The 72089-nt window shown below is 35.8% G+C and overlaps 1 protein-coding gene across 4 annotated transcripts; it reads right to left on the bottom strand.

Moving 5' to 3' along the window:
- Positions 1-40490: 40490 nt before the first annotated feature.
- LOC145790600 (regulator of nonsense transcripts UPF3-like) lies at positions 40491-67028 on the bottom strand. 4 transcript variants are annotated; one of them, XM_082868752.1, is made up of 13 exons: positions 66508-66997; positions 64942-65048; positions 64565-64660; positions 64370-64468; positions 64168-64247; positions 60121-60234; positions 53674-53821; positions 46093-46166; positions 43217-43661; positions 42484-42582; positions 42216-42340; positions 42062-42113; positions 40491-41218 (listed from the first exon to the last, which is right to left on the bottom strand). In XM_082868752.1, exons 1-12 carry the CDS (start codon positions 66645-66647, stop codon positions 42075-42077), a joined length of 1566 nt encoding a protein of 521 aa, XP_082724878.1. In that variant the 5' UTR covers positions 66648-66997; the 3' UTR covers positions 40491-41218; positions 42062-42074. The 4 variants fall into 4 exon arrangements, with proteins under 4 accessions (XP_082724878.1, XP_082724879.1, XP_082724880.1 ...); XM_082868753.1 differs by lacking the exon at positions 42484-42582 and having other exon boundaries at positions 66508-67028; XM_082868754.1 differs by lacking the exon at positions 60121-60234.
- Between the last annotated feature and the right edge of the window lie 5061 nt (positions 67029-72089).

Genomic DNA, 72089 nt, shown 5'->3' with positions numbered 1-72089 from the left:
ACGTATAGATGAAATCTCAGCTGTTCTGTTATACGAATAAAAATAAGTGAACAAGATTATTGAATAAAAAGTAATAATCAAGTTGAGACACAAATATATAGTTGACAAAATACAAATTGAATTAATGTTTCACCTCTACAGTTCCTTCAACCCTGGAAAATATAAATTGATAAAAAATTAGAGGGTTGCTTTTATTTGTGGCTTCTGCAAATTTTAATGTTTATTTTACAAGTACAATTCAATATATGTATATTGTTGATATTTTAATATTTATTGTTTCATTGAAGCAAGTATATGGCAACTGTTCCAATTATCTTTTACTGGGGGGGAAACATAATTCGGGATCCCGATGAAGGTGTGTCATATGATGCTGAGCCGAAAGGGATATATATGGTGCAACTTGGCACCACACTTGGCAATTTGGAGGAGATGTTTATGTCCAAGGTCGCAAGTTACGGGGAAACAGTCCGATTGATCTTCAAATGTAGATATCCTTATCGCCAGTGGCAAGCAACCAGCAAATACAAAATATTACCGATAAATGACGATGAGGCGTTGAACACCGTTTTAAGTATCGGTGGAAATTTCGAACCACCAAATTGTTTGGAAGTGTACATTCAGAAAGAGGTTGTACAGAATCTTCCGAATGTAACACAGATGGAATCGCATCCGTTCACTACATTGCTGACACATGGGGTTGACACGACAGCATTTCAGTCTCCTATGTATGAATCAAATGAATGTTATGCAGCTGGCTACACACAACAGACATTTCATGGCCATGGTGGAGAATCAAGTTCACATGGTGGATACGAGACTGAATTTCACAATAACACCCAAGATGTGCCCACCTATAGCCATCATACGACTCCAGTTGAAGTTGCTGGTAATATGGCTGAAACGGTTAATTTTGTGCAGTTTGCTGACAGTGACATGTACGGTCCTGATGTCGCCCTAGACAATGATGAGAATGAAATGTGTGATGAAGAAAATTTATTGGGCGGATCAGATGATGATGATGATGAAGATGATGATGTCGACGCTCCCGTTGATATTCAGAATGCCCCCATTCCACCTAGACCTGAAATCCCTTTCTTTGAAAACATTCACATGGGTGGTGATTTTGACATTAGTAACCGCGATGTCGTTCCCCGTAACCGAATCTGGAATGCTGAAAATCCAGAGTTGGACAAAGGGATGGTTTTCGTTGATAAGAAGCAACTCGTACATGCTGTGAAATTGTACCATGCAACAAATAATCGAGAGTACAAAGTCGTAACCTCCAAGCGAGACGTTTGGGTGTGTGCTTGCAAGCACGACTGTAGATGGTGGTTGCGTGCATCTCTTAGTAAGAGACATGGGCTTTTTGAAATAAAGCAGTATAGGGGTCCTCACCATTGTTTATACCCACGAACGAACAGGGACCACACAAATATTAGCTCCAGTTACATTGCTTCTCATCTTTTGGGACAAGTTGCGGTGAGTATACAAAATAAATGTTTACATTTATATACACATTGTTTATTTAAAGTGTTCACACCAAAATTGTGTCTTTAAAGTGTTCACACCAAAATAATCTGACTCATAGGTATTGTTGTATGCAGAACAAACCTGATATGCCCATTAAGAATGTCATCGAAGACATAAAAAAATCCATGAACTATACTATACATTACAAGAAGGCGTGGCATGCAAGGGCAAAGGCAATTCGAATGGTATTCGGAGATTGGGATGAATCATATATGATGTTGCCTAAATTCATGTATGCATTACAAACATCTAATCCTGGTACCATCGTGCAATGGAAGCATAGATATACCGGAAATACAACCATTATGCCCGTTTTCCACTTTGTTTTTTGGTCTTTCAAACCCGTCATCGATGGATTCAGACATTGTAGGCCTGTTATAACCATAGATGGTACATTCTTATACGGGAAATACACTGGTGTGTTGCTTGTAGCAACGATTGTCACCGCCAATGGCAAACTACTACCGCTTGCATTTGCTGTTGTCGACAAGGAGAGTTTGGAGTCTTGGTCGTTCTTCATTTCAAATATCAAGGAACATATTGTCATGGACCGACAGGGAGTGACTTTGATATCCGATCGAGCTGAGAGTATTTTAGCTGCTGTGAGGCGGCATTGGTTGAATCCCTCGCTCCAATTTGTTGGATATCATCGGCACTGCCTTCGACATGTTTGTAGTAACTTTAACACTACGTTCAGAAATAAGGAGCTGAAACAACTTCTATGGAAAGCAGGAAGTGCTCATCAACGACGAAAGTGTAATGGTTACTTACAACAAATACAGGCTATTGACCAAGAAGCCATCACTTGGGTTTACAAGATGAATCCTGAGGAGTGGGCCCTTTCGTATGACGGTGGACATCGCTGGGGGGTATTGACTAGCAATGATGCAGAGTGCTTCAATAGCGTCTTGAAAGGTGCAAGGAACTTACCTATCTCAGCTATGGTAGAATTTACATTTCGGCGGCTTGTAAAATATTTTGACGAGATGGGAGCCCAAGCTGAACTAGATGTACGAAATGAGTTCCAATACCCTAGACAGATGCAAAAAACTATCGAGGATGGCATCGCAAGGGCAAATACTTTCAAGTTGATATCATATGACAGGTTAGTTTGTAATATAAATTAAATTATTGTTATTATGTTGTCAATTTAACTACACCTAAAAACATGAACTTCATTAGTTTCTACTATAATTTTTTTATAGGCCACGCCGCGTGTTTGAGGTGCAAACATATTTTCGCCATGGACGAGGTCGCAATACACAAATTGTGCGGATGAATCAACCCACGTGCAGTTGTGGGAAATATGAGATACGACACTATCCATGTTCTCATATGCTCGCTGTAATGTCTGAATGCGGTGACAATCCATTCGAGTACGTTGATCCAGTATATAGGCTTCCTGTATACATGAGGGTTTGGGAAACTAAATTCAATCCAATACCGCATCAAGATTATTGGGCTGATCCGCAGTGGACTTTAATGCCTAATGTACTGCGTCTGCGACAAGTGAAACGGGGTCGTGCATCTATGTCTCGTATTCCGAATGAGATGGACATATCAGATAGGCGTTTGACCGCTCGTTGCAGTGAGTGCCAGCAGACAGGTCATGACAGGCGAACATGTCCGGCGCGACTTGGTCGATGAAGACTATGTAATACTTACATATTGTAATAGATCTTTTTGTAATTCTTTATTTGTAATAGATCATTTTATTTTCTTTTGTAATTCATTATTTGTAAACGGGGTCATACATGTAATACAACATTTTTTATTTGTAATATATCATTTCTGTTGTTTAATTCTTTATATATTGTAATTGTTTTATTTGCTTGACGAAATTTACAACTATCATAGTTTTTATTCTCTACTTCATTGAAAATGTTTATTACAGAATTTTGTGAATTACATGTACGTAATTTACAAATTTTTTATTTTATTGCAAAACAAAAATTACAAAATCAATAATGAAGTTGTCGAATATGCCATAAATGTAACGAATTTTGTCAAATATGTCAAAATCAATAATGACGTTATGTCAAATATGCCAAAATCAATAATGAAGTTTTGAAAAAAAAAATTGATCATTCCATTTTGTTTGTAAATATTGACATACAAAAACTATCCACATGTTATTGGTCATTATTAAGCTTATGTAACTGATATCGTAAAATGACTTTGTAAAAGATTTTTATATTAGTCTGAAGCATAGATAACGATAGGTTATGTTGAATTGCTTATCATATTTAATGGGCACATAATATGCAAACTTTTGATTGTAGTTAATGGCACACAAATTTATACTTTTAAAATAATCGACCACATTTATTTTTCAAGTCGTCATGTACATAATAATTTCAGCTTAATTGATATAGTTAAATTACATGCTCACCAATACAGTTTGTCAAAATGTATTTGTTTTTCAACTGTACAGGCTTCATGGCACATCTACCTGATGAGGTCCCCCTTTTGAGTCATCCACATCGGGCTGACAGTATATGGGAGGACCCGGTATGCAATAACGTTTGTTGGACTTTACGCGTACAATGAAAATACACTGCATTTTGTTTTTCATTTCCTTGATAATGCTATAATTTAAAATACTCATTCTGTTATGTAGGACCAGTCACGCACCGTGGTGGCATGCCGACGGGGAGATTCCGGCCTGTGGGATCGTCCATTGCACCATAGAGTCTTGCAGTGTCTACTACGCGCGGGATTCTATGGTGTATATCGTATAGGCCATATCAGACTGGACCACCCACTCATTACTGCTCTCGTCGAGAGATGGCGCACAGAGACTCATACATTTCATTTCCCGACCGGTGAGGCCACCGTCACATTGCAGGACGTATCTGTCCTATACGGTCTACGGATTGATGGGCGAGCAGTTACTGGACTTGACCCATCATTGACGACGGAGCAGTGGATAGCGCTATGTGCTGAGCTATTGGGAGTAGCACCTACACCTGCAGACTTACAGGCAGGTAGAGTGAGGGTGAGGTGGCTGTCGGAGCATTTTCAGGGCGATTTTCCAGATGATGCTGCAGATGAGTTAGTACAGCAGCATGCGCGAGCATATATTCTGTGGCTTATTGGGGGGGTACTTCTCCCTGATAAGTCACAGAACCTGCTCAAGCTGATGTATTTGCCACTGTTGAGAGACATTGACGTCATCGGCCAGTACAGCTGGGGCGCCGCGGCTTTGGCATGCTTGTATAGGATGTTATGTCGAGCCACTCAGGTGGGTGTGACTCAGATCGGAGGACCCCTTGTCTTGCTACAGGTTAGTAAGAATTTTATTACATGTCAATTCATATTGTATGGCATATATCAGTATTGTAATTGCGTTCAAACTATTGCAGATTTGGGCGTGGGAGAGATTGATTCGCATTGCCCCGGCTAGGCGGCAAGTAGTTGCTCCTGGTGAGGTTCCCATCGGGCAGGGAGACATGCAGATGCCGGCCGGACCTCGAGGTAGCCGATGGAGGGTTGACATGAGCCACGAGGTCGTATCGACCCACGTAGTGGTCGTGTATAGAGACCAGCTTGACCGGATGATAGACGGCGAGGTATCAAATTTAAATACCTAAATTTTAATTGTCATATGGACTGTATACGTTTATGACCGATTTTTAATAGACTTGTCGTTATTGTAGTTTATCTGGCAGCCTTATGCTGATGTCCTCCACACGCTCCCAGACTACTGCCGCCTAGGTGAGGATATATGGATGGCGAGAGTACCACTCATTTGTTATGACGTGGTTGAGTGGCATCTCCCTGATCGTGTCCTCCGACAGTTTGGTCGGGTCCAGCCCGTGCCGGATCGATGTGACACCGAGTGGCGGTTGCATGCGACGGATAGACGTGGCTGAGGCAGCACTGACTGGAGTCAGCATCATATGCGATACATACAGTTGTGGGATGCCCGTCGCGACACTATTGTACAGGCTGACTGGAGCGATGGGGTCCTCCCCTCTCCCGACCCTTACATGTTGTGGTATCGGCGACATACACACCTACTTGTCGGTAATCCGAGCCACCTGTCCGAGGACGGATATCAGGGAGTTGGGCCTTCTCTCGAGTCATTGGTGAGTAGCGTACTATATCTCCGATAATTGTTAATATCATAATTGATTATTTTCAGTCAACTATAGCCTAATATATCTATTTTTTTGACAGGTGGTTCGAGCTGGGAGGTCATATCACTTGGCTGAGGATGCTATTTTCAGACGTGATGGACAGCTTGGTCTGCAGGCCCTTGTAGAGATCAGAGAGTTATTGTACGAGGGGATCCAGCATGCCCATCGGGTAGATCGTCTGCATTTTGGGGACTACGGTGTACACACTGCAGCAGCTGCTCCAGACACATCAGTCCCGTCCACGTCAGTGCCTTCCAGTTTAGTGCCAGCCACAGCAGGTCCTTCGACTTCAGGCACCCCACCACATGATACCCCATACATTTCTCCATATTCCCCACACGTACATCTTACCCAGCATGCTGACCCTGACCCTGATTGGTCACCGCCCCGCTTCATACATGATGTTATTACCCCACCCACCCAGTTACATCCTACTTTTCTGGGGAGTACTTCGACCGCCCCCCGGTTCATGCATGATGTTGCTACCCCACCCACCCAGTTACCACCTGCTTTTATGGGGACTACTTCGACCGCGCCCAGGAGTACACATGATGCAGTTCTCACTGACATCTCACACATTGATGATGAGGGCCATATTGAGCCCCCCCCCAGAGCGCGAGGGAGAGGTTATGGTCGTGGGGGACGTTGCGGCCGAGGTCGGGGTGGGGGCAGAGGCAGAGGTCGTGGTCGAGCTGCAGATCGTGATACAGTTGCACCAGACGAGGGAGTGGGAGTTTCACAGCTCACAGCAGTATATGATCTACAGGCACAGGCAGGATCAGGGGCATCAGATGCAGGAGAGGGGGGGTCACACTCACACTCACAGGCTCCGCAGGCAGTCAGTGGAGGGCAGCATGCAGGGGAGAGAGTGCCAGATATTCAGAGAGTCTACCGTAGGAGACCGAGGAGGGAGATCCACAGTCGGGGTTGTGGGACTGGGGGCAGGTTAGGGCATTAGCGGTTGCGATATGGACTATATAGGTTTTTTTTTTTTTCTTTTTTTTGTTTGTATGTGTCAAACTTGTACAGCTGATGTAAGTGTCATACTTATTTATTCGCAATTATCATTTCACAATTTTTTATTCTTATTTATATTGATGAATCACACAAATCTGTTTCACATCTCTACCCCTCTCTCATTATCCGTAATTTAGGAGAACATAAATTACAAACGCGTTTGGTTTGAACAAAATGTGTAAAGAAGCTATAAAAAATATGTTCGTTGAAGGCTAAAAATAATTGAAATATCTCGCTTTATTGATAAGTCATGGATAAGCATTACAAATTGCATGCATTACAGAAATGCCCTGGGCGTTCATCCAAACAATTTCATTCATTATCATCATCATCTGACATCTCAATATCAGATTCATACATAACATCCATGCTCCAGGCGTAGTACTGGTGTGCATCATCCATTAACCCATCTTCGGCACGCTCATTTGCGGTCTTCATTAGTTCAGACCTCTGCAAACGTTGGGTCATGCGATTAACCTCGTCGCGGATACGATGCAATGCCCTTTGCAACAACTGTGGAGTGTCAGTTGGCATACGCATGGCTAACCGGCGAGGAAATTTAAGATTAACTTCACGGCATAGCTCAACGAGAACGTTTGCTCGAGTTTTGCGAAATTCCCACTCAGCTCTCATGGTATTGACGGTGGCACGTGAGTAACGCAAATTTGGATTTAATGGGTATTGAAATTCATCTCCATCTGCAACCCAATAGCGACCCATTGCTGAATATAGATCAACCACCGTATATGTCATGATCATATCGGTAGAAATAGCTGTAAAACTTTTGTTGTGGTATGCTACGATATTTATACCATATACACACATGGTAGCTGTGTGTATGCAATTTCCTGTTCGATCACATGCATGCCACTGACCTTATCCAGTGGATACGGCTGTCAGGACTCGACTTTGTGCAGTCATGAACGAATCAACGGCCTGTAGCATCGGCTATTGTGCCGCAGATGCAGCGATGCCTGTGAGTTTGTGCATAATTGCAATGGGCACAGTACGTAGGAGGTATGTGACTTTGTGCAGCGATGCAGGGATGCATCTGACTTTGTGCAGTGATACAGTGATGCGTGTGACTTTGTGCATCACTGCATGTGACTTTGTGCAGTGATGCAATGCTGCATGTCACTTTATGCAGTGATGCAGTAATGCATGTGACTTTCTTACTTTGCCATGCTTGTATACGTTGTGACTTGTTTCTTGACATTACGTGATGCATGTGACTTCTGCAGTGCAACTTACATGCTTTGTTTTTTCCGCACATTTCAGAATTCATCTAAGTCACATTATTATGACTGTGAAAAGAAGCAGAAATGCTATTATGTTGGTAAAAAAATATGATGGACGATTGTGTAATGACAATAAAAATCGGATGACTGTGAAGTTCATTAACTGAAAATAAGATAAAATATAGGCACCAACGTTCCAATCGTGTTTACCTAGCAGGTGACCATTTTCTTATGTTGGTGAGAAAAACAATGATAGTTTATGAACAATATTACTTGAATACAAAGAAAATTTCATTTTTCGATTTGATTTATAATTTCTCGAAAACACTTATACGTACTGAAATCGTCAATTCCAAGTGAGTACTTATTGTATTACAAAAGTAAGCATGACAAAATAGTTTCATGTGCCGATGTGACAACTCACTGCATTTTGTTTTATTTGACAACGCACTGCTCGAATATGAAGGGATAGCATTGTGATTCTATGGCCTACAATTATTATTTTATCTTACAACCACATCCGTGACTACATCACAGGTACACAAAGTCACGGGTAATCAAAATTACATGAAATGAATAACATCAAATAATATCACGTGTATAACTTATTCCATAGTGCCCTAGCACCACTATCATGTCTATAAATACCCCAGTATGATGTTTGTTGAAGGCATAACAATAGTAATAGATATACAATTACTATTATTATTATTATTTTTAATTTTATTAACAATGTCTTCAAGAGGTGCAGGAAGTTCACGCCAGCAAAGAAATCCGAAAGTGTGGCTGCTACCTCCATTTATGTATGACTACAAGAGCGAAAAGTACTCAAGTCCGAAGGATTATTATGCTGGTATCCGAGCAGAATGGGCGTTCAGGGTAACGGAGCAAGAAGGATTGTATAATGATCTACGTAACTTTGGGGCACCGGTACCTCATCGTCGTTCATTGACCATGGCTAGACGAAATGTGAGTGACTATGAAAAAGCAGTTAGTAGAATTAAGAAGGAGAACAACAGGATGTTGATGCGGAGATGTCGACATTTCATGCTTCAGCTAGCCACTGAAATGGCAGAAGCAAGCAACAGAGATTTGACAATGGTTGAGCGAAATAATGTCTTCAACAATGAAAAATATCTCTCTGACTACTACATGTCAGATGATGAATAAGAAATCAAACACCGTTATCTTTCATATGTTCGTTCCTGGAGTGTAAGACAACGTTGTTGTTGGTGTAACGTACGGATGTATTTCAAGTATTTTTGTTATGAACCTGAAGTTTATGAAATACCTACATTTATAAGTACACATTTATGAGTTCATGACTTTCTTTATTGAATTGCAATTTGTTCATGAATGTTCTGGATTAATTAATGGATTAATGTATGTTCAATTATGTGAATACTTAAAACACATAAAATAGATCAGGCAACTCGGAGAAAAGGTTCCCTTAACTGGGGCTGCTGAAATAGGGATGAAATTACAACGAATTTCAATCTCCATCAGGAAAGAAGAAAGAGTCACCTTACAATTATTGAAAGTCCAGTAAAAATTATGACTCCGGTAATGAATGAGGGGTTGACAAAAAACTAAACTCGGTGAATCGAACTACCGCCTTCAACAACACATAAAACATAACAGGTAGGTCGGTGAATAGCTTCCCAAATGACAAGAACAATTCAAATAGTCATACTTTTCAATGAAATACAAATAGCGGGTCGTAAGCTTCATAAGCTTCATTTTTTCACACATTGAGTAGTCAAATCGTGGAGAGACTTGTCAGTATATGCAGATAGATTGTGAAGTCATGTGACCTGGTGCACAGTCTTCGGTTTTATTGATTTGTTTATTACAGTGACAACTCATCTCTTATTTACATATGTGGGATTCTCAACTCAGAAAGTCACATGGCAACAGTGAATTCATTGATTTACCTTATTGTCAGCCTGCCTTTATTTTGTCTGTATATGCAGATGGATTGTGAAGTCATGTGACTTGGTGCAGAGTCTTTGGTTTTCTCGATTTGTTGCTCGATTTTTTTTATTACAACTCATCTGTTATTGATATATGTGAGATTCTTTGTCATCTGTTAACAACAGCATGCCTTTATTTTGTCCTTATATGCAGATGGATGGTCCTTGTCATGTGAATTGGTGCACAGGCTTTGGTTTCCTCGATTTGTTGCTCGATTTTTTTTATTACAGTGACAACTCATCTGTTATTGATATATGTGGGATTCTCAACTTAGAAAGTCACATGGCAACAGTGAATTCACTGAATTACCTTACAGTCACCATGCCCTTATTTTGTTCGTATATGCAGATGGATTGTGAAGTGATGTGACTTGGTCCACATGCTTTGGTTTTCTCCATTTTTTGCTCGACTTTTTTGTTACAGTGATAACTCATCTCGTATTGATATATGTGGGATTCTCAATTTAGAAAGTCACATGGCAACAGTGAATCTACTGATTTACCTTACAGTCAGCATGCATATATGTGGGATTCTCATTTATCCGTTCATAATCAACTATATAAACGAGTAAAGGTGAAGACACAACCTTACAACTCAAGGTGAAGACACAACCTTACAACTCATTTCGCCCTACGAAATTATTATTCATTTGTTTTAAAAAATTAGCATGGCTACATGGTTCATAGGAGGGAGTGGGGGTCGCAGAGGTGGTAGGAACTTGCAAAGGGGTGAAAGTTCACGACGAGGAGGGGGAAGGGGAAGTGGCGATGCTGAAGATGAAACACCATTTCCTTTCTTGGATGCCTCTTGTGCTTATCATGATAGGTTTGGGAAGCGACATTTCGTCATGCCCAAGTACTATCGAGATCCATGTGGTTTGGTGGAGGATCCATCAGAAAATCAAACAGGATATGGTTATGCAAAGGCTAGACTTCTTAAGTGGCCCGCACTATTTATAGAGCGAGTGCAAAACGAAAGATTATGTCGGGAAAGAGGACTGAAGGTGCCAAAAGCACGTTCTGTTGAGATCCAAAAGGAAGATCCTGATAATGTTGATCGACTATGTCAAACACTAGAACGTGAGATTTCTCAAATGGGTCGTAGATTGGCCCGCGATATGCAGCTACTCATACTTAAGAAGGATGCCCAGAAGAACAAAACAGAACCAAATGTTGCGGCTATCAAGGCTATCATGGAGGATCCTGAACTTGTCTCTGACGCTGAGCTTTCGGATTGTTCAGATTCTGAGCCACCTGCCGATTTAAGCGCGAATTAGGTGTTAATGTCTACACTTTGGCAATATAACAACTTCCATTAATATGTAATGTCTGTGTTAGAGTAAGTATAACTGTTATGTTATGTTATGTTTATGTTTAAGTTTATGTTTATGTATTGTGTCTGTCAAATGTTACGGCTATTAATATGCAATATTAGGTCATGAATTAGGTGTTTCTCTATCTAACTGTTATGTTTATGTATTGTGTGTTCAGTTAAGAGTGTCCAGGATGTATGTAATGTGTGTTCAGTTCATGGTGTCCATAATGTATTTTTGTGGGAGAATTATGTCTGTACTACCTACGTAACTGAAAACTATTACATTTGCAACTTCAGTTATGTTGTTTTCATACCCGTAAGAGTATTTTGTAAAGTACTGACTTCGTATATTATGTATTAAGTATTATTACAAAAATGTTGAGAAAATTTATTTTAGGAGCTCTCGCTGTGGCCTTTGTCTTCTTGGCCTACTCCGCGGTGGTCTTCGCGTCTCACCCTTCGTCGTTGCTCGTCGAGTTGCACAATGTGTGGGTGTGCTTCGAACTGTACAGCATGCATATCACATTCTAACCCATAACAAAATCAATTTAAATGAAAACGGGTACAAAACGGTACGGTTTTACTAAACTGGTTTACTAAACTGATTTTCTGAATTACATTCTCACCTTCTAACCCAAAACAAAAGAATAAATATATATTTATGTTTAAATGAAAACGGCTTTCGTAAAGCCAAAATAATTTTCTAAATAACACCTTCCAACCCAAAACAAAGACAAAAGAAAAAAAAAAATTACATGAAAACGACTTTAGTAAAGCGAAAAAAAAATAATTAATTACACAAAACAATAAGCAAAAAAATATTTTACATGAAAACAACTTTAGTGAAGATGAAAATTTTTTTTTAATTACATTTTCTAAAACAATAGCGATTTTAACAAAAAAAAATTTCCCAAAAAAATGTAATTAAAAAAATGTAATTAAAGCTCATTTAACTTGAAACAATTCGCTATGAAAAAATGAAAAATCGCTATGTAAAATTAATATACTATTGATAATAGCTAAATGAGCTTTAATTACATTTTTTATAATAGCTAAATCGCTATGTAAAATTTTCCCAAAAAAAATTCAATAATCTACATGAATATGATTTTGAAATTATATATATGAAAAATAGTATGTAAAATTAATATATGAGAAGAGGTTTTTTTTCATATTATGTAAAATTTATGAATTACACATTCTAAACAAAAACAAAAGAAAAAAAAAAACATATTTTCACATGATAATTGCTTTATGTTTTTTTCTTTTGTTTTATCTTGAAAATAGCGTTTTATTCCAACAAAGTTTATGGAAAAAAAAAAATTTCTGTTAAAATCGCTATTAGGAATAGCGTTTTTTTGGAACAAAATTTGAACTGAAATCGCTATTATGAATAGCGTTTTTTCTGCAAAAATTTTTTTGTTAAAATCGCTACTATAAACAGCGTTTTTTGGGAAATTTGTTTTTGTTAAAATCGCTATTGATAATAGCGTTTTTTTGCAACAAAAATTTGTGTGAAAAGCGCTGTTAAGAACAGCGTTTTTTATTTGGAAAAAGAATAACACTAGAAGCGCTATTTGTAATAGCGACTTATTAATCAAAGTCGCTATTTGTAATAGCGAGTTTACTGTTCACCTACTTTTACGCTCCTAACAGTAAAAGCGTGAATAGTAATAGCGTTTTAACTTAGTTTTGGAATTCCGTCAGAAGTTGGCCTAGTTTTGGAAATACAATACAAAAATGGCTTATATTGGGAAATGGCCCAAACATCATGTGTGTGAAGAGTGTAGTCCACTGCAGAAAAGCAAGCATGGATAATGCCATAAATAATTAAGTGGTCCTCCCAACTTAAAAGTCATCAATAATGATTACCACTCCCTAGTAGTTTTCACACTTTATATGAGTAAAAAAAAAAAAAAACAAACAACCAAACAAACAAAAAACATCTAGGGCAAGGGAAGTTATTAAGACCTTATTTGTCATAATTTAAAAAAATTAAAAAATCATTATTTTATTTAAATCACATCATCTTATTTAAGTTATAATACCTTTCTATCGCATCACTTCACACCCAATCCATATCTAACTCATATTTCATAAAAAGTCAAAAAGTACACTTATTTAAATCATCCTAAACCACTCCTAAGTCATTTTGGGACATGATGAGATAGCGTTTTAAAAGGGTGATGCTGGAGACCCCCAGTGATTAGGCACCCCCAGTGTCACAAGTGTCACAAGGCACACTGCCAGTAGCTGAAGTCCAAAAAAATAAATAAATAAATAAAATTATTTTTCAACCAATCAGCAAGGACCCCCAACACCCCAACTGGGGGTCCAACCCATTTTCTGTTTTAAAAATAGTGTCGGTGATGGATGAGGTGAGACGTATAATTTTTTTGTTGTAGTATGAGTAAGAAAAATGCTTGGGAGCACTAATTAGTGCTCCCACTAATTAGGTGGCAGTGGGTCCCGTCATTAATGATGTGATGTTTTGGTCTTGGAGTTGTATTTTTTTTTTTTTTTTTACTTTTTTAATGCATTAGTGCTATTAGTGGTGATATTTTTAGTGGGATGAATCATTGTTGTATGAGTAAATAGGAAAGCATATAATATTTGGTGTTTAGTGGGTGGCATAACCACGTAACACTCAATAGTATCAAATAGTTTTTTAATTTTGATGATTCGCTAAAATGGACAAAGTATGTAATTTGATTGGTCCAAAACTATAGAAGTTACAAATTTAAGTGAGTTAATAAATTATTTTGGATATAAAAGTATAATTTTAAACCAATCGGATAATAATGAATCCGACAATCCTCCACCCACCACCATACTCCCTCACCCACATCCGCTACTCCGAGGCTATCCCCACCCAACCTAACTCAAACCCTAACTACCAGCATCACCCAAAACACACTAAGCCATTCTTGGGCTTTTTCCCAAAATAAGCCTATTTTGCATTTTATTTCCCAAACTAGGCCAACTTCTGACGAAATTCCCAAAATAAGCTGAAGCGTCATTCCCATTCACGCTTTTACTGTGAGGAGGTCGAAATTTGATGAACAGTGTAATCGCTATTCCAATTCGCAAGTTTGATTAAGAAAACGCTGTTGCAAATAGCGCTTCTAAATAAAACACTATTCTGAATATAGCTTCATTTTGGAATGCAGGTTTGTGAAGAAAACGCTATTACAAATAGCGCCTTCACTGTATATGTGACGAAAACGCTATTACAAATAGCGCCTTCACTGTTGACGAAAACGCTATTCGGAATAGCGCCTTTAGTTCTGAAGAAAATGTCATTTCCAATAGCGTTTACACTGTACACCCAACTTTCATTTCTTTCCTCATTAGCAGATTATTTTTTTATTTTTTATTTTTTTTGTCTGTTGTTATTGTTTTGGTGATAATATGATTCATAAAATTGAAATTGGCTTTACTAAAGCTATTGTCATGTTAAAATATGTTTTTTTTTTTCTTTTGTTTTTGAATGCAGGTTTACAATAGATTTTACATAATATGAGAAAAATCTGTTTTCATATATTAATTTTACATACTATTTTTCATATATATAATTTTAAAATCATATTCATTTAGATATTATTAAGCCAATCATGTTCATTTATTTGGCTTTACTGAAGCCATTCTCATGTTAAATTTTTTCTTTTTTCTTTTGTCTTTGTTTTGATTTAGAAAATGTAATTAATAATTTTTTTTCGTCTTACTGAAGTTGTTTTCATGTAAATTTTTTTTTTTGTTTATTTTTTTGTATTTGTTTTGAGTTAGAAGGTGATAATGTAATTAATAATTTTTTTTTGGCTTTACTAAAGTCGTTTTCATGCAATTTTTTTTTTCTTTTGTCTTTGTTTTGGGTTAGAAGGTGTTATTTAGAAAATTATTTTGGCTTTACGAAAGCCGTTTTCATTTAAACATATGCATATATTTATTCTTTTGTCTTTGTTTTGGGTTAGAAGGTGAGAATGTAATTTAGAAAACCAGTTTAGTAAACTAGTTTAGTAAAGCCATTTTGTACCCGTTTTCATTTAGAAAATTTATTTTTTTGTTTCGTCTTTGTTATGGGTTAGAATGTGATATGCATGCTCTACAGTCCAAAGCACACCCACACACTATGCAGCTCGACGAGCAACGACGAAGGGTGAGACGCGAAGACCACCGCGGAGTAGGCCAAGAAGACAAAGGCCACAGCGAGAGCTCCTAAAATAAATTTTGTCAACAATTTTGTAATAATACTTAATACATAATATACGAAGTCACTAATTTACTAAATACTCATACAAGCATGAAAACAACATAACTGAAGTTGCAAATGTAATAGTTTCCAGTTACATAGGTAGTACAGACATAATTCTCCCACAAAAAGACATTCTGGACACCATGAACTGAACACACATTACATATATCCTGGACACCCTGAACTGAACACACAATACATAAACATAACAGTTAGACTGACAAACACCTAATTCATGACCTAATATTACATATTAATAGCCGTAACATTTGACAGACACAATACATAAACATAAACTTAAACATAAACATAACATAACATAACAGTTATACTTACTCTAACACAGACATTACATATTAATGCAAGTTGTTATATTGCCGAAGTGTAGACATTAACACCTAATTCGCGCTTAAATCGGCAGGTGGCTCAGAGTCTGAACAATCCGAAAGCTCAGCATCAGAGACAAGCTGAGGATCCTCCATGATACCCTTGATAGCCGCATCATTTGGTTCTGTTTTGTTCTTCTGGGCATCCTTCTTAACTATGTATAGCTGCATATCGCGGGCTAACCTACGGTTCATTTGAGAAATCTCACGTTGTAGTCTTTCACATAGTCGATCAACATTATCAGGATCTTCCTTTTGGATCTCAACAGAACGTGCTTTTGGCACCTTCAGTCGATTTTCCCGACATAATCTTTCCATTTGCACTCGCTCTATAAATAGTGCAGGCCACTTCAGAAGTCTAGCGTTTGCTAAACCATATCCTGTTTGATTATCTGATGGATCCTCCACCAAACCACATGGATCTCGATAATATTTGGGCATGACAAAATGTCGCTTCCCAAACCTATCATGATAAGCACAAAAGGGATCTAACAAAGGAAATGGTGTTTCATCTTCAGCATTGCCACTTCCCCTTCTCCTTCCTCGTCGTGAACTGTCAACCCTTTGCAAGTTCCTACCACCTCTGCGATTCCCACTCCCTCCCACGAACCATGTAGCCATGCTAATTTTTTAAAACAAATAAATGACAATTTTGTAGAGCGAAATGAGTTGTAAGGTTGTGTCTTCACCTTTAGCCGTTTATATAGTTGGTTATGAACGGCTTTACAAAGATGCATCTGCATCACAATCCCACATATATGAACAAGGTATGAGTGTCACTAGACTGAAAAAACAGAGAAAAGAAAATACTGTGTACGAAGTCACGTGACTTGACAATCCATCTGCATATACGGACACAATAAAGGCATGCTGACTGTAAGGTAAATCAGTGAATTCACTGTTGCCATGTAACTTACTGAATTGAGAATCCCACATATATCAATAAGAGATGAGTTGTCACTGTAATAAAAAAATACATGACTTGACAATCCATCTGCATATACGGACAAAAAAAGGGCATGCTCACTATAAGGTAAAACAGTGAATTCACTGTTGCCATGTGACTTTCTGAATTGAGAATCCCAAATATATCAAGTAGAGATGAGTTGTCACTGTAATAAAAAAATCGAGCAAAAAATCGAGAAAACGAAAGCCTGTGCACCAAGTCACATGACTTGACAATCCATCTGTATATACAAACAAAATAAGGACATGCTCACTGTAAGGTAAATCAGTGAATTCACTGTTGCCATGTGACTTTCTGAATTGAGAGTCCCACATATATCAAGTAAAGATGAGTTGTCACTGTAATAAAAAAATACATGACTTGGCAATCCATCTGCATATACAGACAAAATAAGGGCATGCTCACTATAAGGTAAAGCAGTGAATTCATTGTTGCCATGTGACTTTCTGAATTGAGAATCGTAAATATATCAAGTAGAGATGAGTTGTCACTGTAATAAAAAAAATTGAGCAAAAAATCGAGAAAACGAAAGCCTGTGCACCAAGTCACATGACTTGATAATCCATTTGCATATACAGACAAAATAAGGGCATGCTCACTGTAAAGTAAATCAGTGAATTCACTGTTGTCATGTGACTTTCTGAATTGAGAATCCCACATATATCAAGTAGAGATGAGTTGTCACTGTAACAAAAAAATCGATCAAAATATCGAGAAAACCAAAGCCTGTGCACCAGGTCACATGACTTCACAAACTTAGTCCCCCAACTGGACCAACCACTTGGGTTTGAGCTTGTTTGTCCAGCTCCCGAAGTTTAGTTTTCTGTCAACCCCCCATTCCTTACCAGAGTCATCATTTTTACTGGACTTCCAAGAATTGGAATGCGACTCTTTCTTCTTTCGTGATGGAGATTGAAATTCTTTACGTTGAGGATCCCTATTTGACGAGGCCCAGTTACGGGAAGCTTTTCACCGACCTACCTGTTATGTTTTATGTGTTATTGAAGGCGGTAGTTCGTTTCACCGAGTTTAGTTTTTTGTCAACCCCTCATTCATTACCGGAGTCATCATTTGTACTGCACTTTTAGGAATTAGAAGGTGACTCTTTCTTCTTTCCTAATGGAGATTGAAATTCTTTGTTAATTAATCCCTATTTCACCAGCCCCAGTTAAGGGAAACTTTTGACCGAGCTACTTGTTATGTTTTATGTGTTTTAAGTATTCACATAATTGAACATACATTAATCCATTTATTAATCCAGAACATTCATTAACTCATTGCAATTCAATAAAGAAACTCATGAAGTTCAGGTTCATAAAACAAATACTTGAAATACATCCGTACGTTAGATTAACAACAACATTGTCTTACACTCTAGTAACGAACATATGACACAACATACATACAAACATATATGGAAGATAACGGTATTTGTTTTCTTATTCCTCATCTGACATGTAGTAGTCAGAGAAATATTTTTCATTATTTAAGACATTATTTCGCTCAATCATTGTCAAATCTCGGTTGCTTGCTTCTGCCATTTCGGTGGCTAGCTAAAGCATGAAATGTCGACATCTCCGCATCAACATTCTGTTGTTCTCCTTCTTAATTCTGGTAACTGCCATTTCATAGTCACTCACATTTCGTCTAGCCATGGTCAATGAACGACGATGAGGTACCGGTGCCCCAAAGTTACGTAGATCATTATATAATCCTTCTTGCTCCGTTACCCTGAATGCCCATTCTGCTCGGATACCAGCATAATAATCCTTCAGACTTGAGTACTTTTCGCTCTTGTAGTCATACGTAAATGGAGGTAGCGGCCACACTTTCGGATTTCTTTGCCGGCGTGAACTTCCTGCACCTCTTGAAGACATTGTTCAAAAAATAAAAAAGTTAATAATAATAGTAATTGTAGATATGTTACTATTGTTATGACTTCAACAAACATCATACTGGGGTATTTATAGACATCATAGTGGGGGTTAACTAGAGGTGATCTGGTGACGATAATGCGTCCTGGGGCACTATGGAATATATGATACACGTGATATTATTTTATGTTATTCATTTCATGCAATTTTGAGTACCCATGACTTTGTGTACCTGTGATGTAGTCACGGACGTGGTTGTCAGATAAAACAAAATGCAGTGAGTTGTCAAATAAACAAAATGCAGTGACTTGTCACATCGCCACATGAAACTATTATCTCATGCTATATTTTATCTCATTTTCACGATTGGAACTTTGCAGCCTATATTTTATCTTATTTTCACTTAATGAATTTCACAGTCATCCCATTTTCATTGTTATTACACAATCGTTCATGATATTTTTTTACCAATATAATAGCATTTTCTACTTTTTTTCACAGTCGTATTAATGTGATTTACATAAATTCTTAAATGCATTACTGCATCGCTGTATAAAGTCACATGCTCTGATATAATGTGAGGAAAAAAGTCACAACGTATACAAGCATGGCAAAGTCAGAAAGTCACATGTATCACTGCATCACTGCATAAAGTGACATGTATCACTGCATCACTGCATCACTACACAAAGTCACATGCATCGCCGTGTCACTGCACAAATTAATAAAAAATAACAAATTAATAAATACATAAAAGTAAAAAATATTGTAGAAAAAGTGGTTTGCACAATGGGTAGAAAAATATATTGTACCTATGATGTAGTCACGGACGTGGTTGTCAGATAAAACTGCTCGGATTGTAGGCCAGAGAATCACAATGCAATCCCTTCATATTCGAGCAGTGAGTTGTCAAATAAAACTAAATGCAGTGAGTTGTCACATCGCCACATGAAACTATTTTGCCATGCTTACTTTTGTAATACAGTAAGTAGTCACTTGGAATTGACGTTTTCAGTACATATAGGTGTTTTAAAAAAATTATAAATTAAATCAAAAATAAAAACAACGGCTTTAAAGTAATATTATTCATAAAGAACTATGAAACAGAGTGCAAGTAAATACACAACCGTCCAACTCAGTTAGACCTATAAAACTATCGTTATTTTTTGCACCAAACTAATAAAATGGTCACCTCATATGTAAACACGATTGGAACTTTGCAGCCTATATTTTATCTTATTAACAGTTAATGAACTTCACAGTCATCCCATTTTCATTGTTGTTATACAACCATCCATCATGTTTTTTTTCACCAACATAATAGCATTTTCTGCTTCTTTTCACAGTCATTTTAATGTGACTTAGACGACTTCAGAAATGTGACGAAAAAACAAAGCATGTAAGTTGCACTGCAGAAAGTCACATGCATCACGTAATCTGAGGAAGCATCGCAACGTCAGAAAGTCACATGCATTACTGCATCACTGCATAGAGTGACATGTATCACTGCATCACTGCACAAAGTCACATGTATCACCGTGTCACTGCACAAAGTCAGATGCATCACTGCACAAAGCCACACACCTACCTACTGTGCCCATTGGAATTATGCAATTCATACAAATTTTGAGGGGGTGTCAGAACAAAATAACAATAAATTAATAACCATTACAATACACCTAAAAAGTAAAAAAATTTGTTAAAAAATAACAAATTAATAAATACATAAAAATAAAAAATATTGTAGAAAAAGTGGTTTGCACAATGGGTAGAAAAATATAGTGTAGAAAAAGATTGTAATGTGAGGAAAAAATACACTTATTTTGATCATCCCAAACAATCTCTTAATTTTCAACTTCCATTTGAAGGTAAAGTTACATTTTTACAGTAGCCAGGCTAACACCATCTGCGGCACAATAGCCAATGTTACAGGCCCACCTCAAAGTTCATAACTTGACAAAAGTGGAGTCCTGCCAGCCGAATGCACTGTATAAGGTCAGTGGCATGCATGCAATTCATAAAAGTCGAAGTGACAACTCCTATCAAGTTGATGCATAGTTGTTCAGGTCATCAAAGTTGACATGACAACTCTGATACATAGTTGTCATAGTTGTTTACAATAATTTCATACATACAGCTACCATGTGTATATATGATATAAATATCGCATCATACCACAACAAAAGTTTTACAGCTATTTCCAGCGATATTATCATGACATATACGGTGGTTGATCTATACTCAGCAATGGGTCGCTATTGGGTTGCAGATGGAGATGAATTTCAATACCCATTAAATCCAAATTTGCGTTACTCACGTGGCACCGTCAATACCATGAGAGCTGAGTGGGAATTTCGCATAACTCGAGCAAACGTTCTCGTTGAGTTATGTCGTGAAGTTAATATTAAATTTCCTCGCCGGTTAGCCATGCGTATGCCAACTGACACTCCACAGTTGTTGCAAAGGGCATTGCATCGTATCCGCGACGAAGTTAATCGCATGACCCAACATTTGCAAAGGTCCTCACTAATGAAGACCGCAAATGAGCGTGCTGAAGATGGGTTAATGGATGATGCACACTAGTACTACGCGTGGGGCATGGATGTTATGTATGAATCTGATATTGAGATGTCAGATGATGATGATAATGAATGAAATTGTTTGGATGAATGACCAAACCATTTATGTTGTAATGAATTTGTAATGCTTATCCACGACTTATCAATGAAGGGAGATTTTTCAATTGTTTTTAGTCTTGAACAATTGTAATTTATGATTTTCTAAAAATAAACAAAAATCAGTTTTTAATTTTTTTGTAAACATAAACCAAAAACGTAAACGTTACCAAACGCTACCTTATTTATTTTTATTTTAGGGTTTAGGATTTATAATTTAATTCTTCAAATTTATTTAAACATCAATTTCATAAATGGTTGTCTCAATTTGTAAAATTGAGGAAAAATCGTAAATTGCTATAAATAATGCACAGACTACGGATAATGATAGAGAGGTAGAGATGTGAAAGAGATTTGTGTGATTCATCAATATAAGTAAGAAAAAAAATTGTGAAATTATAATTGCGAGTAAATAAGGAAGACACATTTACATCAGCTGTACAAGTTTGATTTACAAAAACTATAACAATTACCAAAAAAAAAAAAAAAAAACTATACAGTCCATATCACAACCGCTAATGCCCTAACCTGCCCCCAGTCCCACAACCCCGACCGTGGACCTCCCTCCTCGGTCTCCTGCGGTAGACTCTCTGAATATCTGGCACTCCCTCCCCTGCATGTGGCCCTCCAGTGACTGCCTGTGGTGCCTGTGCGTGTGACCCCCCCTCTCCTGCATCTGCTGCCCCTGATCCTGTCTGTGTCTGCAGATTGGACACTACTGTGAGCTGTGAAACTCCCTCATCTGGTGCAACTGTGTCACGATCTGCAGCTCGACCTCGACCTCTGCCTCTGCCCGCACCCCGACCTCGGCCGCGACGTCCCTCACGACCATAACCTCGGCCTCTCCCTCGCGCTCTGGGGGAGGGCTCAATATCGGCCTCATCATCAACGTGGGAGATGTCAGTGAGAACTGCATCATGTGTACTCATGGGCACAGTCGAAATAGTCCCCAGAAAAACAGGTGGTAACTGGGTGGGTGGGGTAACAACATCATGCATGAACTGGGGCGCGGTTGAAGTACTCCCCAAAAAAGCAGATCGTAACTGGGTGGGTGGGGTAACAACATCATGCATGAACCGGGGCGGTGTCCAATTAGGGTCAGGGTCAGCATGCTGGGTAAGATGTACGTGTGGGGAATCTGGAGAAATGTATGGGGTATAATGCGGTGGGGTCACTGAAGTCTAATGACCTGCTGTGGCTGGCGCTGAAGTGGGAGGCACTGACGTGGACGGGACTGATGTGTCTGGAGCAGCTGCTGCACTGTGTACACCGTACTCCCCAAAATGCAGACGATCTACCCAATGGGCATGCTGGATCCCCTCGTACAATAACTCTCGGATCTCTGCAAGGGCCTGCAGACCAAGCTGTCCATCACGTCTGAAAAGGGCGTCCTCAGCCAAGTGACATGACCTCCCAACTCGACCCACCTGAACAAAAAATCAGATATATTAGGCTATAGTTGACTGAAAACAATCAATTATGATATTAACAATTATCTGACACATACTATGATACTCACCAATGCCTCGAGAGAAGGCCCAACTCCCTGATATCCGGCCTCAGACAGGTGGCTCGGATTACCGACAAGTAGGTGTGTATGTCGCCGATACCACAACATGTAAGGGTCGGGAGAGGGGAGGACCCCATCGCTCCACTCAGCCTGTACAATAGTGTCGCGACGGGCATCCCACAACTGTATGTATCGCATATGATGCACACTCCAGTTAGTGCTAGCTCGGCCACGTCTGTCAATCGCATGCAACCGCCACTCGGTGTCACACCGATCCGGTACGGACTGGACCCGACCAAACTGTCGGAGGACACGATCAGGGAGATGCCACCCAACCACGTCAAAACAAATGAGTGGCACTCTCGCCATCCATATCTCCTCACCCAGTCGGCAATAGTCTGGGAGCGTATCAAGGACCTCAGCATAAGGCTGCCAGATAAACTACAATAACGACAAGTCTATTAAAAATCGCTCATGAACATATACACTCCATATGATAATTAAAATTTATATATTTAAATTTGATACCTCGCCGTCTATCATCCGGTCAAGCTGGTCTCTATACACGACGACTACGTGGGTCGACACGACCTCGTGGCCCATGTCAACCCTCCACCAGCTACCTCGAGGTCCGGCCGGCAACTGCATATCTCCCTCGCCAATGGGAACCTCACCAGGAGTAACCAGTTGCCGCCTAGATGGCGCAATGCGAATCAATCTCTCCCACGCCCAAATCTGCAATAGTTCGAACGCAATTACAATACTAATATATGCCATACAATATGAATTGACATGTAATAAAATTCTTACTAACCTGTAGCAAGACAAGGGGTCCTCCAATCTGATTCGCACCCACCTGAGCTGCTCGACATAGCATCCTATACAAGCATGCCAAAGCCGCGGCGCCCCAGCTGTACTGGCCGATCACGTCAATGTCTCTCAATAGTGGCAAGTACATCAGCTTGAGCAGGTTCTGTGACTTATCAGGGAGAAGTACCCCCCCAATAAGCCACAGAATATATGCTCGGGCATGCTGATGTACTAACTCATCTGGAGCATGATCTGGAAGATGGCCCTGAAACTGCTCGGACAGCCACCTCACCCTCACTTTACCTGCCTGTAAGTCTGCAGGTGTAGGTGCTACTCCCAATAACTCAGCACATAGGGCTATCCACTGCTCCCTTATCAATGATGGGTCAGGTCCAGTAACTGCTTGGCCATCAATCCGTAGACCGTATAGGACAGATACGTCCTGCAATGTGACAGTGGCCTCACCGGTCGGGAAATGAAATGCATGAGTCTCTGTGTGCCACCTCTCGACGAGAGCAGTAATGAGTGGGTGGTCCAGTCTGATATGGCCTATACGATATACACCATAGAATCCCGCGCGTAGTAGACACTGCAAGACTCTATGGTCCAATGGATGGTCCCACAGGCCGGAATCTCCCCGCCGGCATGCTACCACGGCGCGTGCCTGGTCCTGCATAACAGAATAAGTAGTTTAAATTATAGCATTATCACGTAATATAAAACAAAATGCAGGATATTTTCATTGTAAGCGTAAAGTCTAACAAACGTTATTGCATACCGGGTCCTCCCATATACTGTCAGCCCGATGTGGATGACTAAAAAGTGGGACCTCATCAGGTAGATGTGCCATGAAGCCTGTACAGTTGAAAAACAAATACATTTTTAAAAACTGTATTCGTGAGCATGTAATTTAACTATAACAATTAAACAATTAATTATTCAGTACATGACGACTTGAAAAAGTATCAAATTTGTGTGGTCGATTATTTTAAAAGTATCAATTTGTGTGTCATTAACATGGAAGCAATTCACTAAAATCTAAAGTTTGCATATTATATGCCATTAAATATGATAACCAATTCAACAGAACCTATCATTATGTACGCTATAACTAATATAGAAATCTTTTACAAAATCATTTTACGGTCTCAGTTACATAAGCTTAATAACGACCAGTAACATGTCGATAGTTTTCGTACATAAATAATTGCGAACAACAAGAATGAGAATTTTTTTTCCAAACCTTCATTATTGATTTTGGCATATTTTACAAAACTTCATTACATTTATGGCATATTTGACAAAACTTCATTACATTTATGGCATATTTGACAAAAATTCATTACATTTATGGCATATTTGACAAAACTTCATTACATTTATAGCATATTTGACAAAGCTTCATTATTGATTTTGTAAGGTTTTTTTTTTCCAATAAAGTATACAATTTGTAAATTACGTACATCTAGTTCAGAAATTGTAAATGTACAAAATGCTCGCATCAGTCAAACTATTAAAATCTTCAAATGGTAGAAGAACTATGTGATTTTAACTAAATTTTTGTAATAGACATTTTCAATCAAGTAGAGAATAAAAAACATAGGCCTATGTGGTATAGTTAAATGTTTTTGCATTGTCATTTAGTTTAATTTATTTGTTTAGTATGTTAGTTGTAAATTTTGGAGGGCCTATCAAACAATTACAATATATAAAGAATTACAAAATAGAAATGATCTATTACAAATAAAAAATTGTCTATTTAAATGTACGACCCTGTTTACAAATAATGAATTACAAAAGAAAAGAAAATTATCTATTACAAATAAAGAATTAAGAAATGATCTATTACAATATGTAAGTCATACATAGTCTTCATCGACCAACTCGTGCCGGACATGTTCGCCTGTCATGACCTGTCTGCTGGCACTAACTGCAACGAGCGGTGAAACGCCTATCTGATATGTCCATCTCATTCGGAATACGAGACATAGATGCACGACCCCGTTTAACTTCTCGCAGACGCAGTACATTAGGCATTAAGGTCCACTGCGGATCAGCCCAATAATCTTGATGCGGTATTGGATTGAATTTAGTTTCCCAAACCCTCATGTATACAGGAAGCCTATATACTAGATCAACGTACTCGAATGGATTGTCACCGCATTCAGACATTACAGTGAGCATATGAGAACATGGATAGTGTCGTATCTCATATTTCCCACAACTGCACGTTGGTTGATTCATCCGCACAATTTGTGTATTGCGACCTCGTTCATGGCAAAAAGATGTTTGCACCTCAAACACGCGGCGTGGCCTATCAGAAAATTGTAATAGAAATTAATCAAGTTCATGTTTTTAGGTGTACTTAACTTGACAACATAATAACAACAATTTAGTTTATATTACAAACTAACCTGTCATATGATATCAACCTAAAAGTATTTGCCCTTGCGATGCCATCCTCAATAGTTTTTTGTATATCTCTAGGGTATTGAAACTCATTTCGTACATCTATTTCAGCTTGGGCTCCTATCTCGTCAAAATATTTTACGAGCCGCCAAAATGTAAATTCAACCATAGCTGAGATAGGTAAGTTCCTTGCACCTTTCAAGACGCTATTGAAGCACTCTGCATCATTGCTGGTCAATACCCCCCACCGATGTCCATCGTCATACGAAAGGGCCCACTCCTCAGGATTCATCTTGTAAACCCAATTGATGGCTTCTTGGTCAATAGCCTGTATTTGTTGCAAGTAACCATTACACTTCCGTCGTTGATGAGCACTCCCTGCTTTCCATAGAAGTTATTTGAGCTCCTTATTTTTGAACTTAGTGTTGAAGTTACTACAACATGTCGAAGGCAGTGCCGATGATATCCAACAAATTGGAGCGAGGGATTAAGCCAATGCCGCCTCACAGCAGCTAAAATACTCTCAGCTCGATCAGATATCAAAGTCACTCCCTGTCGATCCATGACAATATGTTCCTTGATATTTGCAATGAAGAACGACCAAGACTCCAAACTCTCCCTGTCGACGACAGCGAATACAAGCGGTAATATTTTGCCATTGGCAGTGACAATCGTTGCTACAAGCAACACACCAGTGTATTTCCCGTATAAGAATGTACCATCTATGGTTATAACAGGCCTACAATGTCTGAATCCATCGATGACAGGTTTGAAAGACCAGAAAACAAAGTGGAAGACAGGCATAATGGTTGTACTTCCGGTATATTTGTGCTTCCATTGCACGATGGTGCCAGGATTAGATGTTTGTAATGCATATATGAATTTAGGCAACATCCTATATGATTCATCCCAATCCCCGAATACCATTCTAATTGCCTTTGCCCTTGCATGCCACGCCTTCTTGTATGATATACTATAGTTCATGGTCTTTTTTATATCTTCGATGACATTCTTAATGAGCATATCAGGTTTATTCTGCATACGACAAACAAATTATTTTGGTGTGAACACTTAAACAAACAAATATGTATATAAATGTAAACATTTATTTTGTATACTCACCGTAACTTGTCCCAAAAGATGAGAAGCAATGTAACTGGAGCTAATATTTGTGTGGTCCCTGTTCATTCGTGGGTATAAACAATGGTGAGGACCCCTATACTGCTTTATTTCAAAAAGACCATGTTTCCTACTAAGAGATGCACGCAACCACCATCTACAATCGTGTTTGCAAGCACACACCCAAACGTCTCGCTTGGAGGTTACGACTTTATACTCTCGATTATTTGTTGCATGGTACAATTTCACAGCATGTATCAGTTGCTTCTTATCAACAAAAACCATCCCTTTGTCCAACTCTGGATTTTCAACATTCCAGATTCGGTTACGGGGAACGACATCGCGGTTACTAATGTCAAAATCACAACCTATGTGAATGTTTTCATAGAAAGGGATTTCAGGTCTAGATGGAATGGGGGCATTCTGAATATCAACGGGAGCGTCGGCATCATCTTCTTCATCATCATCATCATCTTATCCATCCAATAAATTTTTTTCATCACACATTTCATTCTCATCATTGTCTAGGGTGACATCAGGACCGTACATGTCACTGTCAGCAAACTGCACAGAACTAACCGTTTCAGCCATATTACCAGCAACTTCAACTGGAGTGGTATGATGACTGTAGGTGGGCACATCTTCGGTGTTATTGTGAAATTCAGTCTCGTATCCACCACGTGAACTTGATTCTCCACCATGGCCATGAAATGTCTGTTGTGTGTAGCCAGCTGCATAACATTCATTCGATTCATACATACGAGACTGAAACACTGTCGTGTCAATCCCATGTGTCAGCAATGTAGTGAATGGATGAGAATCCATCTGTGTTATATTCGGAAGATTTTGTACAACCTGTTTCTCAATGTACACTTCCAAACAATTTGGTGGTTGGAAACTTCCACCGATACTTAATACGGTGTTCAACGCCTCATCGTCATTGATCGGTAATATTTTGTATTTGCTGGTTGCTTGCCACTGGCGATAAGGATATCTGCATTTGAAGATCAATCGGACTGTTTCCCCGTAACTTTCCACCTTGGACATAAACATCTCCTCCAAATTGCTAAGTGTGGTGCCAAGTTGCACCCCATATATCCCTTTCGGCTCAGCATCATATGATGCACCTTCATCGGGATCCCGAATTATGTTTCCCCCCCAGTAGAAGATAATTGGAACAGTTGCCATATACTTGTTTCAATGAAACAGTAAACATTAAAATATGAGCAATATACATATATCGAAACAATGTCCATATAACCACAAGCATTATTATCAGCATAATAAAACAACCTTACCATTGCGGCAAGGGTCTCCCTATTACAATATGATCAATTTTTAAAAGGCATTCACTGAAAATAAATAAATAAATAAATAATAATAACTCTACAGAACCGTTAATTTACGCAACGATTTAATCGTACTTTGTATTCATCGGGATCCCGAATTAGTGCTTTGTATTCATAAAAGATGTGAGTCTAGGTATAGGGCTTGTAAAATGTTTACCTTAAAAAAGGTTCATGTTTCTTTAATGGTAAATGAAAAACATTTAAAAACTTAAGAGATGAATATGATAGTGTAGATGAAACCAGAGAATATAGGTTTATCGTTGACTAAGGGAGTTTGAGGTGGAATTTGCACTGAAGAAGATGAAATCAGGTAATTTATTAGGATAAGATTGTTTCCTTATTGAGGGTTTGGAAGTGTTTAGATAAGGAGGAGTTTGTCTTGATTGAAAAAATTCTTTAATAAGATTCTAATGAGTACAAAAATGTTTGATGAGTGGAGAAAAAGTATTTTAGTATTTTATTTATAAAAATAATGGAGAGTTGAGTTCATACCCTTATTTGCCTTCGTCATGGATGAGTTCATACTTGGGAGAATATCTCATGGTGTGGGTTATTCATTGATGATATTGTTCTACTTAATGAAACTAAGGAAGGAATCAACAAAAATGTAATAATGACTTATAATTATATAAATCAAAATAAAAATTTTAAAAACATAATGTTCAGATTTTCCTTTTCAATGGTGGCGGACAGTCACAAAGCGGAAGTGGCGATAAACCACTTCGTTTAATACCCATTTCAAAAACTTTTTCTAATTTTCTTAAGTTTTGTGAGGAAATTTTAATTTCTACTATAATGCTATTATATGCATTACAAATTCAGCTCATTAAATTTTTTAAAATTTCTATGACAAGATTATAAAATTAAATGTTAGTATTTTATGATGAAATTTCTTCAAATTATTCTAATATCAAAGTTAATATTTTTTTATAAAAATTACTAATTTTATTGAATGTATATTAAAGATAATACATGATATAGCGGTTTGGTTTTATTTTTTTAATTATTTTTTGATTTTTTTGAAAAAATATAAATAAATTTGACAAAAATAAATTTTTGGTTTGATTTGCAAATGGTTGTGAAAGAATGTGGCACCTCCCAAAATTACACTTTTTTGGTTGGTTAGTTTGGAGGGGCAGAGTGCAAAATGATCTTACATACAATTTACAAGTGAGTATGTGCTTATATGCAGACACCTACAATAAACTATGTCCTAAAGTATGGATTTCGATAGTTAACAACTAAGTGGAAACCTTTAGCTAAACCCAAATGAAAATAAATTCTAAAAATTTGTAATCATATTCTGGGTGTCTGACCCCAAATATAGTGAAATAAACCAAACGAAACTATACCAAAATATTATTATTTGAATAAAATAGAGTCAAAATTAAATATTTTGAGAGAACATGATATTTTCATTTATTATTTTGAAGTCAATAAAAATATTTATTTTTTTAATAAACTAGAGTCAAAATTAAATGTTTTGAGAGAACATGATCTTTTCATTTATTATTTTGAAGTCAATAAAAAAATGTTTTATTTAATAAAATAGAGTCAAAATTAAATATTTGAGAGAACATAATATGAATTTGAATAAGGAAAAATTCCAATTCATGAGTAACATAATATGAATTATCGGTTAGAGTAACATAACTAATAGTTTGTTTGATATTTTTTTAATGAGGAAAAATTATTAGGTACTCTTGGAAAGTTATGCGTTTATGTTTTTCAGTAATCATCCATTGCCTTTAAGTAAAAATTGATTTATTGACCTCTTAATTTATAAATAATATCACTAAAAACTTGTTTGATATTATTTTTTTAATGATTTCTTTGACTTTTTTATAAGTTAAAAAAGTTAATATGAAATTGGGTTGCTTTTTATTTTTTATTTTTAACGGGTGATAAACATAATTTTTTTTTATCAATTTTAATTTTTTAAAAATCAATTTTCACAAAATAATGTTTTTTGGGTGAATACAAAATAAGGTAATATTCCTTACAGTGTACCATAATATCTATACAAGTGATTGGACTAACAGATTTTCGTAAGTCAGTATTATTTGGGTGAGTGGCAAATCGAAAATGAAATTTACCTAGTTCTAGATTATGCCAACCAATTGATGTACAAACTGAATAAAAAATTCAATATACAACCATAAAGTGAACAATTCATGCTATGTATATTAGTAATTATGTGTAACAAATAAAGAATACTCTAACTGTATATATGATTAAAGCAAATTGACTTTAACACATCAACTTCATATATAACATATACAAAATGAAAAACATTATACAAATTCATAAATTTTATAAATTATTCTTAATAATTGATATATCATGTACTAATAAAATTTTTAAAATTAAAGCATGAATTATGTCAATGATGTAATAGGTGTTATACTAGTAGTTAATTTTTTTTTATAATACAAATTTATTAATATATATAACATTATCAATTTAAAATAGGGATAATTGGTGAACAGTCCACACTTGGTGAACAGTCCACACTCATGGGGCCATATGTTATTTGGTTCATGAAAAATTCCAAATTTCAATTCAAACAAACTCTTAGTTATGTTACTCATAAATATCTGAATTCATGAATTTCATAAAATGATTTTCAATTTTCAAGTCTCAATTATATGAATTTCATAATATGACATTAAAAATTATCAATTATATAAATTTCAATTTTTTTAATTTTATTCTTAGTTAAAAAAATTTACTTTTAAAACCCTAATTTCAAAACCTAATTTCCTTTTAATTCCTTTTAACAAGCAACAAATAAAATTTCCATTTCAACAAATATAGGTTGATAAATTTTTTAGTTTATGTGGGGTTAAAATTTCCTCTTAACCTAATTTCCTCTTAACCCCATATTTTTTAAAATTTCCCCATATTTCCTCTTAACCTAATTTCCTCTTAACCCCATATTTTTTAAAATTTTGAAATGTTAAAATTTCCATTTCAACAAATCAAAACCTAATTTCCTCTTAACCCCATATTTTTTAGTTTATGTTTTTAAATTTTTTAAAACATTTTGTTTAAACCGTTTATAATTTATGTTTTTTTAAAAATAAACAAAAATCAGTTTATAAAATTTTTGTAAACATAAACAAAAAACGTAAACGTTATCAAACGCTGTCTTAATTTTCTACAAACCAAAAAAAGTGACTAAAAACTATGTTCCCAAAAGAGGCCAAAGAGTGGAGTTGAACATTGTGAAAAAACACAAGATCACAAGAGTAGGCAACTAGTGGAGTTGAACATTGTGAAAAAAACAAGATCACAAGAGTAGGCAAAGAGTTGAACATTGTGAAAAAAAACAAAAATGAAAAAGTTCTCTTCTTTTCATCCTTTAAAAAATAGAAGAAACAAACAGATACTGTAGATCAAGAATTTGCATAGATTTGAACATTCACAAAAAAGAAATCAAAAAGTAATATTATTTTCATCCTTTTAAAAAAATAAAAAAATAGACGAAACAAAGATTGTGGATCAAAGCATGCATGAAAAAGTTAAAGATTTTTAACCCCACCACCCACCACACCATGTGCTTGGGCAAGCATAATGACAATCTCCACATTATACTACCTCAAATAGAACCCACATGGCTCCTTCATTAGTTTAATCTAATATTTGCATATTATAGTTTAAACTATACTTCATTTTTGGTTTTACTTTGATCTAACTTGTTTTTGTGAACAATTCATATTGATGTACAAACTGAATAAAAAATTCAATATACAACCATAAAGTGAACAATTCATGCTATGTATATTAGTAATTATGTGTAACAAATAAAGAATACTCTAACTGTATATATGATTAAAGCAAATTGACTTTAACACATCAACTTCATATATAACATATACAAAATGAAAAACATTATACAAATTCATAAATTTTATAAATTATTCTTAATAATTGATATATCATGTACTAATAAAATTTTTAAAATTAAAGCATGAATTATGTCAATGATGTAATAAGTGTTATACTAGTAGTTAATTTTTTTTTATAATACAAATTTATTAATATATATAACATTATCAATTTAAAATAGGGATAATTGGTGAACAGTCCACACTTGGTGAACAGTCCACACTCATGGGGCCATATGTTATTTGGTTCATGAAAAATTCCAAATTCCAATTCAAACAAACTCTTAGTTATGTTACTCATAAATATTTGAATTCATGAATTTCATAAAATGATTTTCAATTTTCAATTCTCAATTATATGAATTTCATAATATGACATTAACAATTATCAATTATATGAATTTCAATTTTTTTAATTTTATTCTTAGTTAAAAAAAAATTACTTTTAAAACCCTAATTTCAAAACCTAATTTCCTTTTAATTCCTCTTAACAAGCAACAAATAAAATTTCCATTTCAACAAATATAGGTTGATAAATTTTTTAGTTTATGTGGGGTTAAAATTTCCTCTTAACCTAATTTCCTCTTAACCCCATATTTTTTAAAATTTCATTCCTCTTAACCTAATTTTTTTAAAATTCTAACAACAAATAAAAAATATGGGGTTAAAATTTCCATTTCAACAAATATACACAATTCAAAATTCTAAAAAAAATATAGACATTTTGATTCACAAGCATAATTTCAAAATTCCAATTTCTGCTTTCAAATATCAAAATATAGACATTTCATAATTCCAATTCAACAAATATAGGTGAAGAAGATGATTTTGTGTATAAATCAAATATAGACATTTAGCTCAAAATGTCTATATTCCAATTCAACAAGTATGGCATCTAGCTCAAATATAGGTGAACAAATATTGGTGAAGAAGATGTCTATATTTTCTTCAGAAGATGATTTCGAAATATAGACATTTCAAATTATTCACAAACATAATTTCTGATTTCTGATTCAAAAGCAAAATTCCAAACCCTAAGATTTTCACAACACTGATAAAAAACCCTAACACATTACAACCAACACATTTAATAATTGACATTTAAAACCCTAACATTCACATTTTCACAAACACACATTCACAAACACAATAAATAAATACATAAAATTCAGAAAAAAAGACAGAGCCATACCACGGAGACAGAGACAGAGACAAAGAGTGAGAGCAGCGGGAGAGCGAGAGCGACAGTGAGAGTTGAGCAGAGGGAGATCGAGAGAGAGAGAGAGTGAGAGAGATCGAGAGCAAAGGGAGATCGAGAGCTGAGGGTGAGAGAGCAGAGGGAGATCGAGAGCTGAGTGTGAGAAGTGTAAAAAACGTGGCCTAGGTGTGTTTTATTGTGTCTGAAAGCGTTATTAGAAATGGCGAGTTTGTAAGTGCACAGTGAAGGCGCTACTCGGAATAGCGTTTTATTCACAAACCAAATCGGAATAGCGTTTTATTCACAAACCAAATGAAGCGCTATTTGCAACAGTGAAGGCGCTATTCGGAATAGCGTTTTCTTCACAAACCAAATGAAGCGCTATTTGCAACAGCGTTTTCTTAATCAAACTCGCGAATTGGAATAGCGATTACACTGTTCATCAAATTTCGACCTCCTCACAGTAAAAGCGCGAATGGGAATGGCGTTTCAGCTTATTTTGGGAATTTCGTCAGAAGTTGACCTAATTTGGAAAATAAAATGCAAAATAGGCTTATTTTGGGAAAAAGCCCGCCATTCTTGTCACCAGTTAGCACTGCTACTTAGCCACTATAAATTTTACAAAAAGTAAGTGGAATATATTCAAAGTGGAGAGCTTTTATTTTTACCATCATATTTATTTCAGGTCATAATTTTATTTTTTTTAAATATTTTTTTACTGAACAAAACTACATGATGCTTAAATTAACTTCCAAGCGATAGGTTTTGTTCAAAAATTGATTAAAAAATCAACTTCCGAATTAAAGATATAATTGATTCGTAAGTTTATTTTTGAATTATATAATTTTATTTAAAATTTGATATTGGGACTAAAAACAGTAAATGAATTGAGTGAAAATGCTGTATGAGAATATCATATAATTTTTTTCAAAAATTGATGTCCAAACTACAAATTGTGCATCAATTGACAGAAAATTATGTGTGAAAAATAGAAACCCAATAGTGTGAATCATTCAAATATCTATTTGAGATAATTTATGTAAACAATTAAATGAATTTAATAATTATAATTACATTTTTATTATCAAATCAATTTAAATATATTTTTTATAATAATTTTGACATAAGAAACCATCTAAAATCAATAAGATTGAGTCAACCCACATTGGTAACTATAATATATTTTTTGAATTAAATTATGAATACACTCTTTTATGCTATTTTACACCATCTACTCATAAACATAATAAGTCTCGTTTGCTAATTATATATTTTAGATAAAAAGTCAAAAAATTACTATAACTTATCAAATTACTTTCTTTACTTTTCTGCACATCTTTTCGTAAAAAGTCAAGAAGTTATTAAAATAGCATGTTCCCAAACAAGTCCTAAGAGTGATGTATGTAGGACCTCTTTTTTCTTTTTCTTTTTTGAATAGGATAAATTTTCATTAAGATTAGTCAAATGACATTTACAGAATAAGTTCATCCAATAAAATGAACTTATGCCACACAAAGTAAAAATCAACAAAGAAACACCTAGGAGAGAAAACTATGAAAATATTCAGACGCAAAGCTCACATTGCGAACTAGACGCCGATCATAAGAGTTCAGTAATAGAGCAAGTCTAGCATAAAAGCATAGATTTTAACCACAGAGAAGGTAAGCCACAATCAAACACCGATGGACTCATCACACAACCAAACACCAAACAAAAACAAGAAAAAAAAAAAAGAAAAAGAAAAACCATACCTTAATCCCTAGTCATGGCAGTGGAGGAGTGGCAGTGGATCGGCAGATCTAGTAGAGATGGGTTCGAGGAGGCTACCGATCTAGTGAGTGCTGGTAGATCTAGTGGCTGTGGGTTCGTGGAAGCGTCTGATATAATGATTCTAGTTTAAACTCGACCCGTTCATTGTTTTGGATTCAAGATTTCTCGTCTTGATGGTTGCTCATGTCTTCTTCTATCTTATTCCTTGTTGAAATTGGTTATTGGAGTGTTTTGGTTGTGTTTGAAACATGTTGGGAGTTAGTTTTTCAAAACTGGTGCTGCCCAGATTTTGGCTTGTTTGCTTGAGCGAACTTTCTTGCGCTTAAGTGAACTTTGAGAACTTCCAGTACTTTTGCAAGTCTGCAAAACTATTGGAAGTATGGCATTCTTCGCTTGAACGGTGTTTTTTGCGCTCGAGCGGTCTTGGCTCGAGTGGTCCTTCTTGTGCTCGAGCATTGTTTTAGAACTCTCAGTACTTTTGCAGGCCTACAAAAGTACTGGGAGGGTGGTATTCTTCGCTCGAGCAGTACTTTGGTCGCTCGAGTGGTCTCTCTTTTTGTATCTGGTCGTTCAAGCGATGTTTTGGTTGCTTGAGCGGTCTGCACGTGTATCAGTCCATAAAAGTCACTTTTTGAGTCACTTTTTCATATATCTCTCTCTAAACATTTCAAAACCCCAAATCTAGACCCTATTTCTCTAAAACTCACCTTCAATCTCCAAATACCCTCAATCTATTGATCTCTAAACCTTAGTCCCTTTGTTGAAAAAGTAGAGTTCACTTAAAGCTTCATTCTAATTGGAGCAAAGTTAGTTTTCGATTTCATCAAGATTTCTCCACTCTCTCTCTCGTCTTCTAGCTTTGAGGTAGGGAATTCTCCGCACTTTAGTATAGTTTTTAACTTGATTATTTGTCTTTTTAAAGAAATTTTGATATTCGGAATTTTTGGAACAAAGCTAGGGTTTTGGTTTGAAATTAAAAGAGAAGTTTTCAAAATGGATTCTTAAATATGAATATGGGTTTGAAAATGTAGTTGAGTTGTGATGAAATGATGGATTTTTATCCTTGGAGTTGATTTTTAAAGAAAGGGGATTTTACCCTAAATTGTGAATATTTGATTTTATAAAGAGAAAATGAAATTGATATTAATTTTAACAAATTAGAACGATGATAGTAGCGGTGGTGGAGTTGGATATGAATTATCACTCATATCTTGAAATGTTGGAAAGTATATCTTTATTGGAAATTAATTATCTGTTTAGAGATATCTATTTTGGGCTATCGGTGGAGGATAGTCATGATTGTTGTTGAAATTGCATGAGAATTAGGTGAATTGAAACTAATTTCTTATCCATTTGCATTAAGTGTTGTAACATATTTAACACATTGAAAATATTTATTGTTTTGAGAAAAAATGGTGAATACCTTAGTGAATCTGGGTAGGGAGTGTAGTTATGTTATTAAGTTGGCCTGTGTGTCCTTGGTGAAAGTCCAAAAACCTGCGGGGATAGGTGCTGAGCCTTCCAGTTAATACCGATAAAAATGGCAATTGGTAGTGCTTGTAGCCTACTTGCAGACACATCCTAGAGATTCCCAGTGTTGTATCCACTACCCTATTTTCTATTGTAAAGGAAATGATTTCATGAATTGTGATATAAACCTGGCATTACATGATTTTTGAAAAGAGATAAAAAATGTTTTGATATGAGCATTACATATGCATTCACCTTATAACTCTGTAAAGATTCATACCCCGTGTTAAAGTTTCTCTACTAGGTTTTGGCTCACCCTATTTGGAAAACTATTTTCAGGTGCTGATGATATGCCTCTGCCAAGGTCATAGCTTAGGAGGACTTGGAACTGAGAGCTTCTTGTTTTATTTTTGTTGTATCTATTTTTTGCAAGCCTAAGGCTTTACTTGTATTGAGTTTCAAATTCACTTTTTGTTGTAATCAAGCATCAATTTGGAAAGTTGTAGCCATTAAGACATTCATTTATCTATTTAACTCTTATTTCATATCTTTTGCTTATGACACATGTAATAGATTTAGGGTTAGGACTTATGAATGTAATACTGCATGTGTTATGTTTTTTGTAAAATGGAATCATATGAATGGAAGGATATTATGTTCGGAAATGTATTGTTATTTAATAATTGTCATGTGATAAATAATGGTTATTATTTTGGGGCGTTACATTCGATCTGGTGAATGGTGGCAGATCTAGTGGTGGTGTGGTGGTGGTGGTGGTGGCGCCGGCGTGAAGCGAAGGAAGAGGTAGATGGAGTATCCAGTGAAGGCCACAACTAGGTAAGGCAGTGGGGAGGGGAAGATGAGAGACATATAGATTCTACCAAAAAGGGAAGAACACCTGACAAAGGAGGGAGAAGATGGGAGGACAAAGCTTCTAAAGTCTATTGAAACCAAAATGGCAAAGAAAAAAAAAAGGAAAAAAGCGGTAGAAGGAGGGACAATAATTGGAAAAGATAGTGTCAATTACACATGTTTGCACATGCACTTTTTTTTTTTTTTTTGTTATTCATTGTGAGTTTATTATTAGGGTAAATTACACTAACCTTCTCTAAAGTTTGGAAAAAAAAACAATAAGTCATACAAGTTTGAAATAATTACATTAGACTTCTCTAAGGTTTTAATTCATATAACACTTAATTACTTTTTAATCAAAAATTCGTTAGTCATATAAATGAAAAAAATTATATTATCAGCTCTTTTACATTAAAATATATATTTACCTTGTGTATTTTTGTTTCTTTCATATCAATTACATTAGTTTTGGTATTTTTTAACCTTGCGAAGATTAATGTAATTGTGTTAAAATTATAAAATTTATTATATATATATATTTTCAAATTTCGAAAGAGTCAAGGGAGGTTAGTGTAATTTACCTCTCTTCTTTATTTTGGGTGGTGGTGGAGGTTGGGTTTAAACACTAATGATTTTGTGAACTTTAAGGATTTGAATCCCATTTGTGTTTTCCTTTACTACATCAATACACATATATTTATTTATTTTTTCTTCTTTTTTTTTTTTTGGGGGGGGGGGGGGGGTTTGGAGCCAATAAAACGAAGCCCTATAAATAACCGACTTCATAGTTATACCTCTTTCGATTCTTTGATACTGACCTATTGAAAGAGGTTGCAACGATTCATGTATACTCCCTCCATAAAAGCACAACAAGAAGGGGAGTTCAAGCCTTAAAGTCAATTTGGCTATTAGAGTTAATTTCATCCTTATTTTATTTCAACCAACAAACTAGTAATACAATAATGGTTTGAACAAAATTCTTACAAGCTAACTACATTTAGAAAATTTTAACGGGCTCTTTAAACCGTGTGTAAACAAATAGATAAAATAAAGAGTAGCTTTAGAGATAAAACAAATGGCAACATTTATTTTACCTCCCTATATTATGGCTTGATAACGCTTTACCTCATATCTTTTAAAAATAACCATATGCCTTCCGTGTGATTTTGAACTAAGGTCAAATTTGGCATGATTGAAAAAAGATAAAAAAGTCAAAAAGTCACTATTCTATTTAAGTCACATCATCTTATTTAAGTCACATCACCTCTCTAACACATCACTTCAAACCCAACCTAAACCCAATCCATATTTCATAAAAAGTCAAAAAGTACACTTATTTAGTCTTCCCAAACTAGGCCTAAAATGCAACCATTAGCACTGTTAATTATAAATGTAAAATTATTATAATACTTTCAAACCTTATATTTTTTGTTATTATCTTTCACTTTCATCTCTCGTTCACATAATTTATAATGTCTAGTATTAATTCAATTAAATCACAATTAGTTATAAATTCTTAATTATTTATTGTAATTCTTAATTTTTTTTTATTTTTATGTATTTATATTTTAAATCACAATTAATCCTAAATATTTAACTATTTAATGTAATTACTAACTTTTTATTTTATTTTTAAATTGATTACATTTTAGATCTATTCTTAATTATTGTTTATTTTATATTTTATATAATTATATTTTAGATCAATTCTTAATTATATTATATTTTAATTTAATTTAATTAGCATATTAATCCAATTTTAGGGGAAAAAAATGGAAATAAAATTGCCTTTTGTTTATTAATTTCATTTTAATTTTTTGAAAAACAAAAACCATTCTCAAAATTGGTGTGTATTGCACCTTCCATTAGTTTAGATAGAAAAATTAACGATAACACTTTAGTCCAAAACCACATAAAATTTTCTGATTATATTTAAAGAATAGAGGTAAAGTGCTCCACTCTCAAACACGAGATTAAAATGAATTTAACCTTAAAAAAAATATGCACCCTTTTTCTATTGATTTTAACTAGTAAAAAATAAATAACAGCTTGGAGCTACACCAACATGGCTGCAAAAATTTCAATTCATTGCATTAGCCTTTCTCAAAAACAAAAACAATGAAAAAGATTCAAAAACACTTATCATTTTACTTAATTTTATGCAAAAATAAAATTTTAAAATTCCAAAAACAACTTTTTCATAACTCTTTGAAAGTGAGTTATTTTCTGACAAATAAAAAAAAAAAAAAAACAATTAACCAAACAAATTTTATGAATTTTCCAAAAGAATAAGTAAAATAAAGAAATCAAAAGCATTCTCTATCTTCAGAAGCCCAGCTATGCCATCTTTGAAATTTGTCAGCACCCAATTCAATATTTATAACCCACCCCCACCCACCCCTTGTTCCAAACCTGAAATACAGAGTTTAAAAAAAAAAAAGGAGAAGAAACAAAGTAAACAAACAAAAGAAATGTGGAGTACACATACTCCATGACCAACCAACCACCACAGTAAATATATTTGGATAGGTTCGATCTATGGTCGTTAAAGCCATCCACAAAAACATTTTGACACTCAAAACCATTCCCAAAAGATGGAGTAACAAAGAAACCAACTCAGAACGGTTCTCAATACCATTAAGAAAGGGGGGAAAGAGTTGGTTACCAATAAGACCACAACAGTAGACGAACAGTTACAAAATAAAATAAACAAACCATGGGTCGAATAGAAACAGCTTATATACAGCACAATGCATATTCCATTTCAGCTTCACACCAAAATAAATATATCATATCACTGTCAACCGACTCGCCTCAACTCCAATTCCCTCACCTCTTTCCAAGTCACTCCAGTTAAGTATATGTCAAAGATCAAAACACTTACACAGAAGCCCAAAAACCAAACCCACTAGGGCTATAAACAAATGCTCACCAATACCACATAGCATACTGCTCAAGTCATCTCAACAAAGTCCATACATAGGAAGTAACCGACGCAGTAAACATCTATTCCCATAATTATATATTTACAGTCTTCAACCAAAAGAAGAAAGCCCACCTACAAACTAAAATATCTCGTTAGCCAGCTGGGTCGATAGCAAAAGTGAGGATATTATAGCTCCTCCTGTGAGCAGAACCCTGTTAAAGGGACACCCTTATGAAAACTGTGGTGTTTTGTTATATATACGCTTATATCATGAAAATGTTTCTCTTCCATCTCTTTTCCTTTTCGACCCTTTTTCTGGCCATCTTTGTAATAAGTAAGATCAGTTTTTCTTGACCGCACCGAACAGTAAATACATGAATTATCTGGCATCATTCTGGCTTACCTGGTGTTCCTCCGCGGTGTTCCAAAAGATACCTGTTTTGCTCAAAATTTTGCTAACACTCCGATAATCTGTCTAGCAAAAAAGAGCCTCGAGCCAACTAGCACCTGTATACTCCAATATATGGTAAAAGACCAAGAATTTCACTGCAAGCCATTAATTGATACTGTCAGTTTCAAGACAAGAAGATTAATCATCACACCTTAAAGCAACTTTTAACAACTATACACACACACAAAAAAAATAAAAATAAAAATGGAGTGTATAGACATATATCTAATCGTGCCCCATATTACAAAAGAGACCATTTCTCTATACAGCAGAAATGGTTGGCACTGAAAAAACATTTAACATCATGTTTCACACGGAAAATGGAATATACGTTATAATCTTTCCTTCCATCAAGTTATGCTCCATTTTGTTTGGGTGTTTTTTGTATTTTTTGGCATTTGGTATAACCAAAAACGAAATTCAACAGAAAACATTTTCTATGGTCAATGGAAAACAAACCTATTTGGCGGAAAATGTTTTCCACTTCTAAGTTTTCTGGACTCAAATCTTACCAATTCCACCATACTACCACCTCCACCTTCACCACCATCCCACCACTAATACAACCATTAGTACATTTGTTTCGAGGACACAACCAAACATAAGAACACATTTTCTCTACAACATTTTTTGGGAAAAGTTTTCCGCTGAACAAATGAAGCGTACTAGTTAGCTGCATTAGTGGCGCTAACCTTTACCTCTCTGTCAAGAGGGAGTTTAAGAGGCAGATAGAGCACCTAAAAGACAAAATATGGGAGACAGCATCTATAAACGACCAAAGAATGGTGGTTCAAAAAGTGTAGTATCAGATTTGGAATAGGATCCCATTGTCACCACTAATTCATTCAATTTGTTTTCCTCAAGCATTTTGATTTAAGAAGACCATCATTTTTCAATTCACATAAGATAAAATATAAAAGTTATCCATAAAGGGTTACCAGTTAAACAACGCTAAGAACCCGCACTTGACTTTTGAACCCACACTTGTTTCTGCATTCCAAAAAACATAATTAACCCAAGCAGGTTAGTAAATGAGCGACCAGCAAAACCTCATAGCTCAAGTTGACACCAAAAATGTAATTGCAAGCACACCTCATGGGCAGCATAACCAGAAGAACCTCCTCTCTTCAAGGGCTTCCCCTCACTTACGATTGAAGAGGCATCTGCATCCTTCACATTATGTACTAGCCCCCGACGACCATTATGTTTATGGGAACCTACATAAGTTGTAGCAACATAAGTTGTTGTATGCAAATCAGAAGAATAACAGGGGGAGCAGGATGGGAAGGAATTTGAAGATGCATATTACACGGACATATTCATAATAGTATATTATTGAGGTTCCGAAAGCACAACTAACCATTATCTAGCGAGGGATAACCGCTACGTCCAATTCCAATAGTTCTAACTTCCCCACTCCTTACATTTGACATGTCAATTTTCCCTTCTCCATGACTTACTGGAAAACATATACACAAATGAAACTACAACTAATGTCTAATTAAAAAAAAATGGTAACAACAGAATCACCTGGAAATACTAGTTTGCAGGAATTATTCTGTACTCTTTCTAGTTAGTGTGGTAGTGTGCATATTGCAGAAAATGGGGGAAGAGTGGGAGCCCCTGGGAGAAGGGGGAGTGCACAGAAAAACGATAAAACATGACACTTCTATAGAGGTGGCGTGTCGTGTTGGACACAACACTTTGTAGACACTCCTAAAAATTTGTGTAAACACCTGTTCAAAAACATAAATTCATATTATGCGGACACTTTACGGTAACGTGTCAGACATTTCGGCAGCACTTCTAGAACCCTCCAAACACGGCCTATGTGATGAAACTCTTCACAGTAACAAACAATGTTCTGTATTCTTTGGAATGCGACTTATTTACTCTAAATAGGTTTTGAAACATTCATACGATGAATACATGTTTAATTCTATATTCTACAATTGTTTTGCATGTAATTGTTACGTGGATAATATTTCAATGCTTAAGTTATGTGACCATATCCCGCTACTTAGCAAAAAAGTAACGACTATGCACTACAGTTTTGCTGATTCCTAGAATTCTAGCTGAGTAAATGGACCCACCTTCTGCAAAATCTGGCTGTAACAGTGTAGATTGAGAAGTAGAAGATGATAAAGATTCATCACTAGCATGAGATCCATCTGAACGGCGAAAAGGAGTCCAAACACCACGATCAGGTCTATCCTTGTTCCTTGTACGTTTCTCCTGCTTCTCACCGGACAAACCATGCAAATCATTCCCAACCACCTTATCTTCTAGCTCTCCATTTGTATCCTTCGAAAACAATTGAACGTTTTGGGGTCGAGGAGGCCTTTTGTCCTTGTCCAGATTTGCGGCCAGGATTTTCTGTTCAGAATGGACAGCAGATGAAGACTGAATTTGGCGTGCATCCTTGTTTAGAAGTATGCTTCTGATCATCCTTCCACTAGTTTCTCTTCGCTGGTTTTGTTTAGGAGCACTTGAGCCAAGTGAATTTTTAACAGACTGTAATGACATGCCACCAGACACCTGTAGAAGGGACAAGAATGTCAGCCATAAGTTGTTTAGCACTGAAAATGGAAAGAAACATGATGATGAATATGCGTCCTTCAAAACCGATGTATGACGAACATAGTTGTCAAAACTGAGAATCGCATCATCAATTGAAATCCAAACTTTGCAAATCATGAAAGGAATCAAATCAAGAAACATAAGATTTGGCAAAACCTATAAAAAAATTATGTTAAACAATTGTAAACAGGAAGAAGAAAAAAAAAAAAAAGAATTTGGCACATCTTATACAAAAGTGAACTGTCTAATTCGAAAGATATTGCCTTTATAATAAGAGATCTGGGTCCAAATCTCACCAACCATAAAATTATTTAAAAACCATAATATATTCTACGTTGGCATTAAAGAAATGGACATAAAAATCCTAAATAGAGTATAACAAGAAAGAGTAAGTAGGAACACTTTATTTTAAAACACTTTAAAAGGTGGTCTGATGACTTGACTAAAGTTATATTAAACCATGTTTATTTCATCTAAATAAAAAAATAGATAATTTGTGGATGCTAGTTACTTTTGCCTTGAGCACTCTTAGAAGATGTATTTTGACATTTTTCAAAAAAGGAAATAAAGAGAAAAAAAGTTAAGAAATCATGTGTAGATATTGATTAGTTTCGTCCAGAATATTCTTAAAAATTGCATTCTGACATTCTCACCAAAAAATGAGGTAATAAAGGGGTCGAAATCTATCAGACCATAAGATTATTACGCATATGGACCAATAAGACATGCCCAACTCATGGAACCAAGCTTTCATCAATTTGTGAATTGTGATTGTATTTTTTGTCTACTACAGTTTAGGCCATCTAGGTTGTAAATCAAACTTACAGTGTGTCAGAAACCAACATGCTAGTTCCCCTTTTTCTAATCACATACATATATTATCTCTTTACATGTTGATTGCCGAGGCACAATTAGAAGACATTCAACTCTTTTATTGCTGTTCAAAAATAAATAAATAAAATAGAAGACATTCAACTTCTTTGCTCTTGTTTTTCTTTTTGCCCTTCTCTTTTTCCAGAAGAGAGCTCATTTAGAGCATTTTCTGGCAATTCTTATACCCCATTAGGTGCATTTGTGTTTTATTTCTCGCTGCATCAGCCATGCCAAAAGCCACCACAATGGAATAATGGCAGCGGCTATAAAAATGGCATACAAGTGATAACGGTGGCAGGGGTGAAGAGTGGCAGGGCATCAACCATCATGTCATAGGCAGGCATGCATTGTTAAGGTTGTACCAGGCTGCGGATTTAAAAAAAGGTTGTACCAGGCTAGCAGCACTGGTAATTGAAGATTTTGGTGCAGAGCTTAGAGTTACGACATCACACCCAAGCCGCCCATAACATGTCAACATGAACAAGCTGTCTCTTTCTCTTCTACCATTTCAGCTGTTCAATCACTGATGAAGAACCCTTTAGGGCTTCAATCTCCTCCATTTTCCTCCGATCTCGGCTTCGATACTCTTTGTCTCTTCTTTGCTCATCTGGTTGCTTTTTGCTCCTCTTAGTTTTAGGGTTTCAATCACATTTGATTCTCACAATCTTTGTTTATCTCTTTCTTGTTTCTTCGATTCCCTTCTACCTTAGTTCTTTGATTCGTTGTATTGTGTAGTTTTCTCTCATACCTAAATCTTCATTTTCCTACGATTTCTATCCATCTTCTGGTATAGCTCAATAGATATTTTTCTATCCAGTGTTCGTTTTGGCCCAAGGCTTCTTTTCCTTTGTTTGGTGCAGATCTCTCTTGGGCATCTGGTGGGGGATGCAAAACAAGTTGAAGTTGATCTCCATAGATATCATTAGGACTTGTCTGACTGGGTAAAGGCCGGGTGAAGGGGATGGGGGCCATTATGGAGAGGGTGGGTGGTGGGGATGAGCTGTGTGAGAAGAGAAGAGGAAAGAATAGTTTTAATAGAGGTATATGTTTTCAACCTCTCTCTCTCTCTCTCTCTCTCTCTCTAAAAAATATCCTTCCCTCTTCTCTTCTCTATGTCAATGGGGTGTGTGTGTTGGGTTTTTTGCAGAGAAGTTGAAAAGGCAGAGAGATGGCAGCCCCTGTCGGCTAGGCAATGCGGTCCTGCTATGGAGGGGGTGGTTGTCGGAAGAGGGAACAATCAAATTATGAGAACAAAAATAACTATTTACAAGGTATTATTTGCATTATCATTTTTAAACATTGTTTTCTACTACAAATACTGTCTTTATTTCTACTTTTTGCATTGATTTACATCAGCACAAGCAAAATAAATAAATAACACTGCACACACATCTTATAATAGATGACATGCATTAAAACCATGGAAAGGGATGAGGAGCATCTAGGGTCCATTCAGACTCTCAAGGGAAGGGAGACTGCAGGAAAAAAAGAAATTAAAAAAAAAAAAAAAACTCACATGAGGAATTTCTCTCTCTTTCCCCTTCAAAAGCAGGATTTTCTTCTTCCCAGTACCCATGCTTCCAGAAATTCCTGAAACAGATTCATTAGTGGTGTGCAAAATTATTGAAGGATATATAGATAAAGATTAATTTCCAATGAAACTGGAACAAAAAATTCCAGAAACCAACAAAACCCATACTAGTGTAGGCATCCCAATGATTTAGAACAAACAGAAAATTATACATTCTTGACGAAGGAACAAACTATCTAGATATGAAACACTGGTAATTTGACAAGCCAAAATATCTGAGTGTGGACAATTACAAAGCTTATATCAACAACAGACAATTGAGGAGGGGAAAAAAAAATTACAATAGCATTCAAACCAAAATCTGCATTAGATGGTTCTGTTTGAAGACAAATTTATTTCTCCTTTCTCTTACCAATTCTGATTAGATGATATATTTGACATGTGAACCAAATGAAGTGGGCATGTCAAACACAAAAGCCTGTAGATATCTTGGATAAGAAAAGAAGAAACCACTTTCAAAAGCTACTAAGACCTGATGGGGACATATCACACTATGAAGGCACCTCCCCATTATTCAGGACAGGTGAAAAAAATGAAAACCTGAACAGTGCCTTTTACTCTTCGCTTTTTATGCTTTTTTACGACCAAAACTTGTTACAAGACGAGGTCAGATGATAAGTTCCCTCAGGCACAATGCCTTGGGCACGTTCTCCATTGCATTAATAATTAGGAAGGGGCAAAGTGGTGAACACAAGAGGAGACGAAGAAATGTGGTGAACACACGAGGAGAAGAAGGGTCCCGTCCCAGCAATCCAAAATTGACTCCATCCAGTTATTAAAAAAAAACCTGCCCAATCTTTACAGGGAAAACATTAATAATTTCTAAAATCCTCTCATATGATCAACAGCTCAGCTACTGTTTATCTTACATCATAACAAATTACAGTTAAAGACTATCATGTTTTAATAATATCTTTGTTTCTAATTAAGAAAAGTAATACAATACAATATAAGAAGTAGATTCCCCTAAAGATCTGCAAGATCTACTTTAACACATCCACAGATCTAGATATATTTATCTGTGTACTACTTCAGTTCACGTAGTCATCTAACCTAAAACTCAGTTATATATATGGATGCTATAATGCAATGTTGTAACACCACGTCACTATTTCTCACAATTGTGTTCCTTCAGTACTTCAAAATATTAATTATACACTCTACCATCACAGCTTACGGACTTTGCCATTAGTAGCTCTAACTTCTCCTCGTATCCACATGAGAAACCTTCCATAAAAGAGGATGCAACAGTGTTTTAAAAAGCTCTAGGTGCATCTGAAGCCTAAGCGTGAGGCGCAAGGTGAGGCTAACGCCTCACTTGGTGCAAGTTGCAGAAGATATGCAAAATTTTAATATAGGCAAAGTTTTCAACATAAGAAAATATTTCTAGAATTTCAAAAAACATAGAACAACATTCAATATTCCAAAACATAAAAATAACATTAACATTTTGAAAATTTCTCAAAAATAACATTCAACATTGCTTTACCCAATATTATATGTCTTCCTTCATCAATTTATTGACATGATTCACTTCTTCCTAGGAAGCACGGATACTGATACGAGATACGGGCACGATACGATACGATACGGATACGGCGATACAACAAAATTTGAAGATTAGGATACGGGTACGGCGGGGATACGTTCGTAAAAAATATTATTTTTACAATTTTTAGTAATGTAGCATGCGTAAAAATAAAACTTAAAGCAAAAGACAACTTGATAAAAAAGAAATATTCCTATAAAGCTACGAGAAATTCTGAAAATTTATATTAAAAAAAAGTCAAAATTCACCTAATAACACAAATTCTGAAAATTTAAATTTTAAATAAAAGAGTAAAAAAAAAGAGTTAGAACTATCATCCTAATAACTCAATTTTTACTCAAATTTTATTTTAATTTCATAGATTTCAATTTTCACCTAAAATTTAAATGATGTTATGATGGAAGGGGTACATTAAAATACAAGAAGGAAGTGTGCAGACTTTACTATAATTATTTAAAAAGTGAGGGATCAATTGTAAAAATTGATTAAATTAAAAGACGATAAAAGGGTAACCGAAATATCATCCTAATAACTCAATAAAAAAGAGTCACGCGAATAACTCTCACATGGGTGAGCAAAAACACAAGAAAAAAAGAAAAAGAAAAATCAAAACAGGAACTGGGAGAGAGAGAGAGAGAGAGAGAGAGAGAGAGAGAGAGTGAGTGAGATGAGATCGAACAAGAGGTAGAGCGAGCGAGACAGAGAGATCGAGCGAGCGAGAGAGAGAGAGAGAGAGGGAGAGAGGACGAACCTGATCGACTCCTCCTCCTCGTCCTCCCTAATGCTGCTTGCTGTTCGCAAACCTTCCTTGCAATAGAGACTCCTCCTCCTCCTCTTGCTACTGTTGTTCGAACCTAGGGCTTGGAGGTTGGTTGATTTTTTTGTTTTATTTACATTTCTTTTGTTATTTTACAATTTGACCCTCATTATAAGTTTTTAAAATTATTTTTTCGCCCCACCATATCCCGAACGTATCCTGAAGTATCCTCGCATATCCCAAACGTATCCGAAATTCAAAAAATTAAAAAAAATATATGGGATACTTCTTTGCCGTATTTGATACGTATCCCGCCGTATCGGATGCGTATCCGTATCCGATACGCGTACGGGAGCCATTTCGGAATATCCGTGCTTCATATACTTCTTCTTTAGATAAGAAACTTGCACCGTATAGTACATTAGTGGTTTTGATTTTGAATTGAGACCAATATGCCTAATAGCTTCAATCATTGGCCCGAAACTGTCATAATTCACTACATTGAAAGGAATCCCAAAATCATATATGCATCTTGCAATCATAGAGCTTTTGCTCAATGCCTAGGGATTTTTTTGATATAAAATTGGAGCTAAAAGCATGTGTCTACATTTTGTATTAAAGGGGTTGTGATTCCTTGTGGCTACATACACAAAGAATAAGGATGGAGTAAAAATTTAAAGGAAAAGCATGAGGCGTGCGCCTTGCGCCTAAGGCACGCACCTCAAGCGCCTTAGATGTGCCCTTCCTACAACGCCTCGCCTCGAGTTGTCCGAGGCACCTCACGCCTAAGTGCGCCTTTTAAAACACTGGGATGTAACTACTATAATGCTCTTTTCATGGAGAAGTGATTGTAAAAACATATACTCACACCTCGTAGGCTCTGTTTTATCAGTAAAAAGTACGCATTATAATAAACAAAAGGAGCACCAAGGGTGTGCCACCCATGTACAAAGCAAAGAACTTCTATATATCAATTTAATCCAAAATCCCTAAAAAGTAAATAAATAAATAATGATTCAAAGATGGGTGGTCAACCCCAACTGAAGACCAACTATACAAAATGGCCAACTTTTTTCTCTTCAAGACAAAAAAAGGAGTCTCAACTACATCAAAACTTATTTCATCATGTGCCCTCCAAATGCTCCACATCAATCCAAACGGACGAAGTACCATGCCCTTCTACTCCTCCTACCGACTCCAGCTACCCTCCAAGCGCCCAAAAACTCCAAAACTCAAGATTGGAAAACCCACCTGATGTTGAACAAGGCCATAAATAAGGTCTGCAAGTCTCAAGTTACTAGACAATGGATGAGAAGGTGATCCACCGATTCACCATCGCATGCACATACAACACCAATTCACATGGGCCTGGTTCCTCCAAATAAGATTACTAATACACATATCTAGTAGGCCTTATTTTAAAGAAAAAGTGAGCATATCCTTGCATCTAGATAGGCCTTATTTTAATTTGTACTTCCAGTAGTTTCCATGTCTTGCTGTCATTTCCTTCTCAGTTCTGGACTGTTATCATTAAGATGAAATGATAGAAATACTAACACCTTCACAACAACATCAATCAAGAAAAATTGCTAGTAAATATACTATTCTATTGCTCTTTCATGATGGCCTCCTCATAGTAAAAAATCAAATTTCACACTCATCAACATTATCATCCATAAGGAAAGACCTCAAAGGCTGATGTCATTTATTGCTGGGTGGTGTTTGATAATTCAATTCAACACTTAAAAATTGAATGCATTAAGTAAATAAAATCAAGTCTATAACCACAATTCATAACAAAATTTAAACATCTCTTAGAAATATGATAAAACTTCAAGCCACAAACTTCTTACTTAATGTTGAATGTTCAATTTTCAGCCACTTATGTTTATGTCACTGTTGAGATGTATCACCATCGCCCCCCAAATGCCACCACCACTCTAGTACAACCACCATCACCACCACTACGCCACCACCATATAACCACTACCATCACCACTAGTACCACCAACCAACGCCATCATCGGCCTCACCCTACAAACACATCACCACTGCCACGCCAGCTCCACCACCACCATCACTGCCACTCAATTGCTATTACCATCTCTTTACCACCACACCATCACAGTCACCATCTAATAAGCATGGACACGGACGGACATGAACACGGACACAGTGATTTCAAAAAAATGGGGACACGTACACACGGGAACATGGCAATAATATGCATTTTTCATATATTTTTATTTTCTATGTAGATTAATATTATTACATCCACAAACAATCAAAATTAACAAAAACTAACATTAATTCAAATTTTTTTTATTAAAAAAAAAATCATACTTCTAAATTAACACCTAATGTTTATATATATATTTTTAGATGATCTATTAAATATTTAAATTTAAGTAAAAAGTAATAAACATTCAACCTACCAAAAGCCCTAAAGAAAAAGAGGAAAAAAACTAGCTGGCATGTCTATAGAGTGTCCCTGGCATGTCCCTCGCGTGTCCCCCATGTATCCCTTGAAAAAAAGTATAAAATAAAGGGACATGTGGCGTGTCCCATACGCGTTTCAAATGTGTCCTCACCATGTCTGACACCCCTATGACACTTGTTTTGAAGTGTCGGAACTTCATAGGTCACCCTCACTTCACTACCACCACTTTCTCCATCTCTATCCCTATCTCAACACTTATGTTACATGGACTCAGGTACGGGTGTCGGGCGAGGTGAGTATCTAGAGGTCAAACCCATCAAACTTCTAACTCAAGTGTACATACACTCGGCAAAAAAAAGTTATTATTTTTATAATTTTAATTTGTTTTGGGGGATAAAATGATGTTTTATGTAACATTGAGTCAAAAAGATATTTTACTCATTTTATAGCAACTATGCAACAAAATATACATACAAAGACAGTGTTAAACATAATTATATAACAAATGTCCTATAGAAAACATTGGACACACCTCGCACCCTTGTTCAAGTGTCTAAAGTGTCCGACTTATTTTGAAGAGTCCGTGTAACATAGCTCAACACAACCACCACCGTTGTCCGCTAACACTGTCACTGTACCATTGTCACTGTTACTACTGTTATTGCTATCGCCACCACCACCCCACCCTACCAGCACAACAGCCACACCACTACCTTACCACCACACAACCACCTTCTATGTTGCCACCACCTCCAGTCCAACACCACACTACCACCATGTGGCTATGAACCCACCACCACAATATAAAGAGTAGAAGAGAAAATTTAAAATATTAATAAATTTTCAATTTCAATTTCTTGTACATATCAAACAATTTGATTGAAGTCAACACTTAAATCTAAGTACATACCAAACAATTTTTCATATTAAAAAATTTGCATTCAATTCTCTACTTTCATATTTCAATTTTATCAAACATCACCTTAGCTTCAATATAATTATTTGAAAGATTATTGCAAAAGTGACACAATTGAACCAAGATCTGTGATGCCTTCAGTGGTTTCCTAATTTTTATTATGGCCTCTCTTTGAACTTCAAATTAGCCTTAATGCAAGCTAAATTTAAAATGACCTCTCCACTTTGGCAATCATTTGAACATGAGCAGAAGCCAAAACTAGATGACTTTGAAGCAATAAAATATTTGTGCAATTGGGCCAAAGGTTTCAGCTAATTTGCTCATTTTTCTGACATTTATTGCAAAGATCTCTTTTGAATATTCAACTTTCCATCAGTTCTGCAAGCAATTCCTTTGATTTCTGCAACATAGACAACCTTTTACTCTCTTTCGAAAGTGAGATCACCAACTTTAAAAACAGGGAAAGATCACTCCTAAATGCAGCCATTATCAGTTTTGGATCCCTTAAATAAAATGAATTCAAAAGCTCTTTCTTATAGGAATTGACAATACTATAGTATAATCTCTTTCAATTGTACCCAAAAAAATGGTACTTTAAAAACTTCAGCGACACAATTCTACTTGTAATGTAACAGAACTCCATTGAATGGTGCCAGTGTTTTAAAAAGCCCTAGGCGCATCAAGGCGCCAAGGTCACCTGGAGCCTAAGCCCCGAGGCGCGAGGCGAGGCACGCGCCTCACCAAAGCGAGGAGCAAGTTATAGAAGTTAAGCAAAATATTAATAAAGCACAATTTTTAATATAAACAAATATTTAATATGTATATTATTTATTTTTTTAATAAGAAAAAAATAATAATTAATTTTTTAATATATATATTAATTTATTATTTATTTTAAATAATGTGTTTTAATTAATTTTTTTATTTTATTTTATATACATGTGTTTATTTTTAAATAATTAATGTATTTTATTTTACATATTATCTATAAGTATATTATATATTATATAATAGGTATGGTATAATATTATATATATATAGATATCAATTATATTTTATATATTATAATTACATTGTATATTATATATTATATAATAGGTATTATATAATATTATATATATATATATATATATGAGTTAAGAAGATAAAGGGAGAGACAGAAGAGAGAGATAGATCGCGAGAGAAAGAGAGGGTGATCGCGAGAGAGACAGGAGAGAGAGATCGCGATCGCGAGAGAGTAGGTGAGAGAGAGAGAGCTCGCGATCGTGAAACAGAAACGAAGCAGAAGAGAGAGACGAAGCAGAAACGTAGGGAAGAGAAGACGAAGGGAAGCAAAAACGAAGCAGAAGCAAAAGCAGAGAGAGGAGAAGCAAAGAAGGCGCACAAGGCGCTCGCCTTGCGCTTTGTAATAAGGCGCTCGCCTCATCGCCTAGGCAACGCTTCACCTGTGTCGCCTCGCCTCACCATGACTGAGGCGCAAAGCTGCGCCTTGCCTCGCCTTGGGCTTAGGCGCCCGCCTAAGCGCGCTTTTTAAAACACTGAATGGTGCAATGCCAACATAAATAAACAATCATGAAATCCAGGAAATCTTACCCTCCTAATGTAAAATACAGCTACTTACAGGTCTAAAAGTATTAGCACAAAGACATAAAAGTAAAGCCAACAATTTTATTCATTCTGTTTCAATCTCCTTAAACTTAAAAGTTATTACTCATAAGTTCACTCATGAAATCTTGTTGCCATCCAAAACTACATGTGTGCACAAGCAGATACAAGCTAGAATGTTAAATGGAATAAAAATACTTCAGTAATCATTAATTAAGAATCCAAATAATAAGTCATACCACTTTCATCTTCTGAGACTTCAGTTCCAGATGCACCAGCTAAAGCAGCCGACTTGTCAGAAAGTTGCTGATCATCACGTTTAGGAACCAAGATGTAGGTTGATTTGTCTTTGCCACTTGTATTCTTTGCAGTATCCCTTAAAACATACTGTCAGACAGGAAAAGTTAACAAGTTACAATAAACCCATCTCACCTTCACTATGATCAAACAGGACTCAACATTGGGGAACTAATGTAACAAAAACAATGAAGGATCAGAGAATGGCCTAAACCTAAAGAAGGATATGATTCCCCAGAAAGCACAAATACAATAACATATAACAAGTTCCAAAACGAAAAGAATCAAATATCTTTAGTCAGCAGTTAGCATTATGTCACATGGACTATTTAGAATTTGTGAAACACCATATTGGGCAACCAACACATGAATTAGGACTATGAATCACTGACACTTCAAAATAAATGCCATAGCAGTGTCAGACTTATAGGACACGAACACGGTGGGAACACAAACACAGTGAGGACACATGTATGACACGCCACATGGCGTGTCCATTTTTTAATATTTTTTTTCACCAACTGTGCTGGGACACGAAGGAACACACAACACATGTTTTATTAGAGTTACTACAAAACTATGCATAGGACTCCTATTCTATGCATAGAAAGCTCAATGTTGTTTATTAAAATTATCTTATCATAAATAAATGAAAGAAGTATTTAAGAAAAAAGAACTTCAGCCCTAACCGAGTGTCCTTGGGCATGAGAACTAAATGAATCCAACACTTACACAACCACAACTAAACCCCATAACCAAGTCCATGTCACATAGAGCACAATTACTACTCATTTTCATGCATTCTCGACTCCTTACACATCTACCAAATAAAATAAGACAGTCTATGTTCTACTAATATTGGTACAATGGCAAACAAAGAAACAAATCCATTTCACTTGGCTTTCCAAATTTTTTTCCTACTGTTCTGATTTTCAGCTTTCTTTTGTCAATGCATAAGCAAAAATTTGCAACTATATATAATTTGTGCACCATAAACAACTATACTGTTGTGGTTGTATTATCATAATAAGAATTACAGAATAACTAATCAGCATAGTAACACAAAGCATAAACAACTTTCAATTAATCTTATCTGCCTTTCTCAACTTATATAAAGAACTTAAACAATACACAAGTAAAAATGACAACTTTCTACATCCCAGCCGAACAGTGACAGCTCAGATCTTCTGTTTCAAAAGAGGAAAATTGGGAATGGGAATTATTCCTCTAACATGAAAATAACACAGAGCTCAACAAAACGGTGTTCATTTGTGATCCCCACTACTAATACTTGATACACCTTAATTGGGAATGTGAGAAGCTCAAATCCCATATGAAACACCAAATGTAACCCAAGGCCACTGAGCTACATCAAGTGCACAATGAATTATGTAACAAGTACCTTGCATGTTTCACACGAAGCATATCTATGTATGAGACTGTATTCTGAAGCTATGTTACATGGACTCGGGTACGGGTGTCGGGTGCGGGTATTTATTTAGAGGTCGGACTCATCAAATCATAAATTTAAGAGTACGCAAACTCGGCATAAAAAGTCATATTTTTATATTTTTAATTAAGTATGTGAGATAAAATAATGTTATATGTAATTTATAGTGTCAGAAAGACATTTATAGCATTTATAGAACAATATGTACACATAATAATAATGTTATATACAATTATATAAGAAGTATCTGTTGAAAAATATTGGACACATATCCCATATCCTCGTTCAAGTGTCGGGTGTCCGACACAAGTATTTGATTTGAAGAGTCTGTGTAGCATAGTTCTGAAGTCTACCAGAAATAAAGTAAAAAATATATATATTGTTAAAATCCACCTACTCTCCACCTACTTCACCCACTTAAACCTACTCCACTAAACCTAACCCACTACACCCACCGACCTCACTTTTTCGCCTATTCCGCCGGTCTTTTCTTCTTGCCTCCGTCCTGGGCGGCCCTTGACGGTGTTGCCTCCATGTTTCCCACTCCACTGGGCACGATCACTCCACCCTGCTCCTCCACTACAGCATATGGCGGACCTCCAAATCGGAACATAACGGTGGCCTTCCGCTTCAGCTCCTTATTTTCCGCCTTTAGCACACTTATCTCTGCTCGCGCATCCTTATACATGCGTTGGAGCAGAGCCAGTTGGGCGTTTAACTGCTGCACCTCATTTGTCCTACTCTGCAGCCGGTGCGACAAGTTTGTGACCGCAGTCATAGTTTCAACACAGGACTTCAATGTATTATTCATTGATTTATATTGATATCTATTACAATGATTCATGATTCCTATATATAGAAGAGGGTGAGTGTGTAGTAGGTAAGGAGTAGGTGAAGTGGAGGTGGTAGTGGTGTAGTGGGTTAGGTTTAGTGGAGTAGGTGAGGTGGTAGTGGTGTAGTGGGTTAGGTTTAGTGGAGTAGGTTTAAGTGGGTGAAGTAGGTGGAGAGTAGGTGGATTTTAACAGCCCCTCGCAAACTCAAGGGGGATAGGAACTAACCAACTTGATTTTGGAGAAAGTAACAAAACAAGAAAATACATAAAAATAAAAGAGGATAAGAGACACTGTATGGTCGTGTCAGACCATTGGTGAAGACACTGGATGGTGGTATCATAACGTTGTAGAGGACACTGTATGGCGGTGTCAGACCGATGTAGAAGACAGTTTATGGGGTCATGTCGGACCGTTGTAGCAGACAATGTTGTGACAGTTGTTGTGACAGTTTACAGAGTCTTGCTGGACCCTTGTAGAAACTAACTAGAATCAATGTCGGGACAGTTTACAGAGTCTTGTCGGACCCTTGTAGAAACTAACCGGAATCAATGTCGGGACAGTTTACAGAGTCTTATCGGACCCATAAAGGAGCTAACCGGAATCAATGTCGGGACAGTTTACAGAGTCTTGTCGGACCCATGAAGGAGCTAACCGGAATCAATGTCGGGACAGTTTACAGAGTCTTGTCGGACCCATGAAGGAGCTAACCGGAATCAATGTCGGGACAGTTTACAGAGTCTTGTCGGACCCTTAAAAAGTCGCACCCTCAAAAGGTGTGCCCAATCTTTCAAAAGGCGTGCCATCAAAAGGCGTGCCCAATCCATAAAAAGGCATGCCATCAAAAGGCGCGCCCACTTCATCAAAAGACGTGCTCGACAGAAAGCGTCGAGCCATCAAAAGGGGCGCCTGACACGCGGCGATGCACGTGATTGACAGAGCGCATGTCGGCCTCGTCGTCTCTGTCTTTATAAACCAAAGCGAAGTCTGAGGCTTGGAAGCATAACAAACCGGTTATCTCTCTTGTTGACTCGTTGAGGTCGGGAAAGAGAGTGAGCAGACCACGGGAAGAAGAGGCTATGTTCTGGGTAGCTGAACGGGAAGAAGAAGCCATGTTTTTGGGTTGCTGAGTGTTTCAGAGAAGGGTTGGTTACGGCCAAGCCAGCTGCGAAGCCAAAAGCTGCTGTGAAACCGAAGGCTGCCGTGAAGCTGAAAGCTGCAGCTTTTGTCTTAACCGGAGCCTTCTTTTCCTTTTTCGCTTTTACAGCCTTCGGCTTTGCAGCAGCCTTCGGCTTTGCTTCCCTCTGGTGGCTCCCCAGGTTCCACCTGAGCTGCATGATTCATTTATAGCTGCAATTGATAAGGGAAGTATTAGAACAATGCCCAATAGAAGTATGCCAGCTGCTCCTTACCCTACTCCTGGAGCACTATTAATAGGTGATGCTTTCAACATGCGTCATCCTTTAACTGGTGGAGGAATGACTGGAGCCCTGTATAAGGTGTTTTGTGCATCTCCTGATCAAGCAAGGAAGGAAATGCGTGAAGCATGTTTTGATTATTTGAGCCTTGGAGGTGTGTGTTCAACAGGACCAGTGGCTTTACTCTCTGGTCTAAATCCCTAGCCCATTGAGCTTGATACTCCATTTCTTTGCTATAGCCATATATGGTGTTGGCCGTCTCTTGCTACCATTTCCTTCCCCTAAGCGCCTGTGGATAGCAGCTAGATTATTTTTGGGTGCATCGGCTATCATTTTTCCCCTCTTTCTCTCACATGGGCTTGTCCCCTCTCTCTCCTCCGTTTGATTTCAAAATCCATTATTTTTATTTATTTTCTCCAAACCACTTTCCTTATTTCCCCCATCTTTCATTTTGATTTCAAATATATTTTTATTATTTCTTTCTTTATTTTTCTTTCACATTATTTTTTAATCTTTTTCAAATTCCATTCATACCATATAGCTTTGCACACCAAACCATCTTTTATTTATCTCAGGGATCAACCCCGATCACAATTTTAACAACAAAAAAAAAAAAAAAAAAAAAAACAACCACAACACCACAAGATTTGTTTTCTTTTCTGCAGACGGCCACCCACCGGCCTCGTCGTCTCTCCACCTACTTCACCCACTTAAACCTACTCCACTAAACCTAACCCACTACACCACTACCACCTCACCTACTCCACTAAACCTAACCCACTACACCACTACCACCTCCACTTCTCCTACTCCTTACCTACTACACACTCACCCTCTTCTATATATAGGAATCATGAATCATTGTAATAGATATCAATATAAATCAATCAATAATACATTAAATTTCTACATATATCAATCAGTATAAGTCAGAAGGAAGAAGCAACTTCAGCTGTCTGTGAATCGCAGATAGGTTTTATAGGTAAGTGCAGGTGGGGGAGCCTTGCAGATCCCAGATTGAGCAACGATAGCATATGTATATAAAGACAACAAATGATCAATTGGGAGATTTTGCTATGCTAATCAGGTAACTCATTGCCTCAATCCACATTAACCATTGAGTAATCACGCTGAATTAAGATGCTCAAAAGCATGACAGCTGATCTATCCCCCACAAAGAACCTAAGACACCCATCACAACTTATTCAACAACCCGAACATTGAGTAATCACGCTGAATTAAGATGCTCAAAAGCATGACAGCTGATCTATCCCCCACAAAGAACCTAAGACACCCATCACAACTTATTCAACAACCCGAAAACTTGTTTGAAGTCGAGATCTAAACGGCTACCCAAAACTAGCAGGTGTTTGCTGCATCTTAGATACTTTTAACCTTGTTTTCAAAAACCACTTTCATGCTTTCATTTTCAAACCAGGAAAACTATAATTATTTTAATTATAAAGATGCTCTCTGAAAATGGTCCACTTTCAACAAAAATCAAAAAGTTGTTTTAAATATGTTTCATTTCACTCTCAGATTGAGGAAGACAAACATCACAAATGAGCCAACGACGCCACATTAGCATGTCATGGCAAGAAAAATATTGATCATTGAGCAACCCTTCCCTCCATTTAGCAAAGTTAATCCAAGCAACCCCTATGACAATAACATATGCCCTCCCATTCTTTTGCTTTGCCAATTCAATGGTATTCAAAAGCTACATTCTGAGCCATCCTGCCACGCTATTTCTTTCACTAGATCCATATTCAATAATTCTGCTGCATCCAAAAGCATTTCACCACTTTGTCTATTGTATATCAGTTGTTCACTTTTGGGCATCCCTTGACAATATACCACCCAAACACAATATTTGCAAATACCCTTCTCGTCATTAGCTACCAGTATACATTAATCTTTTTTTTCTTTGATCAGCTACATTAATCTTATTCTTACCCAAGATGTACAATTATATTACATATCAGAAGAGGAAAAGAATAGCTCTGATGTCTCTTCACTAACTACCCTTTGATCTTTTTGTAGCCAACCAAGGTTGATATCATTAAGAGATAAACTACACAATCAAGAGTAACTAGCCAACCCAAATCACAAACTGTATCCCGAAAGTAAACCTCCATCTAGCAAACAAAAAGAGTTTAAAATCTGTAAAATTATATAAACATCTATCATTGTCCACAGCAAACACAGATACACGAGAAGCATGGCCAGCCCAACAGAGAATTCAACTTCAAACAAACCAAGAGAAACATGCAATCCAAAACTACAGCAACATCTTTTATACAGAAAAAATAGTGATAAGACAACCAAAAAAAAAAGGGCAAAGAAAAACAGAATACAAAAGAGTCTTAGATACTTTTGCTTCTCTGCATAATCCAACTGTATGAACAGCATAATATCATACATAGAGAATATGCCTTCATGTATGGATAGAGATGATGAAAGTTTATAATTTCGACTTGCAAATGACATCAGAACATAAGAAATACAAAATAGCCCCAGAAATGTACCACAACAGTCCATACATTACCCCAGTAAAAACTATATAAAAGCAAACTTTATGTGGTTCAAAAATACTAAATTGCAACTTCTTATGAAGAAAAACCATTGATGTTACAACAGCATTGGCAGTCCTTCACAAAGAAGCCAAATGAATGGAAGAAACATGAGTACCGTGGCAGTAGAAATTCTTCTCTTTTCAGAACCTCGTCTTGATGAAGCTGAACTGGAACTTCCAGATGATGCCCCAGCAGATTTTCTTAATAGTTTCCCATTAGGCAAAGGCCTCTGCCATGGATCACAGAATTATATACAACACATTGCATTATAACCTAGGTGAAGAATTGCATGGCAACTAATAAGGTGGAATATGGAAACAAGACATCGATACGACACATCACCATTATACAAGCACAACAATTTTCAAAAAATTGGGATATAAACACGGCGGGACACAGTTCAAAATAAATCTAGTTATATAGAATAGAAAATATTTCTTACTCACATAATATGAAAATAAAAGCTTCATTTTCACATTTATATGTTTGGCAAGAAATGGATAACTTTTAGCAGTCTCAAGTATGCATAAACAAATTGGAAGTTGTAAAGGTTTATGGTTTCAAATATAAAAAGCCTTAGAATAGATATATACATATAAATCCTTAGTTCCATTTTTATTCTTTGGACTATATTTCATTTTCTTCAAACTTGTGTTAAGACCTTAGTTGCACGAAGCGGGAGCGGGGGCGGGAGCGGGGGCGAGGAAGCGTGAGCTGATAGAAGTTTCTTAGGTTAAGAGCGTCTCGAGGAGCGGTAATATATATATATATATATTTTTTTTTAATACATATTAATTATTTTATTTATTTATTATAATTTTTAAATAATATGTTATTGTTAATTTATTTTTTTATTTTAGTTGATATATATATTATAAATAAATAATTATAATAAATAAGGAATAATAAATTATGTTAAAATAAATAAAAAGAAAGATTAGATATTTTATTTTATAATTTTTTTTATTATATATGATTTAATTAGATTTCTTTTAAATAATTAGATGATTTATTTTATTTATTATATGTTAAAAAGTTATGAAATAATAAATTACAAAAATTATTATTATATATGATATTTTAAAAAATAATAATTAGATATTTTATTATATATGATAAAAATTATAATTTATAAATTTTATTATATATATTAAATATGATAAATTATATTTATTATATATGATCCATTAAAACATAGAGACGAAGAGAGTGAGAAAAACGAATAGATTGAGAGACAAAGTGAGAGAGAAGCAGAGTCAAAGAGAGAGAGAGAGAAGCGCAGAGACAAAGAGGGAGAGAGACGAAGACGATTGAGAGAGTGACGAAGATGATCGAAGACCTCAGAGACAAAGACGATCGTGATCGATAGTGAGAGAAGAGAGTGACGAAGACAATCAAAGCCCTAATCCGAGCCCTAAACCAATCCAACTACAAAGCTACTACCATTGTTCACTGTAAGTTTCTCTCAAAAACCCTTCTTCCTCCTCTCATGTCGACATCGAAGGCTAGGGTCTCTCTCTCTCTCTCCCCCCCCCCCCTTTACGATCCCGTCTTGGACTGAAACGCGTTTCTCTTTGCACAGAAATGCAATTCCTACACGTTTCTTTCTAAGAAACGCGGAATCGCGATTATTATTCAGAATCGCCACCTAGTTGGACGATTCCTGCAACTAAGGTTAAGACCCTAGACGTGCATATCCCATATATATCTGAAATGAATCTGGTTTCAAAAAATTAAAAAAGAATAGGAAACCTTTGGATGTGTATCGACACCTGTCAGTGTGTCAATTCTTCCGAAGCATGGCACCCAATTTTTCCCTTTTTTTGGGAGAAGAATAAGTATAATCAAACAAAAAGGCACCAAGGGGGTGCCAACTGCATACAAAAACAAATGGGATACAAATCCTAAAAACTTAAAAGAAGCAAAACCAGTGAACTATACCTCCTGAAAAAGATCTATAAACTCCAAATTTTGGCTCACTAACCAACCGAAAACCAATTATATAATGTAGACAAAAAGACACTCCAAATCCTATGAATAGGCACCTCCACCCCTTCAAAAAAATTTTGTTATTCTACACCAACCACGTTATCCACATGAGAGCCAACGGCACTAAACTTCACGCATTCCTCCTTTTCCCCACCCTAATACCACGCCAAGTGAAAAGGAGGCCTGCCAAATCCTGCAAAAATGCGCAACTCGCACCAACCAAACCAATAACTAATGACCACTAACATATTCCCCTTCTTTCTTACACATGCAGAACCAATTCACGTAGACCTCTATTGCCCAAGAAAAAAAAAATACAACTTTGGTGGGAGCTTTCACCCCCGATTGCCCATCAACACCTCATAAAAGGATTTCATTTCAAATTTACCAAATCTAGATCCTAACCATCTCAACTCATCCTCAGTCTCCCCTAAACCATAAAAAGCATAGAAGCGACAGAGGATCTAATCAAACTCTCCAATCTCCCCATCATGAAGCTGCCTAGAGAAAGCAATATCCCAAAAGACATGATTCTCATTAACAGTCATGTACTCTGCAATTACGACACCTATATAAACTGCAATGCGAGCAATAGATAGGAAGGCCACCTCAAGCTTCTCCTCACCGCACTCTATCACATATACCTACCTTAAACCGAAAGTGATTTGAGAAGGCTTGCCAACCCCCTCGAATGCCTTTCCAAAGACCAATTTCATGAGAAATGAAGACCTACAAAGAAGACTAATCACCCCACATACCACTATAAAATCTATCACTCTCACAAGCATGCCTCCACAACCATGTACCGAAGGGAACCCAACAAAAAATAGTGTTATGAATCCCCAAACCACCATTAGTCACCTCATCTAAAATGAAACAATGATGCCATATTAACCATGATCATTGAACAACCTTTCCCTCCATTTGGCAAAGTGAATCCATTTAACCGTTATCACAATAGCCCTCCCATTCTTTAGCATTGCAAGTTCCAAAGGTATTAAGAGTCTAAATTCCAATATTAAGGAAGCAATGAAAAGGGTTCACACTCTATCAAATCATATCAACCGAGAACAGATATTTCATATTTTCTATTATTTGGTCATAAGATGATGTTAAAGATTTCAAGAACCTCCAAACTTGAAGCTTAAAGGTGAAAAGAAAGTTTGCCTGTACGGTACCTTAATTATTTGTGTGGTTTTTCTATACACTATTTGATGTACATCCAGGTGCTCTCCAAATCACTCAAATGAAATTTTTCGGGCCTGTTTGGTTGCAAAAAATATCTTATGTCATGAACTGCTCCATTTTGAATTAACTAATTCAAATCGTTTGGATTTGTAAATGAATTAATTCAAATTTGTGCAGTATAACCCAAATTCTAGCATAAAAATAAAGAGATCCACACCAATAAGAATCAAAAGCATACTCAACGCACTGTCAAACAATTTCAAAACTAAATTTGACACGTCATGTCTGTCCCATATCCCCATCTAACAGCCTCCAGATGCTTTGTCTACCGTAAAACCCAAATGACCCATGCAATCACTATAAACCACATTCTAATAAAGTTATGTGCCACTTAAAATAAAATTATACCTGTGTTTCCCCATAGAGTAAGGATGCATACTACAAAAAGTAAATCTTCATATTTATTGAATATAGAAGCAAAAATAATAATAACATCAAACACATAGTACAGGTCCATCTCTTGCTCACTTATGTGCTCAACTACGGCTATTTCTGGACAAGCACTTCGCAATTCAAGCAATTTATTTATTTCACTATTTCTCAAGCATTCTCATTAGTGATGTAGGTGCACCATCAGCTCATTATATAGCACAAATGACACTTTAAGATTAACATATTTTATGTCAATAAATGTTTTAAACTATTTAAACCAACACTCACTTTGTAGTTTAAAATATTTAGATCCAGCAAACAATAAAAGTTCAAAGTTCAAAATAAATACAATACCTAAGAGAAATATGTTGTTTCCCACAATAATAACTGGGCAAAGAAAACATGCGGATTGACTCAATGCTATATCACAGTCAAAATTTATATGAATACAGGATATTAACATAAAAGATAGTATATACAACATGTCCCAGAAGTATCAAAATTGCTTATGGTCTAAGTTATAACAATAAACAGTAGTTATAAAAATCACTACCCGAGTTCCACCCTTGGCAGCTCTTTTCTGACGAACAAAATCCATTAATGGTGTGACTACAGGAGCATCCTTTGCAGCACCTTTAAAAGAAAAAGAGGGAAAAGATCAGTTAATTTGATTCTAATGCTATTGCTGCCTCTTTTAACACTCATGTTAGGATTCACTGCATGATGACGTAGATTGTAGAGAAGTTCAAGCGAACCAGATCGTTCTGCTTCCCTTCTCTCTAGTTGTATCTCTGCGCTGGGAAGATTCTCAACAGGCTTCGCAATAAAATCAAGCAATTCCAGATAATCCGGATCTATAATTCATCAAAACAAGTAATTGTTACTGCAAATAAGAAAATGTTGGAATAAAGAATGTATGCAATCAACATACAAAGTGACCATTTTGGTACCTTTTAATATGGTCCCTTCACGTCCATCTTTCTTAGACCACTGCTTTGGAACACGTTGTGAAGGAGCATACTCAACAATAGTTTTAAATTGCGTACCTGGTGAAGGAAAACAGAACATTGTATTTGGTGGAACAAAATGAAACAGAGAGCACCCAATTAAATTTTTTCATGTCACATTACAGCTCTAAATTCTTTTTTATCAAAATTGTATTATTGTTATTATTATTATTAGCTTCCAGTAGTGGAAAAAGGAAGTTTCACTACCCTATCCACATAGGAAATCTTGGATTGAAAGAAACAAATATTGTCACAATATTCCCAGGAACAAGATTTGACGTGTCTAAATCAATCTTTCATGGTATATGCTCAAGGATTACCCTTCTCGTTGACAAAAACATGTCCATCAAAGAACTCAGCAAAATCAACAACATCCTCAGGCCTCTTGAAGTCAACATAAGCTCTAGAATAGGATTGACGTTTCTGGCTGCAAAATCAGCTTAATAAGTAAAATTATATAATAAATGCACCTAGCCATACAAATCTGACTGAAAAATTAATATTTATTTATTACAAGCATATAACACATATATAAGTGATCATCTTTATTGTAGAACAAGCACTCTTCAAAGAGAGACATTGGGTGTGTTTGGTTTGTTTTTGAGAGAGTGATTTTCAAAAAAAACTTTGAAAAGAGAGTTAAGAAATTTTTTTTATTTGTTTGGTTGTATATTTTGAAAGTAGTTTTGATGTTTGGAATGATTTGATATTTTGTTATAATTAAGTAGATGTGTGTGAGAGAAAAAGTGATTGAGAATGAGAGAGAAGAGAGAAAAAAATAATTGATTGATGTGTAAGAGAGAGAAAATGATTTTAGAAATTTTTTAAGAAAAATCACAAACCAAACAAAATTTTGGAAATTTTTTTCAAAATCAACTCTCCCAAAATCAAACCAAACAAACCCAGTATTTCCTGTTTAGATGGGATTCTTAGTTAAACATGGTAATTACTCTTCGCAATTCAATGAACATTGTGGGTAGCAAATTCAAAAATGTTATCAAGCTACAGCAAATCCCCTGGCTATACATATCATGAAAAAACACCCAATCTGAGCCAGGGTGTGCTTGCTTCAAACAGAGAAAGCCACAACATAAAAATAAACGTTGACCGAAAACTACATCAGAAAACTTCAGCCTATGAATCACCAAAGCATAATTTTGCACTTACTTTCTTCTAGATTAGGGATAAAACCGTTGAAAAATTGTCCTTTCAATGATTATGCAATTAAAGCCAGCATAAAAAGGACACAAAAAGACAAAATAAATAAATAAATAAAAGTCCGTTAATTACCAGCATAAGCCTATCATGATAACTAACTCATTCACCTCCCTAGCAACTCAACAATTACATCAAAAAAATGCGGTGTTTTTTTTTTTTTTTTGGGACATTTCCACCATCATTCATTCATTTTTGCCACGTACGACTCGCTGCCTATTCACCCCACTACGTAGAAATCCTACGGACCATTTCCCACCAATAGCTCTCATATCATTTCACCACCCATTAAAAGTTAAGTTAAAAACTTGTCCTAGTATCACTCAAACATAAATAAATAAATAAAAGCACAGTGATTGCCCATCAGATGTTTGCAAGCCCTGTCAGTGCCAATAATTGCAACCAAAATCCAACATACTTATCCAATTTTAACTCGCAAGGATAGCGAACACTCCCATACCCAGTAGTTGCAGTGCTACAAACCAATACATATTCAAATTCCCAACACTCCCATAAAGAGGTCCCCAACCCAGTAAACCCTAACACACAAAATCTAAATATTAGTAGTAAATAAAGCAAACCCAGAATCAAAACACTAATAAAAAACATATCAATGAAGCTACAGTCTAGGTTTCCGATAGCATAAACACAATATAGATGAAACCCCCAACCTGGTCTTGCCGGGCTGGAAAGAGACCCAATTGTAGCGTCCAGCGAAGCGGCTATCGATTTGCTCCATCAGCATCGACTGCGAAACCGTCGGCGGCAAGTGGCGGACCACAACCTTCGTTCGATCTAAGGGGCCTTTCATGCGTGAACTTTGACCTCGAAAGCAAACCCTAGAAATTGGATTAAAGACTAAGTGAAAAAAGTGTTTTGATAATGCTTCAAACCCTTGAATGCCTCAAAGTCGCGTTGAAATCGCATCTTCTCTTATCGTCGATCGTGGTCGATTCCGTGCCCTAGATTGTTAATTCGATCAGAAATGGCCATGCATGAGAAGGATAGAGAGAGAAAAGTCGAAGAAGAGAGAGAGATATGTGAAAGAAACATAGTGACTAAAGGGGGATTTTTGTTCATATGTACGGTTGGCCTGTGTTGTGTTGTGTTGTTTTGCTGAGTTTAGAGACTCTCTCTCTCACTCTCTCTCTCGCCTTCTGTGTACGTATGGTATTGCGTATGGTATATATACAACGCATACATATACGTCGCCGGACGTATATGATGTGAGCCCTTGATGCCCCCATTATGGAATTTTCTATTTTAATTAGTTATTTAATTTTTTAATTATTTTAGTTTGGTTATTTATTTATTTTTAATTTGATGATTGTGAAATAAAAAATAAAATAATTATGAGCTTAATGTGACTTTTTTTTATTGGTTATTTTATTTTAGCCAAATAGTCTCTGGCAAAACAACGTGTCCTTAATTTATTTTAATAATGTGAACTATTCATAATATATGGTGCATTGAGTAAATTATTCATGAAAAAAATTTAAATTAGTTAGACATTTGTAACCTACAATAAAACCACATTTATATTTAGAAACAATAAACGATTAACATGATTTTGAAATTCTTTTAAGGTTATTATTTGGCTTGATCCTGGGATTATAGTTGTTCAATTAATTTTACTTTTTTATAAAAAATATTCTCTACGAACCCTATAATATGAATGACTCAGATCGTTAAAATATGATCGAAACAAACATCATGAAATGTGACAGCATGGTTGTTATCACAAAACCCACCCCAAGTCCATTATACACACGTACTCGTATGAGGAAAAAAAAATGTTAGGAGAAATTATAAATAAAATAAAAAAAAAACCTCAAGATTTAACCCTTATAACAGTATAAATTCTAAGTTTTTAATCTTATCAATTTAAATTTTAAATTTTTGATTTGTTTTTAATTTAAATTATTTATTTATTTTCGTTAAACAAAATCGATGAAAAAATTAATATTTAAATCATAAACTCAATGAAAATTTATATTTTAGATGTTTTATGTATAAATACATTGAGTTTAATGACTAAAATATTATTTTTCTATTAATTTTACTTAACGAAAATAGGCAAATAATTTAAATTGAAAATAAATAAAAAGATTATAATTTAAATTGATAAAAATACAAACACAAAGTTTATTTTGTTATAGAGCTCAAACCCTATAAGTTTTTTGTAATTGTCCCAAAATGTCATGACTCGTTAACCTTTTCGGTTTTTAATTTACAGGCTTTTTGTTTATTTTTATAAAAAGTAAAAATAGAAAATTTGTTTCATATATAAAAATATTTTTAAAGCAAATAAAATAAAAATAAAAAAGTATATTTGAGATGAGTTGGAATATGGAGGGATGTGGTAACTAATAATGAGCAATTCAAGTTAATCCAATATCATTCAATTTGTGTAATACATAGGCTATTATATAGCTCAAATACAAAACCACATTATCTGTAACTAAGGTCTCGTTTGGCAAGTGACTGTTTTAACGTAAAAGTCAAAAAATTATTAAAAAAATCAAAAAGTCAAATATTCTCTTTTTTTCTTACTTTTTACACATCTTTTCGTAAAAAGTTAAAAAGTCATTCCAAACATACTAATTTTTTTTACCTCATATTTTAGCCAAAAAGTTAAAAAGTTACTAAAATACCCTGTTCCCAAACGAGGCCTAACTATATCTCACTTAACCTTTCTAAAAATCATGAAGAGTCATATATAAACTAACTATCTCTTTATTTTAGAGTTGAATACTCAAAAATGATATATATGCTTTTAAGAGTCGTATATAATATAAATATAAAAAAACCGTCTCATTTCTTATAAATAAAAAAAGGTCGTCTCTCAATTTTTTATATTGATGATAATTGAAGAACAAAAAATAATTACTCTTTCTTATTTCCTGTGTCTTCTTCTATACTAATATACATAATATTGACAGTTGTGACGCTCCAAATCTACACTAAGGGTGGTAGTCAAGAGAAAGTCACTAATGAGTCCTATAGCTAATGACCAAGTAAGATCTCAGATCATCAGAGGAGTCAAATTAACCTCTCTTTTAAGTCCGCTTTCTTAAGTAGCGCACTACCTCTTTGACAGATCTTAAAAGGCATTGACGCGAGGTCTCATAAGCAACGTAGGGAACTATATTGATTTTTAAAAAGGCAAGCATATAATAACAAGAGAATAGATACAGAAAGTACTTAGTTACAAAAATTAGTTTCATCAATATTACATCCCAAAAATAAAATTCCAGATGGACTATACAAAACACAAAAGAAAATTTATAACTTCTCTAAGACAGCCAAAAGTCTTCGAAGGTTTTCGACTTGTTGTCTTCTGCTACGAGATCTTTTTCGGCGCTTGGCATGATACGCCGTGAGTTTTTAATGCCCAGTAATTGCACACACACCCCATCCCTTTTTCCCAATCTAATACACAATAGCAATTACAACAATAGGGGAAAGGAACATGACATTCAAGTAAATAACAAGGTTACAAAGTTGTTAGTATTTTAGAAATCCCCTAAAGAGATTCCATCCTCCCAACCCCAAGAATTGGACGCGGATTATTCAGTAGGCCCTCTATTTTGCTGCTTTGCAGACCTTACCTCGGATAAAGATGCCTACCAACGGTTACATACCACGTAGCGCCAACCAAGGACCTCAAAAGATACGGTAAAATAGGGCCTTGCCTATTCCCTTCTCACACCAAACCACCTAGGGTCCGAATACAACCGCTCCGTTCAAGGGTTTCGAATAACCACTTGCGCAAGATTTTAAATTCCAAAAAGGGAACACGTCCCGCTAACCACTTCAATTTGAACATAACTCTGACTCATAACAATACTCATGTGATTGAAACCCTATTAGCCATCCCATTAAGTTTTTCATTTAGATTAATGTTTTGAGTTAGTTAGTACAAGTAAGTAACAAAAGATTAAATTTCCATAAATGTGAGCATCATCGAATGCCTAAAATAAAAGGTATATAATCATGACATATGTAATATCATACAAAGACATGATCATGTATTAATAAACATATTCATAAACACTAGAGCATAAAACACCAATGCAAAACAGAATTTCCAGATTCAATACCACTTAAAGATTAAGATCAAAAGGGTTATTTCAGATTTTTCCCAAACTTGGCCTTCCTATGGTTCGTAGAGCATTTTATATAGTTTTCAGAAAAATTTTCAAATATGGAATAGCTTTTCTAGATTTTTAGTTATTTAAGAAACACTTTAGGTTTGTCCAAATTCGTCGACCATTACGAAAATCGGGTTTTCTTACAAACCGCTCACTATTTTTCAATGAAACTAATTTTACTTGAAAGATAAATCTTTAAGGAAGTTTTTGACATAAAATCAAGGTCCAGATGATTTTTCTATATTTTTCTAGAATTTTTGAAAGTTGGTTGTAAAATAATTTTTTCATGCACAATACTCAAAATAAGAAGATTTGTGAGAAAATAGGCCAACTAAGGGAAATTTTTAACTTATTTTGTGATGAAAACATACTAGATAATGTATCAATAACTCAGATTTTTAGAGTGATGGTACCTTTGGAAAAAAATGTGAGACATGGGAAGAAAAAAGATAGCTTTGCATTTATTAAGAGGAAATATGAATAGAAGAAGGATTTAAAGCCTAATTCATCCACTTTGAACACATGAATACCATTACAACACATCTAAAAATGTGGTTTTAAATCTCTAATAACATGTATTTGAAAAAGAAAATAAAGGAGGGATGGTGATGTGGCTTACTTGAGGCTTGGTTGGTTAGCTAACAAGACCTTCTCTTTCTTTCCTTTCTTTTACCAAGCTCACCCTCTTCTCCTCTCTTCCTTTCAGCTGAACGAAGTGTATGTGTTCTTGTATGTAAAATGCTAAGGGATTGGTGGTTTTTATATTAAAATTGGTGCAAAAGGTCTAATGTGCCTGCTGGTTGGAAATGGATTAGATATTTTGGATTTACTTGGAATCTATTGGGATGGTGAATTATTAGAGTTCTTAATTATACAATTAATCATGATCTAATCAGGCTTTGGTTAGGATTGGACTTAGGGTGGAGACATGGTTCCATATTTTGGGGTACTAGCCAATATTTTTCCTTGAATTTATGATATGGTTGTAAAAAGTTGTATATATTCAACTTCCCTATGTTGGGTGGCCAAGTGGCTAACTTGAGGGAATTATTTTATTTTTATCTTGTGTACAATTGTTGAAATTTTCAAAATATGGTATATAAAATAGGTTTAAAGGTATAAGTGTGTGTGTATATATATATAATAGTACTTGTTTGGAGTCAATTAGTGATTTAATAAAAATGTGAGGGCTTTGGGTTTAATTTATGAATTGGAACATTTATTTTAGCGTAGAATTAAACTAAATTAGGGTTAGAAAATCTAATTTGGTTTGGATTTCTTGTTTCGACCAAAAAGACGATCAACCGACAAACGTGATAAAAAGGGGAAAAACATAGGGTTTTCAAGTGGTAATTCTATATTCAGGGAGTCAATTAATTAGTATTAGGATATTCAAAATGACTTCTAAGTTACCGAAATCGATTAGGGTTTGCGAGACTTTCAAGAAATTGAGGGTTAAAATTGTAATTAATTAAGAAATTGAGGGACTTTCAAGAAAAAAAAATTAGGGGCCTCACAACAATTGTCTATCATGGATCAAATCACTGTAAATTGTTGGAAATGGTTAATTTTTCCTCAAGTTTGGTCTATTTTGTAGGTGGGCCCCGAGTGTCAATTTACTCGGGTCAAAGTGGTAACGCGTTCTATGCCGCGTTGTGATTCACGTGGTATATTTGGTTGCTCAAAACCATTACCGAGTGAATGGGAAATTGAAGCCAAAGTGTGCTCCATGGAAATGGAGTTTTGGTGGAAATTCCTTAAGGTTGTAAATTGGCTTATCCCACATTGATTTGGTAGGAAGTTTTGAAAGGGTTTATAAGGCTTAGGGTGAGATACTTGGGGTGTGCCCCAAGGGGTACCCAAGTGTTTTAGAGGGAGAGGTTATGGGCAAAATGGGCTAGACCCATTGGACTCAAAAAACCACCACGCGCGCCGCCGTCCGGTCGGCTGGGCTTGGGCGCGGGTGCGTGGTGTTGGGTTGGGCTTCTAATCTTTTTGGGCCAAAAACATTTGAATTTTATTTTATTTTTATTAAAAATAAAATCCAGAATTCAAATTAAATTGGTTTGGATTTTTTGTTCATCCAAACAGGGCCCTTC

The sequence above is a fragment of the Camellia sinensis genome, chromosome 5, assembly GCF_055761805.1.
Source record: "Camellia sinensis isolate YWXY chromosome 5, ASM5576180v1, whole genome shotgun sequence".
NCBI lineage: Eukaryota > Viridiplantae > Streptophyta > Magnoliopsida > Ericales > Theaceae > Camellia > Camellia sinensis.
This window is presented reverse-complemented; position numbering and strand designations above follow the sequence as displayed.

Coding starts and splice junctions, on each gene's coding strand:
- LOC145790600 (XM_082868752.1), bottom strand. CDS start 66,647: ATGAAAGGCCCCTTAGATCGAACGAAGGTTGTGGTCCGCCACTTGCCG. Junction 60,235..64,167: donor CTGCCAAGGGTGGAACTCGG/GTAGTGATTTTT, acceptor GATCCATGGCAG/AGGCCTTTGCCTAATGGGAA. Junction 46,167..53,673: donor AGTCTCAGAAGATGAAAGTG/GTATGACTTATT, acceptor AATCTGTTTCAG/GAATTTCTGGAAGCATGGGT.